The sequence below is a fragment of the Arachis stenosperma genome, chromosome 10, assembly GCF_014773155.1.
Source record: "Arachis stenosperma cultivar V10309 chromosome 10, arast.V10309.gnm1.PFL2, whole genome shotgun sequence".
Taxonomy (NCBI): Eukaryota; Viridiplantae; Streptophyta; class Magnoliopsida; order Fabales; family Fabaceae; genus Arachis; species Arachis stenosperma.
In genome coordinates, this window is record NC_080386.1 from 42,108,551 (window position 1) to 42,180,639 (window position 72,089).

General features: G+C 39.4%; 2 protein-coding genes and 3 non-coding genes across 5 annotated transcripts; 1 reads left to right on the forward strand and 4 right to left on the reverse strand.

Annotated features, from left to right (window-relative positions):
• The first annotated feature begins 27,547 nt into the window (after positions 1 to 27,547).
• Positions 27,548 to 28,143, forward strand: LOC130957018 (uncharacterized protein At4g04775-like). Its single transcript, XM_057883925.1, has 2 exons — positions 27,548 to 27,757; positions 27,853 to 28,143. Exons 1-2 carry the CDS (start codon positions 27,548 to 27,550, stop codon positions 28,141 to 28,143), a joined length of 501 nt encoding a protein of 166 aa, XP_057739908.1.
• A 5,965-nt stretch (positions 28,144 to 34,108) lies between these two features.
• On the reverse strand, positions 34,109 to 34,216 carry LOC130959771 (small nucleolar RNA R71). Its single transcript, XR_009078837.1, has one exon. It is a non-coding gene; the product is annotated as a small nucleolar RNA R71 (small nucleolar RNA).
• An 8,166-nt stretch (positions 34,217 to 42,382) lies between these two features.
• On the reverse strand, positions 42,383 to 42,490 carry LOC130958571 (small nucleolar RNA R71). Its single transcript, XR_009077684.1, has one exon. It is a non-coding gene; the product is annotated as a small nucleolar RNA R71 (small nucleolar RNA).
• Positions 42,491 to 50,910: 8,420 nt separating this feature from the next.
• LOC130954740 (uncharacterized) lies at positions 50,911 to 52,611 on the reverse strand. The gene is made up of 5 exons (XM_057881505.1): positions 52,599 to 52,611; positions 51,887 to 51,967; positions 51,631 to 51,755; positions 51,329 to 51,514; positions 50,911 to 51,054 (listed from the first exon to the last, which is right to left on the reverse strand). The coding sequence occupies exons 1-5, from the start codon at positions 52,609 to 52,611 to the stop codon at positions 50,911 to 50,913; spliced, it is 549 nt and encodes a 182-aa protein (XP_057737488.1).
• A 15,258-nt stretch (positions 52,612 to 67,869) lies between these two features.
• LOC130959145 (small nucleolar RNA R71) lies at positions 67,870 to 67,973 on the reverse strand. The gene has a single exon (XR_009078240.1). It is a non-coding gene; the product is annotated as a small nucleolar RNA R71 (small nucleolar RNA).
• Between the last annotated feature and the right edge of the window lie 4,116 nt (positions 67,974 to 72,089).

Consider the following 72,089-nt stretch of genomic DNA (forward strand, 5'->3'; position numbering starts at 1 on the left):
CTAGTATCTTTCTTTGTTTAATTTTTGAATTTATAGTTCGCTTCTTTTTATTTATTTTCGAATTTTTATTTATTTTTATTATTCTTCATTTTATTCCTTTTCAAAAAAAAAATCAAAAAATTTTTTAAATAAATAAATAGCACCATAGATTAAGGTGTGGAGCTCTGCTGTATGGTGGACGAAATTGTGATTCCTTTGTTATTCCATTTTGCAAAATTCATTGCTTTTCATTCCCTGGCAGTGGCGCCAAAAATAGGATGCCAATACCATGGTTTTTATATAATTTTTCACAACTTCGCACAGCTAACCAGCAAGTGCACTGGGTCATCCAAGTAATACCTTACGTGAGTAAGGGTCGATCCCACGGAGATTGTTGGTATGAAGCAAGCTATGGTCACCTTGTAAATCTCAGTTAGGCAGATTAAATTGGTTTATGGATTTCGAAAATTAATAATAAATAGAAAATAAAAAGGGATAGAAATACTTATGTAAATCAATAATGGGAATTTCAGATAGGTGTATGGAGATGCTGTGTTCCTCTTGAAACTCTACTTCACTACTCACTCTTCCTTCAATCCTTCTTACTCCTTTCCATGGCAAGCTGTATGTAGGGCATCACCATCATCAATGGCTACTTTCAATCCTCTCGGGAAAATGGTCCTATGCGCTGTCACTGCACGGCTAATCGTCTGGAGGCATCACCCTTGTTGATAGCTACATCCCATCCTCTCAGTGAAAATGGTCCAAATGCTCTGTCACAGCACGGCTAATCATCTGTCGGTTCTCAATCAGGTTGGAGTAGAATCCATTGATTCTTTTGCGTTTGTCACTAACGCCCAGCCTTCAGGAGTTTAAAGCTCGTCACAGTCATTCAATACCGGAATCCTACTCGGAATACCACAGACAAGGTTAGACCTTCCGGATTCCCAGGATCCTACTCGGAATACCACAGACAAGGTTAGACTTTCCGGATCCTCATGAATGCCGCCATCTATCTAGCTTATACCACGAAGATTCTGTTGGGGAATCTAAGAGATATGCGCCCGGCCTAAGGTAGAACGGAAGTGGTTGTCAGTCACGCGCGTTCATGGGTGAGAATGATGATGAGTGTCACGGATCATCACATTCATCAAAGTGTTGTGCAACGTATATCTTGGAATAAGAATAAGAGAGAATTGAATGAAAAGTAATAATAATTGTATTGAAACTTGAGGTACAGCAGAGCTCCACACCCTTAATCTATGGTGTGCAGAAACTCCACTGTTGCAAATACATAAGTGAAAGGTTCAGGCATGGCCGAATGGCCAGCCCCCTGAGTGATCAAGAGACCGAATAATCAAAGGCTAAATAGTCAAGAGATTAAACTGTCAAAAGATGTCTAATACAATAGTTAAATGTCCTATTTATACTAGACTAGCTACTAGGGTTTACATGAGTAAGTAATTGATGCATAAATCCACTTCCGGGGCCCACTTGGTGTATGCTTGGGCTGAGCTTGATCTATCCATGAGCTGAGGCTTTTCTTGGAGTTGAACTCCAAGTTATAACGTGTTTTGGGCGTTCAACGCCGGATCATGATGTTTTTCTGGCGTTTAACTCCAGACAGCAGCATGTACTTGGCGTTCAACGCCAAGTTACGTCGTCAATTTCCGAATAAAGTATGGACTATTATATATTGCTGGAAAGCTATGGATGTCTACTTTCCAACGCCGTTGAGAGCTTGCCATTTAAAGTTCTGTAGCTCCAGAAAATCCATTTTGAGTGCAGGGAGGTCAGATTCCAATAGCATCAGCAGTCCTTTTGTCAGCCTTTTTCAGAGTTTTGCTCAAGTCCCTCAATTTCAGCCAGAAATTACCTGAAATCACAGAAAAACACACAAACTCATAATAAAGTCCAGAAATATGAATTTAACATAAAAACTAATGAAAACATCCCTAAAAGTAGCTTAAACTTACTAAAAACTACCTAAAAACAATGCCAAAAAGCGTATAAATTATCCGCTCATCACTGTACCTCGAGTATCAATGCAATTACTATTGTTCTTCTATTTAATTCAGCTTATTCTTGTTCTAAGATATTTATTTGCACCCAAGAACATGATGAATGTGATGATTATGTGACGCTCATCATCATTCTCACTTATGAATGCATGCCTGACAACCACCTCCGTTCTACAAGCAACAAGCTTGAATGTTTATCTCTTGGATTCCTTAATCAGAATCTTTGTGGTATAAGCTAGAATTGATGGCGGCCTTCAAGAGAATTCGGAAGGTCTAAACCTTGTCTGTGGTATTCTGAGTAGGATTCAAGGATTGAATGACTGTGACGAGCTTCAAACTCGCGATTGTGGGGCATTAGTGACAGACGCAAAAGAATCACTGGATTCTATTCTGACATGATCGAGAACCGACAGCTGAATAGCCGTGCTCTGACAGAGCGCGTTGAACATTTTCACTGAGAGGACAGGACTGTAGCCATTGACAACGGTGATGCCCAACATACAGCTTGCCATGGAAAGGAGTAAGAAGGATTGGATGAAGACAGTAGGAAAGCAGAGAGACGGAAGGGACAACGCATCTCCATACACTTATCTGAAATTCTCACCAATGAATTGCATAAGTATCACTATCTTTATTTTATGTTTTATTTATCTTTTAATGATCAATCATCCATAACCATTTGAATCTGCCTGACTGAGATTTACAAGATGACCATAGCTTGCTTCATACCAACAATCTCCGTGGGATCGACCCTTACTCGCGTAAGGTTTATTACTTGGACGACCCAGTGCACTTGCTGGTTAATTGTGCGAAGTTGTGATAAAGAGTTGAGATTGCAATTGAGCGTACCATGTTGATGGCGCCATTGATGATCACAATTTCGTGCACCAAGTTTTTGGCGCCGTTGCTGGGGATTGTTTGAAGGTGATGTTTTCATCATCACCAAAGCTGATTGATTCTCATCAATTTAGCTCTTGAATGGAATGTCCTGCTGAAGCTTGGCTAGCCATGTCTAATTCCTTTAGACTAAAGCTTTAGACTAACATTGCATGATTCCTGGAATTCTTATTAAAAATTTTGAATCTCTTTATTTTCTTTTCCATATAATTTTTGAAAAATCCAAAAAATTATAAAATCTTAAAATCAAAAATATTTTTATGTCTCTTGTTTGAGTCTAGTGTCTAATTTTAAGTTTGGTGTCAATTGCATATTTCTGTTCTTCTTGCATTTTTCGAATTCATTCATATGTCTTCATTAATCTTCAAGTTGTTCTTGATGATTTCCTTGCTTTGATCTTTAAATTCTCTTGTCTTGAGTGTTTTGTTGTTTCTCATATGCATTCTCAATTTGTTAGTGTCAGTAGTATACAAACTTCTAAGTTTGGTGTCTTGCATGCATTGTTTATTTGATTTTAGTTGCATTTTGATTATTCCTCATTATTAAAAATCTAAAAAATTTTTAAATTTGTGTCTTTTCAAGTCAATAATATAGAGAATTGAAGATTCAGAACATACAGTAGAGGAATTACATAGAAAAAAAGCTGGACGTTCAAAACACCCAGTGAGGAAGGAAAACTGGCATTTAAACGCCAGCCAGGGTGCCTGGCTGGGCGTTTAACGCCCAAAAGGGGTGAGTTTTGGGCGTTAAACGCCAGAATGGATACCATTCTGGGCGCTTAACGCCAGGATGGCACAAGAGGGAAGATTCTGTTTTTAATTCAAATTTTTTTCAAGTTTTCAAAATTTTTCAAAATCAAATCTTTTTCAAATCATATCTTTTCAATCATATATTTTCAAAATCAATTTCTTTCATTTTCAAAAATACTTGCTAACAATTAATGATTTGATTCAACATTTCAATTATGTTGCCTTTTCTGTTGAGAAAGGTTTAATATCTGAATCATATCTTTTAAATTTCTTGTTAGCCAAGTCATTAATTTTCAAAATCAAATATTTTTAAATTGTTTTTCAAATCATATCTTCTCAATCATATCTTTTTAAAACTATATCTTTTCAATCATATCTTTTTATCACAATTTTTTTAAATAGTTTTCAATCATATCTTTTTTATTTCTAATTTCAAAGTCTTTTTCAAAAATCACTTTATTTCTTTCCCAATCATATTTTTCGAAAATCATTCTTCAATTTTTCAAAATGTTTTTTTTTAAAATCTTTTTAATTTATTTTTGAAAATTTCTTCCCCTCTTCTCATATCCTTCTATTTATGGACTAACACTCCTCCTCAATAGACAATTCGAATTCTATCTTTCTAGATAAGTTCGAATTCTTCTTCTACCCTCTCCTTCTTCTTTTTCTTTGACACCTCAAGGAATCTCTATACTGTGACATAGAGGATTCCATATTTTCTTGTTCTCTTCTCTTTCATATGAGCAGGAGCAAAGACAAAAGCATTCTTGTTGAGGCTGACCCTGAAGCGAAAGCTAAGAGAAGCTAAAGCACTACTCTCTGAAGAGGACCTAACAGAAATCTTCAAACAAGAAAAAGACATGGCAGCCAAAAACAACAACAATGCCAACAATGCACGAAAAGTGCTGGGTGACTTTACTGCACCTATTCCCGACTTCTATGGGAGAAGCATCTCTATCCCTGCCATTGGAGCAAACAACTTTGAGCTTAAGCCTCAATTAGTTTCTCTAATGCAACAGAACTACAAGTTTCATGGACTTCCATTGGAAGATCCTCATAAGTTTTTAGCTGAATTCTTGCAAATCTGTGACACTATCAAGACCAATGGGGTTGACCCTGAGGTCTACAGACTTATGCTATTCCCTTTTGCTGTAAGAGACAGAGCTAGGATATGGTTGGACTCACAACCTAAAGAAAGCCTGAACTCTTGGGAAAAGCTAGTCAATGCCTTCTTGGCAAAGTTCTTTCCACCTCAAAAATTGAGTAAGCTTAGAGTGGAAGTCCAAACCTTCAGATAGAAGGAAGGTGAATCCCCCTATGAAGCTTGGGAAAGATACAAACAATTGATCAGAAAGTGTCCTTCTGACATACTTTCTGAATGAAGCATCATAGGTATCTTCTATGATGGTCTGTCTGAACTGTCCAAGATGTCATTGGACAGCTCTGCTGGAGGATCTCTTCATCTGAAGAAGACGCCTGCAGAAGCTCAAGAACTCATTGAAATGGTTGCAAATAACCAATTCATGTACACTTCTGAAAGGAATCCTGTGAACAATGGGACGAATCAGAAGAAAGGAGTTCTTGAGATTGATACTCTGAATACCATATTGGCTCAGAACAAAATATTGACTCAGCAAGTCAATATGATTTCTCAAAGTCTGTCTGGAATGCAAGCTGCACCAGGCAGTACTAAGGACGCTTCATCTGAAGAAGAAGCTTATGATCCTGAGAACCCTTCAATGGAAGAGGTGAATTACATGGGAGAACCCTATGGAAACACCTATAATCCTTCATGGAGAAATCATCCAAATCTCTCATGGAAGGATCAATAGAGACCTCAACAAGGTTTCAACAACAATAATGGTGGAAGAAACAGGTTTAGCAATGGTAAGCCTTTTCCATCATCTTCTCAGCAACAGACAGAGAATTCTAAGCAGAGCCACTCTGACGTAGCAACCATGGTCTCTGATCTAATCAAAACCACCCAAAGTTTCATGACTGAATCAAGGTCCTCCATTAGGAATTTGGAGGCACAAGTGGGACAGCTGAGCAAGAAAATTACTGAACTCCCTCCTAGTACTCTTCCAAAGCAATACAGAAGAGAATCCAAAAGGAGAGTGCAAGGTCATAAACATGGCCAAATTTGGAGAGGAGGAAGAGGCAGTGATCGCCACTGAGGAGGACCTCAATGGACGTCCACTGGCCTCCAATAAGTTCCCTAATGAGGAACCATGGGAATCCGAGGCTCCCACTGAGACCATAGAGATTCCATTGGATTTACTTCTGCCATTCATGAGCTCTGATGAGTATTCTTCCTCTGAAGAGGACGAATATGTCACTGAAGAGTAAGTTGCTAAGTACCTTGGAGCAACCATGAAGCTAAATGACAAGTTATTTGGTAATGAGACTTGGGAGGATGAACCCCCTTTGCTCACCAAAGAACTAGATAACTTGACTAGGCAGAGATTACCTCAAAAGAGACAGGACCCTGGGAAGTTCTCAATACCTTGTACCATAGGCACCATGACCTTTGAGAAGGCTCTGTGTGACCTAGGGTCAAGCATAAACCTCATGCATCTCTCTTTAATGGAGAAGCTAGGGATCTTTGAGGTACAAGCTACAAGAATCTCACTAGAGATGGCAGACAATTCAAGAAAACAAGCTTATGGACTTGTAGAGGATGTTCTGGTAAAGGTTGAAGACCATTACATCCCTGCTGATTTCATAGTCCTAAAGACTGGAAAGTGCATGGATGAATCCATCATCCTTGGCAGACCCTTCCTAGCCACAGCAAAGGCTGTGATTGATATTGACAGAGGAGAATTGATCATTCAAGTAAATGAAGAATCCCTTGTGTTTAAGGCTCAAGGATATCCCTCTGTAACCATGGAGAGGAAGCATGAAGAGCTTCTCTCAAAACAGAGTCAAGTAGAGCCCCCACAGTCAAACTCTAAGTTTGGTGTTGGGAGGCCACAACCAACTTCTAAGTTTGGTGTTGAACCCCCACATTCAAACTCTAAGTTTGGTGTTGGGAGGTTCCAACATTGCTCTGAACATCTGTGAGGCTCCATGAGAGCCCACTGTCAAGCTACTGACATTAAAGAAGCGCTTGTTGGGAGGCAACCCAATGTTATATTTATCTATTTTCCTTTGTTATTTTATGTTTTCTATAGGTTGATGATCATGGGAAGTCACAAAATCAATTGAAAAAGTAAAAACAGAATGAAAAATAGAAAGAAAAACAGCACACCCTGGAGGAAAACCTTGCTGGCGTTTAAACGCCAGTAAGGGCAGCAAATGGGCGTTTAACGCCCAGTCTGGCACCATTCTGGGTGTTTAACGCCAGAAATGGGCACCAGCCCGGCGTTTAACGCTAGAATTGGCAGAAGGAGCATTTTTTGCTCGCCACTTGGCGCAGGGATGACTTATCCTTGACACCTCAGGATCTGTGGACCCCACAGGATCCCCACCTACCCCACCACTCTCTCTCTTCTTCACCCATTCACCAATCACCTTGGTGCGCGAAATTGTGATCACTACACAACTTTGCACAACTAACCAGCAAGTGAACTGGGTCGTCCAAATAATAAACCTTACGCGAGTAAGGGTCGATCCCACGGAGATTGTTGGTATGAAGCAAGCTATGGTCACCTTGTAAATCTTAGTCAGGCAGACTCAAATGGGTATAGATGATGAATAAAACATAAAGATAAAGATAGAGATACTTATGTATATCATTGGTGAGAGCTTCAGATAAGCGTATGAAGATGCTTTCCCTTCCGTCTCTCTGCTTTCCTACTGTCTTCATCCAATCCTTCTTACTCCTTTCCATGGCAAGCTTATGCAAGGGTTTCACCGTTGTCAATGGCTACCTCCCATCCTCTCAGTGGAAATGTTCAACGCACCCTGTCACGGCACGGCTATCCAGCTGTCGGTTCTCGGTCAGGCCGGAATAGAATCCAGTGATTCTTTTGCGTCTGTCACTAACGCCCCGCCTGCTAGGAGTTTGAAGCACGTCACAGTCATTCAATCATTGAATCCTACTCAGAATACCACAGACAAGGTTAGACCTTCCGGATTCTCTTGAATGCCGCCATCAGTTCTTGCCTATACCACGAAGACTCTGATCTCACGGAATGGCTGGCTCGTTTGTCAGGCGAGCACTCGGTTGTCAGGCGATCAACCATGCATCGTGCATCAGGAATCTAAGAGATAAACACTAGAGCCTTGGTTGCTTGTAGAACAAGAGTGGTTGTCAATCACTTTGTTCATAGGTGAGAATGATGATGAGTGTCACGGATCATCACATTCATCAAGTTGAAGAGCAAGTGATATCTTGGACAAAGAACAAGCGGAATTGAATAGAAGAACAATAGTAATTGCATTAATACTCGAGGTACAGCAGAGCTCCACACCTTAATCTATGGTGTGTAGAAACTCCACCGTTGAAAATACATAAGAACAAGGTCTAGGCATGGCCGTGAGACCAGCCTCCCAAAGAGGGTTCAATCATAAAAACATGATTAAAAGCTTCTCAGATTGAAAGATCTCTCAGTACAATAGTAAAAGGTCCTATATATAGAGAACTAGTAGCCTAGGGTGTACAGAGATGAGTAAATGACATAAAAATCCACTTCCGGGCCCACTTGGTGTGTGCTTGGGCTGAGCAATGAAGCATTTTCGTGTAGAGACTCTTCTTGGAGTTAAACGCCAGCTTTTATGCCAGTTTGGGCGTTTAACTCCCATTTTGGTGCCAGTTCCGGCGTTTAACGCTGGGAATTCTGAGGGTGACTTTGAATGCCGGTTTGGGCCATCAAATCTTGGGCAAAGTATGAACTATCATATATTGCTGGAAAGCCCAGGATGTCTACTTTCCAACGCCGTTGAGAGCGCGCCAATTGGGCTTCTGTAGCTCCAGAAAATCCACTTCGAGTGCAGGGAGGTCAGAATCCAACAGCATCTGCAGTCCTATTCAGTCTCTGAATCAGATTTTTGCTCAGGTCCCTCAATTTCTGCCAGAAAATACCTGAAATCACAGAAAAACACACAAACTCATAGTAAAGTCCAGAAAAGTGAATTTTAACTAAAAACTAATAAAAATATACTAAAAACTCAACTAAATATACTAAAAGCATACTAAAAACAATGCCAAAAAGCGTACAAATTATCCGCTCATCACAACACCAAACTTAAATTGTTGCTTGTCCCCAAGCAACTGAAAGTCAAATAAGATAAAAAGAAGAGAATATACTATAGACTCCAAATTATCAATGAAACTTAGCTCCAAATTAGATGAGCGGGACTAGTAGCTTTTTGCCTCCGAACAGTTTTGGCATCTCACTTTATCCTTTGAAATTCAGAATGATTGGCTTCTTTAGGAACCCAGAATCCAGATAGTGTTATTGATTCTCCTAGTTAAGTATGATGATTCTTGAACACAGCTACTTATTGAGTCTTGGCCGTGGCCCAAAGCACTCTGTCTTCCAGTATTACCACCGGATACATACATGCCACAGACACATAATTGGGTGAACCTTTTCAGATTGTGACTCAGCTTTGCTAGAGTCCCCAATTAGAGGTGTCCAGGGTTCTTAAGCACACTCTTTTTGCCTTGGATCACAACTTTATTTCTTTCTTTTTCTTTCTTTTTTTTTTCTTTCTTTTTTTTTCGTTTATTTTTTTTTTCACTGCTTTTTCTTGCTTCAAGAATCATTTTTATGATTTTTCAGATCCTCAGTAACATGTCTCCTTTTTCATCATTCTTTCAAGAGCCAACAATTTTAACATTCATGAACAACAAATTCAAAAGACATATGCACTGTTTAAGCATACATTCAGAAAACAAAAAGTATTGTCACCACATCAAACTAATTAAGCTAGTTTTAAAGATGAATTCGAAATCCTGTACTTCTTGTTCTTTTCTGATTAAAACATTTTTCATTTAAGAAAGGTGATGGATTCATAGGACATTCATAACTTTAAGGCATAGACACTAAGACACTAATGATCATAAGACACAAACATGGACAAACATAAAGCATAAATTTTCGAAAAACAAGAAAATAAAGAACAAGGAGATTAAAGAACGGGTCCACCTTAGTGATGGCGGCTTGTTCTTCCTCTTGAAGGTCTTATGGAGTGCTTGAGCTCCTCAATGTCTCTTCCTTGTCTTTGTTGCTCCTCTCTCATGATTCTTTGATCTTCTCTAATTTCATGGAGGAGAATGGAGTGTTCTTGGTGCTCCACCCTTAGTTGTCCCATGTTGGAACTCAACTCTCCTAGGGAGGTGTTAATTTGCTCCCAATAGTCTTGTGGAGGAAAGTGCATCTCTTGAGGCATCTCAGGGATCTCATGGTGAGAGGGGTCTCTTGTTTGCTCCATCCTTTTCTTAGTGATGGGCTTGTCCTCATCAATAAGGATGTGTCCTTCTATGTCAACTCCAACTGAATAACAGAGGTGACAATTGAGATGAGGAAAGGCTAACCTTGCTAAGGTAGAGGACTTGTCCGCCACCTTATAGAGTTCTTGGGCTATAACCTCATGAACTTCTACTTCTTCTCCAATCATGATGCTATGAATCATGATGGCCCGGTCTAGAGTAACTTCAGACCGGTTGCCAGTGGGAATGATTGAGTGTTGGATAAACTCTAACCATCCTCTAGCCACGGGCTTGAGGTCATGCCTTCTTAGTTGAACCGGCTTCCCTCTTGAATCTCTCTTCCATTGGGCGCCCTCTTCACAAATATCAGTGAGGACTTGGTCCAACCTTTGATCAAAGTTGACCCTTCTAGTGTAAGGATGTTCATCTCCTTGCATCATGGGCAAGTTGAATGCTAACCTTACGTTTTCCGAACTAAAATCCAAGTATTTCCCCCGAACCATAGTAAGCCAATTCTTTGGGTCCGAGTTCACACTTTGATCATGGTTCTTGGTGATCCATGCATTGGCATAGAACTCTTGAACCATCAAGATTCCGACTTGTTGAATGGGGTTGGTGAGAACTTCCCAACCTCTTCTTCGGATCTCATGTCGGATCTCCGGATATTTACTCTTTTTGAGTGAAAAAGGGACCTCGGGGATCACCTTCTTCAAGGCCACAACTTCATAGAAGTGGTCTTGATGCACCCTTGAGATGAATCTCTCCATCTCCCATGACTCGGAGGTGGAAGCTTTTGCCTTCCCTTTCCTCTTTCTAGAGGTTTCTCCGGCCTTGGATGCCATAAATGGTTATGGAAAAACAAAAAGTAATGCTTTAACAACACCAAACTTAAAAGGTTTGCTCGTCCTCGAGCAAAAGAAGAAAGAAGAGAGTAGAAGAAGAAGAAATGAGGAAGAAGGGAATGGCTTTGTGTTTCGGCCAAAAAGGGGAGAAGTGGTGTTTAGGTTTTGTGAAAATGAAGGGGTGAAGAAGGGTTTATATAGGAGAGGGGGTTCATGGTTCGGTCATGTATGGGTGGGTTTGGGAGGGAAAGTGGTTTGAATTTGAAAGGTGAGGTAGGTGGGGTTTTATGAAGGATGGATGTGAGTGGTGAAGAAAAAATGGGATTTGATAGGTGAAGGGTTTTTGGGGAAGAGGTATTGAGGTAATTGGTGAATGGGTGAAGAAGAGAGAGAGTGGTGGGGTTGGTGGGGATCCTGTGGGGTCCACAGATCCTGAGGTGTCAAGGAAAAGTCATCCCTGCACCAAATGGCATGCAAAATCACGTTTTGAGCCAATTCTGGCGTTAAACGCCGGGCTGGTGCCCATTTCTGGCGTTTAACGCCAGGTTCTTGCCCTTTCCTAGCGTTTAACGCCAGTCTGGTGCCCCTTTCTGTCGTTAAACGCCCAGAATGGTGCCAAACTGGGCGTTAAACGCCCACCTGCTAGCCTTACTGGCGTTTAAACGCCAGTAGGTTCTTCCTCCAGGGTGTGCTATTTTTCTTCCTGTTTTTCATTCTGTTTTTGCTTTTTCAATTGATTTTGTGACTTCTTATAATCATCAACCTACAAAAAACATAAAATAACAAAAGAAAGTAGATAAAATATAACATTGGGTTGCCTCCCAACAAGCGCTTCTTTAATGTCAGTAGCTTGACAGATGGCTCTCATGGAGCCTCACAGATACTCAGAGCAATGTTGGAACCTCCCAACACCAAACTTAGAGTTTGAATGTGGGGGTTCAACACCAAACTTAGAGTTTGGTTATGGCCTCCTAACACCAAACTTAGAGTTTGACTGTGGGGGCTCTGTTTGACTCTGATTTGAGAGAAGCTCTTCATGCTTCCTCTCCATGGTGATAGAGGGATGTCCTTGAGCCTTAAACACATAGGATTTATCATTCACTTGAATGATCAGTTCACCTCCATCAACATCAATCACAGCCTTTGCTGTGGCTAGGAAGGGTCTGCCAAGGATGATAGATTCATCCATGCACTTCCCAGTCTCTAGGATTATGAAATCAGCAGGGATGTAATGGTCTTCAATCTTCACCAAAACATCCTCTACAAGTCCATAAGCTTGTTTTCTTGAATTGTCTGCCATCTCTAATGAGATTCTTGCAGCTTGCACCTCAAAGATCCCTAGCTTCTCCATTACAGAGAGAGGCATGAGGTTTACACTTGACCCTAAGTCACACAGAGCCTTCTTGAAGGTCATGGTGCCTATGGTGCAAGGTATGGAAAACTTCCCAGGATCTTGTCTCTTTTGAGGTAATTTCTGCCTAGACAAGTCATCCAGTTCTTTGGTGAGCAAAGGGGGTTCATTCTCCCAGGTCTCATTTCCAAATAACTTGTCATTTAGCTTCATGATTGCTCCAAGGTATTTAGCAACTTGCTCTTCAGTGACATACTCATCCTCTTCAGAGGAAGAATACTCATCAGAGCTCATGAAAGGCAGAAGTAAGTCCAATGGAATCTCTATGGTCTCATTTTGAGCCTCAGATTCCCATGGTTCCTCATTAGGGAACTCATTGGAGGTCAGTGCACGCCCATTGAGGTCTTCCTCAGTGGCGTTCACTTCCTCTCCTTCCTCTCCAAATTCGGCCATGTTTATGGCCTTGCACTCTCCTTTTGGATTTTCTTCTGTATTGCTTGGAAGAGTACTAGGAGGGAGTTCAGTAACTTTCTTGCTCAGCTGTCCCACTTGTGCCTCCAAATTCCTAATGGAGGATCTTGTTTCAGTCATGAAACTTTGAGTGGTTTGATTAGATCAGAGATCATGGTTGCTAAGTCAGAGGGGTTCTGCTTAGAATCCTCTGTCTGTTGCTGAGAAGATGATGGAAAAGGCTTGCTATTGCTAAACCTGTTTCTTCCACCATTATTGTTGTTGAAACCTTGTTGAGGTCTCTCTTGATTCTTCCATGAGAAATTTGGGTGATTTCTCCATGAAGAATTATAGGTGTTTCCATAGGGTTCTCCTAGGTAATTCACCTCTTCCATTGAAGGGTTCTCAGGATCATAAGCTTCTTCTTCAGATGAAGCATCCTTAGTACTGCTTGGTGCATTTTGCATTCCAGACAGACTTTGAGAAATCAAATTGACTTGTTGAGTCAATATTTTATTCTGAGCCAATATGGCATTCAGAGTATCAATCTCAAGAACTCATTTCTTCTGACTTGTCCCATTGTTTACAGGATTTCTTTCAGAAGTGTACATGAATTGGTTATTTGCAACCATTTCAATTAGCTCTTGAGCCTCTGTAGGTGTCTTCTTCAGATGAAGAGATCCTCCAGCAGAGCTATCCAAAGACATCTTGGATAGTTCAGAGAGACCATCATAGAAAATACCTATGATGCTCCATTCAGAAAGCATGTCAGAAGGACATTTTCTGATCAATTGTTTGTATCTTTCCCAAGCTTCATACAGGGATTCTCCATCCTTCTGTCTGAAGGTTTGGACTTCCACTCTAAGCTTACTCAATTTTTGAGGTGGAAAGAACTTTGCCAAGAAGGCATTGACTAGCTTTTCCCAAGAGTCCAGGCTTTCTTTAGGTTGTGAGTCCAACCATGTCCTAGCTCTGTCTCTTACAGCAAAAGGGAATAGCATAAGTCTGTAGACCTCAGGGTCAACCCCATTAGTCTTGACAGTGTCACAGATTTGCAAGAATTCAGCTAAAAACTGATGAGGATCTTCCAATGGAAGTCCATGGAACTTGCAATTCTGTTGCATTAGAGAAACTAATTGAGGCTTAAGCTCAAAGTTGTTTGCTCCAATGGCAGGGATAGAGATGCATCTCCCATAGAAGTCGGGAGTAGGTGCAGTAAAGTCACCCAGCACCTTCCTTGCATTGTTGGCATTGTTGTTGTTTTCGGCTGCCATGGGTTCTTCTTCTTTGAAGAATTCGGTCAGGTCCTCAACAGAGAGTTGTGCCTTAGCTTCTCTTAGCTTTCGCTTCAAGGTCCTTTCAGGTTTAGGGTCAGCTTCAACAAGAATGCCTTTGTCTTTGCTCCTGCTCATATGAAAGAGAAGAGAACAAGAAAATATGGAATCCTCTATGTCACAGTATAGAGATTCCTTGAGGTGTCAGAGGAACAGAAAAATAGAAAGAAGAGGTAGAAGAATTCGAACTTAATTAGATAGAGTTTAAATTGTGCATTGAGAAGGAGTAGTACTCCATAAATAGAAGGATGTGGGAAGAGAGGAAGAAATTTTCGAAAATCAAGTGAAATATTTTGAAAACATTTCTGAAAAACTCTAATTGATTTTCGAAAATCAAGAGTAGAAAAGGAATCAAGTAATTTTTGAAAAAGATTTTTGAAGTTAGAAATTAAAAAGATATGATTAAAAACTGTTTTGAAAAAGATGTGATTAAAAAGATATGATAAAAAAATTATGCTTTTAAAAAGATATGATTGAAAAGATATGATTTGAAAACAATTTTAAAAAGATTTGATTTTAAAATTTAATGACTTGCCTAACAAGAAAAGATATGATTCAAACATTAAACCTCTCTCAACAGAAAAGGCAACATATTTAAAATGTTCAATCAAATCATTAATTGTTAGTAAGTATCTTTGAAAAAGGAAAGAAATTGATTTTGAAAACATTTGATTGAAAAGATATGATTTGAAAAAGATATGATTTTGAAAAACTTTGAAAACTTGAAAAAAATTGATTTTGAAAACAAAATCCTCCCCCTTGTGCCATCCTGGCGTTAAACGCCCAGAATGGTGCACATTCTGGCATTTAACGCCCAATGCACTACCTTTTTGGGCGTTAAACACCCAACCAGGTACCCTGGCTGGCGTTTAAACGCCAGTCTGTCCTTCTTCACTGGGCGTTTTGAACGCCCAGCTTTTTCTGTGTAATTCCTCTGCTGCATGTTCTGAATCTTCAGTTCCCTGTACTATTGACTTGAAAATAGAACCAAGATCAAATAAACAAGGCATGCAAGACACCAAACTTAAAATTAGACACTAGACTCAAACAAGAAACATAAAATATTTTTGGTTTTTATGATTTTTATAATTTTTTTTGTGCTTTTTTCGAAAATTATATGGAAATAGAAAATGAAGGTTTCAGAATTCTCAATTTGGATTCCAGGAATCATGCAATGTTAGTCTAAAGCTTTAGTCTAAAGGAATTAGACATAGCTAGCCAAGCTTCAGCAGGACATTGCATTCAATGAGCTAAATTGATGAGGATCAATCAGCTTTGGTGATGATAAGAACATCACCTTGAAACACTAGAATTCATTTTTAAGAACTCTGAAGAAAAATACCTAATCTAAGCAACAAGATGAACCGTCAGTTGTCTATACACGAAACAATCCCCGGCAACGGCGCCAAAAACTTGGTGCGCGAAATTGTGATCACTACACAACTTTGCACAACTAACCAGCAAGTGCACTGGGTCGTCCAAGTAATAAACCTTACGCGAGTAAGGGTCGATCCCACGGAGATTGTTGGTATGAAGCAAGCTATGGTCACCTTGTAAATCTTAGTCAGGCAGACTCAAATGGGTATAGATGATGAATAAAACATAAAGATAAAGATAGAGATACTTATGTATATCATTGGTGAGAGCTTCAGATAAGCGTATGAAGATGCTTTCCCTTCTGTCTCTCTGCTTTCCTACTGTCTTCATCCAATCCTTCTTACTCCTTTCCATGGCAAGCTTATGCAAGGGTTTCACCGTTGTCAATGGCTACCTCCCATCCTCTCAGTGGAAATGTTCAACGCACCCTGTCACGGCACGGCTATCCAGCTGTCGGTTCTCGGTCAGGCCGGAATAGAATCCAGTGATTCTTTTGCGTCTGTCACTAACGCCCCGCCTGCTAGGAGTTTGAAGCACGTCACAGTCATTCAATCATTGAATCCTACTCAGAATACCACAGACAAGGTTAGACCTTCCGGATTCTCTTGAATGCCGCCATCAGTTCTTGCCTATACCACGAAGACTCTGATCTCACGGAATGGCTGGCTCGTTTGTCAGGCGAGCACTCGGTTGTCAGGCGATCAACCATGCATCGTGCATCAGGAATCTAAGAGATAAACACTAGAGCCTTGGTTGCTTGTAGAACAAGAGTGGTTGTCAATCACTTTGTTCATAGGTGAAAATGATGATGAGTGTCACGGATCATCACATTCATCAAGTTGAAGAGCAAGTGATATCTTGGACAAAGAACAAGCGGAATTGAATAGAAGAACAATAGTAATTGCATTAATACTCAAGGTACAGTAGAGCTCCACACTTTAATTTATGGTGTGTAGAAACTCCACCGTTGAAAATACATAAGAACAAGGTCTAGGCATGGCCGTGAGACCAGCCTCCCAAAGAGGGTTCAATCATAAAAACATGATTAAAAGCTTCTCAGATTGAAAGATCTCTCAGTACAATAGTAAAAGGTCCTATATATAGAGAACTAGTAGCCTAGGGTGTACAGAGATGAGTAAATGACATAAAAATCCACTTCCGGGCCCACTTGGTGTGTGCTTGGGCTGAGCAATGAAGCATTTTCGTGTAGAGACTCTTCTTGGAGTTAAACGCCAGCTTTTATGCCAGTTTGGGCGTTTAACTCCCATTTTGGTGCCAGTTCCGGCGTTTAACGCTGGGAATTCTGAGGGTGAATTTGAACGCCGGTTTGGGCCATCAAATCTTGGGCAAAGTATGGACTATCATATATTGCTGAAAAGCCCAGGATGTCTACTTTCCAACGCCGTTGAGAGCGCGCCAATTGGGCTTCTGTAGCTCCAGAAAATCCACTTCGAGTGCAGGGAGGTCAGAATCCAACAGCATCTGCAGTCCTATTCAGTCTCTGAATCAGATTTTTGCTCAGGTCCCTCAATTTCAGCCAGAAAATACCTGAAATCACAGAAAAACACACAAACTCATAGTAAAGTCCAGAAAAGTGAATTTTAACTAAAAACTAATAAAAATATACTAAAAACTCAACTAAATATACTAAAAGCATACTAAAAACAATGCCAAAAAGCGTACAAATTATCCGCTCATCACACCTCAACACCTCTTCCCCCAAAAACCCCTCACCTATCCAATCCCACCATTCTCTTCACCACTCACATCCATCCTTCATAAAACCCCACCTACCTTACCATTCAAATTCAAACCACTTTCCCTCCCAAACCCACCCATACATGACCGAACCCTACCCCTCTCTCCACCCCTTTATAAACCCATCTTCACCACCTCATTTACACACAACCTAAACACTACTTCTCCCACTTGGCCGAACCACAAAGCCCCCTCCATCTCCTCTATTTCTTCTTCTTCTACTCTCTTCTTTCTTCTTTTGCTCGAGGACGGGCAAACCTTCTAAGTTTGGTGTGGTAAAAGCATTGCTTTTTGTTTTTCCGTAACCATTTATGACATCTAAGGCCGGAGAAACCTCTAGAAAGAGGAAAGGGAAGGCAAAAGCTTTCACCTCCGAGTCATGGGAGATGGAGAGATTCATCTCAAGGGTGCATCAAGACCACTTCTATGAAGTTGTGGCCATGAAGAAGGTGATCCCCGAGGTCCCTTTCAAACTCAAAAAGAGTGAATATCCGGAGATCTGACATGAGATCCGAAGAAGAGGTTGGGAAGTTCTTACCAACCTCATTCAACAAGTCGGAATCTTAATGGTTCAAGAGTTCTATGCCAATGCATGGATCACCAAGAACCATGATCAAAGTGTGAACCTAGACCCAAAGAATTGGCTTACAATGGTTCGGGAGAAATGCTTAGATTTTAGTCCGGAAAATGTAAGGTTGGCATTCAACTTGCCCATGATGCAAGGAGATGAACACCCTTACACTAGAAGGGTCAACTTTGATCAAAGGTTGGACCAAGTCCTCATAAACATTTGTGAAGAGGGCGCTCAATGGAAGAGAGATTCAAGAGGGAAGGCGGTTCAACTGAGAAGGCATGACCTCAAGCCCGTGGCTAGGGGATGGTTGGAGTTTATCCAACACTCAATCATTCCCACTAGCAACCGGTCCGAAGTTACTATAGACCGGGCTATCATGATTCATAGCATCATGATTGGAGAGGAAGTAGAAGTTCATGAGGTTATATCCCAAGAACTTTATAAGGTGGCGGACAAGTCCTCTACCTTGGCAAGGTTAGCCTTCCCTCATCTCATTTGTCATCTCTGTTATTCAGTTGGAGTTAACATAGAGGGAGACATCCTCATTGATGAGGACAAGCCCATCACTAAGAAAAGGATGGAGCAAACAAGAGATCCCACTCATCATGAAATCCCTGAGATGCCTCAAGGGATGCAATTTCCTCCACAAAACTATTGGGAGCAAATCAACACCTCCCTAGGAGAATTGAGTTCCAACATGGGACAACTAACGGGTGGAGCACAAAAAACATTCCATTCTCCTCCATGAAATTAGAGAAGATCAAAGAATCACGAGAGAGGAGCAACAAAGACAAGGAAGAGACATTGAAGAGCTCAAGCACTCCATAAGATCTTCAAGAGGAAGAACAAGCCGCCATCACTAAGGTGGACCCGTTCTTTAATCTCCTTGTTCTTTATTTTTTCTGTTTTTTGAATTTTCATGCTTATGTTTATCTATGTTTGTGTCTTATGATCATTAGTGTCTTAGTGTCTATGCCTTAAAGTTATGAATGTCCTATGAATCCATCACCTTTCTTAAATGAAAAATGTTCTTAATTAAAAAAGAGAAGAATTGCATGAATTTTGAATTTTATAACAGATTAATTATTTTGATGTGGTGGCAATACTTTGACTTCTGAATGTATGCTTAAACAGTGCATATGTCTTTTGAATTTGTTATTCATGAATGTTGGCTCTTGAAAGAATGATGAAAAAAGGAGACATGTTACTGAGGATCTGAAAAATCACAAAAATGATTCTTGAAGCAAGAAAAAGCAGTGAATACAAAAAAAAACGAAAAAAAAAGAAAAAAGAAAAAAATAAATAAAGTCATGATCCAAGGCAAAAAGAGTGTGCTTAAGAACCCTGGACACCTCTAATTGGGGACTCTAGCAAAGCTGAGTCACAATCTGAAAAGGTTCACCCAGTTATGTGTCTGTGGCATGTATATATCCAGTGGTAATACTGGAAGACAGAGTCCTTTGGGCCACGGCCAAGACTCATAAAGTAGCTGTGTTCAAGAATCATCGTATTTAACTAGGAGAGTCAATAACACTATCTGGATTCTGAGTTCCTATAGAAGCCAATCATTCTGAATTTCAAAGGATAGAGTGAGATGCCAAAACTGTTCAGAGGCAAAAAGCTAAAAGCCCCGCTCATCTAATTAATACTGATCTTCATAGATGTTTTTGGAATTCATTGCATATTCTCTTCTCTTTATCTTATTTGATTTTCAGTTGCTTGGGGACAAGCAACAATTTAAGTTTAGTGTTGTGATGAGCGGATAATTTATACGCTTTTTGGCATTGTTTTTAGTATGTTTTTAGTATATTTTAGTTAGTTTTTATTATATTTTTATTAGTTTTTAGTTAAAATTCACTTTTCTGGACTTTACTATGAGTTTGTGTGTTTTTCTATGATTTCAGGTATTTTCTGGCTGAAATTGAGGGACCTGAGCAAAAATCTGATTCAGAGGCTGAAAAGGACTGCAGATGCTGTTGGATTCTGACCTCCCTGCACTCGAAGTGAATTTTCTGGAGCTACAGAAGCCCAATTGGCGCGCTCTCAGTTGCGTTGGAAAGTAGACATCCTGGGCTTTCCAGCAATGTATAATAGTCCATACTTTCCTCGAGATTTGATGGCCCAAACAGGCGTTCCAAGTCAGCTCAAGAATTCTGGCGTAAAACGCCGGAACTGGCACAAGAATGGGAGTTAAACGCCCAAACTGGCACAAAAGCTGGCGTTTAACTCCAAGAAAAGTCTCTACACATGAAAGCTTCAATGCTCAGCCCAAGCACACACCAAGTGGGCCCGGAAGTGGATTTTTATGTCATTTACTCATCTTTGTAAACCCTAAGCTACTAGTTCTCTACAAATAGGACTTTTTACTATTGTATTCTTATCTTGGTAGCTATCTTGGAGAGTTTTATGCTATCTTAGATCACGTTTTGGGGGCTGGCCTCACGGCCATGCCTAGACCTTGTTCTTGTGTATTTTCGACGGTGGAGTTTCTACACACCATAGATTAAGGTGTGGAGCTCTACTGTACCTCGAGTATCAATGCAATTACTATTGTTCTTCTATTCAATTCAGCTTATTCTTGTTCTAAGATATTCATTTGCACCCAAGAACATGATGAATGTGATGATTATGTGACGCTCATCATAATTCTCACTTATGAACACGTGCATGACAACCATCTCCGTTCTACAAGCAACAAGGCTTGAATGTTTATCTCTTGGATTCCTTAATCAGAATTTTTGTGGTATAAGCTAGAATTGATGGCGGCATTCAAGAGAATCCGAAAGGTCTAAACCTTGTTTGTGGTATTCTGAGTAGGATTCAAGGATTGAATGACTGTGACGAGCTTCAAACTCGCGATTGTGGGGCGTTAGTGACAGACGCAAAAGAATCACTGGATTCTATTCCGATATGATCAAGAACCGACAGCTGAATAGCCGTGCTGTGACAGAGCACGTTGAACATTTTCACTGAGAGGACGGGACTGTAGCCATTGACAACGGTGATGCCCAACATACAGCTTGCCATGGAAAGGAGTAAGAAGGATTGGATGAAGACAGTAGGAAAGCAGAGAGACGAAAGGGACAAAGCATCTCCATACACTTATCTGAAATTCTCACCAATGAATTGCATAAGTATCACTATCTTTATTTTATGTTTTATTTATCTTTTAATTATCAATCATCCATAACCATTTGAATCTGCCTGACTGAGATTTACAAGATGACCATAGCTTGCTTCATACCAACAATCTCCGTGGGATCGACCCTTACTCGCGTAAGGTTTATTACTTGGACGACCCAGTGCACTTGCTGGTTAGTTGTGCGAAGTTGTGATAAAGAGTTGAGATTGCAATTGAGCGTACCATGTTGATGGCGCCATTGATGATCACAATTTCGTGCACCAGCGACGCGTGCGCGTGATTTGGAGATTTGCATATCGACGCGTGCGCGTACTTGACGCGTACGCGTGCACGCGAAGAAGACCATCAACGCGTACATGTGACTGACGCGTACGCGTGACATGCGCCACGTGCAGAAAATGCAGAAAATGCTAGGGCGATTTCTGGGCCCATTTTGGCACTCAAGTAAGGCGCAACTCTCTGCCAAGTTAGGTGCGAATCCAGTGAAGCCAAGTGGTCCCCACCTTACAAGACGCAGATTATTTAATTAATTCTGATTTAAATTTAAATTTTAAAATAGGAAAAGATATTATTTTAATTTTAGAAATTAGATTTTAAATTAATTAGGATTAGATATAAAAGATAATGGGATTCTATTCCAATTTGCATTCCGTAGTTTATAGTTCACCTGAATCCTAGTTTTTCTCTCTGAACCATGAGCAACTAAACCTCCACTGTTAAGGTTAGGAGCTCTGTCTATTGTATGAATTGATACTATTATTTTTCTATTTTAATTCATGTTTTGATTTATATTTTAAGAATTGTTTTCGTTCTTTATCTTATGAATTTGGGTGGAACGAAAGTATGACCGTCTTTCTAATTGGGTTCTTGTATAACTTGTAAAAGCTCTTTACTTGAACAATAGCTTGAAGACAATTTCTCCTGAATTCTAAATATCTAGATTTAACGGGTTACGTGACATATAATCCTCTTATATTTGGATAATTCGGATTTTTGTGGCATAATAACTAGAATTAAACTTCACCCCCTAATTGGAATTAATTGACCAAGGAATTGGCGATTGATGAAAGTTAGAGGAGACTAGAAAGGTCTAAAGAATTAGGGTCTAGTTACATATAGTTGCCATGAATTAAATCTTGCATGATTAAAGTAAATTAATAAGAAAAGTCAATTCGAAAAATAGATAACTCTGAAGCCTTAACTACCTTCTTCATATTATTTTTCCCAACTTATTTACTTGCATGTCTTCTGAAATTCTGAATTTATTGTTTATGCTTTTGAATCTTCAAAACCATTTTCTGTTTGTCTGACTAAGCTAATCACTCAATTATTGTTGCTTGATCCATCATTCCTCGTGAGATTGACCCTCACTCACCTGAGGTATTACTTGGTACGACCCGGTGCACTTGTTGGCTAGTTTGTGGGTTATAAATTCCGCACCAGCTACACATTCATCTTGAAGTTCTTTTCAATTCTATCCAAAAAAGTAATCAGAAACTTTGTGATTTGTTCCTAGTTTCTTTCTTCTTTCTATTTTCGTATTTTTGTATGAATAGTAAGTGATTTTAGTAATTTTGGTGGTTTAGGTACAATCTAACATTGGATAATTGTTGAGTTTTACCTCAATCATCAATGGATAAGGTAAAAAAAAACTCAAAACTCTTGTGATTTGTCCAATTTTGTGTGTCCTAGTACTAATTTGAGTGAATTGTATGAACTAGCTTGAGTTTATGTTGAATTGGAGTTGAATTAGCAAATGGGAGCTCTTGGGATAAAGCTTTGGTGGTTGGAATTTTGCTTGAGTTGATTTGAAATCTTGGAAGCTTGTATTGTGATGTTTTAAGCTTAGGGAGGAATTGGCTAAGGTATAGTTTTGGTTTTTCATAGTTAATGTATAATGTCATGTGAAACTTAGGCTAGTTGACCATAGGATAAGTTGAATTATATAAATGATTGAGGATTAGTGATTTTGTTGAAAATTGTTAAATGAATTGGTTGGTTTGATAGACTGTATATGGTGTAAGTATATAGTGTAAAATGTTGATGAATAATATTGGATTCGGTGAAGTATCATGAAAGAAATTATGGAATAGATTGAAGGAATTGTATGTTGGTATGTTGTAGCATGAATGGAGAGTGTAAGAAATATGGTTTGGATATATTTGGTGCTGTTTTGGTTGTGGAACAAATGATTTTGTTTTGAGATTTTGGAAAGAATGAAGTTTTGAACGTTTTGGTAAAAATGGACTTTTTGACCAACTTCGACGAGCCATAACATGGCTTCTGGACTTCCGAATTTTGTAAAACTTATTTAGAATAAAAATTGAGTCCGTGATGTTTATGATGTTCGAAGAATGGACTAAAAATAATTTTTAACAAAAAGATATGCGTGATCGAAGTTTGGTACAAATATCTAATTTCTGAGACTTAGCAGCCTTTTGAGGAAAAAAAGGGTGCATGCGTACGCGACATGCCACGCGACGCGAGGTTTCTCCACTGTTTTGTGATCTCGCATACATAGCATAGTCGTGCATACATAGACCTGTCAAATTGGGGGTATGTGTACGCAAACATGTACCACGCAACGCAAACCCTGTGCTCTGCCCAGACGTCCCGCGTACGCAGGAAGTATGCGTACACGGAAACCTGTTTTGGTTGAAAATTGTGTTTTTGAGCTTTAAACCATTTCTTAAGCTTTCCAAACCTCTGTAACTACCAATTGAGATTCTCTAGCTAGTGTTTAGGCTTTTGGGGTGAGCGAGAGTGTACTGATAAGACAAAAGAGGTAGTTTCTATTTTGTGTTTAGAGCTGGAGACTTAGGATTGCAGAGTACTGTGGGTAGATTAACGGAAGTGGTTTCAGAAAGTATTTTTAGTCTATTAAGGAGAACATATCGGAGTATAAAGAAGATAGGGTTGCATAAATATATTTTTAATATAATAAAACTAATTTTTAAAGGAATAATTGTTTCATTTGAGCACTCTTTCTTGAAAGTGCGACCTCAGGATATGGTGGAAGGTGAGAATCCCCTTCTTTGGTCCTCCTAGTATTGTAAAATCTCCTCTAGCGAGATGGTGGGAGGATATGATCGCCTCCTTTGTTCCTCCTGGATATATGAAAACGTACCTCTTTGGTAGACGCAAGGGTTGTGGTTTCGACCCACTTGCTCCAAGTTGGTTAGTTTTGAGGCTCCCCGGATAGATGCAAGGGTGTGGTTTGCCCCACTTGCTCTAGGTTATGATGATTTGAGTTTCCTGGGTAGTAGCAAGGATTACGGTTCGCCCCATTTGCTCAAGGATAGAATATAAATTATTTGCATCTCATTCCTTTGACCCTACGTCGTAAGTATGGCTGGACACTTATACCTTTCTAGATGAGCTCTCCCCATAGATATATATATATTGAATATATATGAATTTTTGAGCTTGGAAATGCGCGCACGTAGGGACTGTCCAGGTTTAGCTACCAGACATGTTGGGTTTGGCTGGATAACTGACAGATGAGACTCATCGGTCATAGGACAGACATGCATCATGTGCATTTGTATGTTTTGCTTGAGTGTGCATTACTTTGGTTTACCTAATTGATTAAGCATGCTTATTTGCTATTTGTCCTACTTGCTGTAATTGCATCATATCTGTGTTTTCTTTGCCTGTCTTGTGTGTCTTTACAACTGAGAGATCCCTCATAATGGCGAAGATGACGCTGAGGGTAGTTTTACCGATGAATAGGAAGTTTGGTGTGACAGAAGATGCAGAGTTAGATTAGAATTAGAATTCCCTTAGATAAATTACTAGTTTAGAATAAGTTTTAAGTTTAAATCTGAGTCTCGAAGTTTTAGGAATGCCTCTGCCTTTTTCGGGACCTTACATATTAGTTATGTGGGAACCTTTACCATACTGAGAACCAGCCATGTTTTTCAGATGCAGAACGTGAAGCACCTCATTGAGCATGCTGGATGACTCTTTCAAAAGCGAAGATATACTTCTTTGGGGTTTTTATATTATGTACTTAGCTTATATATATATATATTATCCACTGTTGTATAAAACTTGTATTTATCCCTCCTAGAAGTTGACATGGAGAATTAGGACTTGTATCTATCTTTTGGGTTGTATATATATATAATCTTACAAGAACTGCTCGCTTTTTATCAGAAGCTTGTGATTTAGTTTTTGATGCAGCAAGTAAGGGGAAACAATTTTTAATATATATATATATATATAACTTGATTATACTTATTAGGGTGAATTCTATATATATTTGCCTTTTGGTTTTTTGTATAAGCTTTCTGCCTTATGTTTTTCGTGTGCGATGCATCTTCGGTTTTATTTTGTTCGTACCCTTTTTTTTCAAGGCTCCTAGCTATATTATCCTTGTTATATATGTATGTATTTTATTTTTAGAGGTCGTAACGCTTCGCCACCTTTGATTTACATCCTAAATGTAAAGCTCTATGTCGTAGGATGTTACAATGTCTAGACGTAATTATATATTACATGAATTACATGAAGTTAATATCATACGTCGAGTTTGCATAAATAAAAATTACCGTAAATTACCATTGTATAATAATTTAGATAGGAACTTCGTTAGGGAGACAATGAGAAAATTTGACAATGTGTACAATAGGCTGATTTATTGGCCCACGGTCCTAAACACTAATAACAAAAAACTTTTACTCCCACTTTCAAATTTTAACCATTTCCTACCCACAACCAAATCCCCCAAAATATATGACAAAATAACCATCAAATTTCAAATTTCAAATCCCCCTATTTTAAATTTCAAATTTTAACAATGTGACACTCTGTAGCCCCACAATCGCACCCATGCCTTCCCCACCCATGCTTTTTCCCTACGTGCCCATTGATAGATGTTCAGTTCAATAAGTTGGCAGATAGTTATTATAATTCTTATGATGATGGTTAATTTAAGTATATATAATTAACAAATGTTGGATGTTCATTTCATTAAGTATATATAATTATTGAAAGTTATGAAAAAGATTAAGTTTCTCTGGAGTTTAGAGAAGATTTAAAGTTATGAAAATCCTAATAGTGATTTATAAATAATGTAGCCACTCAAACAGATTTTTTGAATTTTGTTCTGTAATAAAGAAGCTTTTATGCAAAGAAAGTGAAATGTTTAATTACTAATCCTAATTATTACCATTCTCCATTAATGTGGCTGTGAGGTGTGATCCACGTATGGTACGATCATCCGCTTCTATCCTTTGTTTATGGCGGATGAAAACAGAGTGACGGTGAAACACACCGGTTATGGGAAGGGGCCGCACGGCGGACGCATTGAGATGCTTCTAGTGAGTGACGCAAAGTGTGTGACGGTGCTGCTTGTACGTTGGCAGGTGGTAGGACGGCGTGGTCCAATGCTCTAGCAGCGGCGCCTGATGTTACTGTCGGAGCTTTCACCAATGAGAAGGGAAGAAAGGGGACGAGAAAGAATTCACAACACAAGAGGAAGATGGAGGCCGTTTTTGCTATGTACACAACTGCAAATCCTTATTTGCTTTAAATTTCAAATTGGAAATGATTAATAATTAATTAACTTAATTATCATTTGATGTTAATTTCAATTTTATCCCTATTATACACATTGTACACTACATTTATTGGCTCCTCATACTTTATCATAACTATCATTATATATAATATATTATCCATTATTAACAAATTCAAAAATTGAGACATAGGGATATTACTAAACATCAAGAGAAAGGATAACTAAATTACATGGCTGGTATAAATACAATACCTGAAATGCTTTTATAAATAGAAATTTAAAGGGATATAATGGTAGAATAAACCATGGTCTTCTGAAGAGAAAAAACCATGAGACGAATGAGACTACTACTGCGAATCATATGCTCGTTGACAAATATACACCATCCCTTTCCAAAATACCATTCTCTTGAAGGACTTGGTTGACAACGGACATCAACAGAATACATGACACTAGCCTGATCAACGACATCTACCTGCTTCGGCTTCTCCTAGAATGCCATCTCCATGAAACTGATTGGAAGTCTAAATCAATTCCAAGCTAAAACTAATTAGAGATGTGAAATTGATGGCCTCATTAAAGAAAATGCACAACTATCAGGAAAACAAAATGTGTTGGTTCAACGATGACATCCTAAGAAAAAATGATAATAACTTACTAGTATATTCTCGTTGAAGTGGTATTTTGATACCCTTTTCTCAACCATAATTGCATCGGGAATTGACAAATACTTGCTAAAGTGGTTGGATACAGCAAATTTCCAATACAGGAAATCATTATAGGATAACAAATAACTAATCTCATAAAAATTGGAGTAAAGTACCAACCCGGTCCCTATCATTTTCTCCGAATGATAACGTGACCCTTAACCAAAAACACGATCCATTTCGGTCCCTAACCCTGTGCTCCGTCTGCCAACGCGATCCTTCCGTTACTTTCGCGGCTAAAGTTTGACAGAAATTGCTGACATGTGTAGACAAGTGGATGAGTTGGATGGCTGAGGTGGTTACATTGAAGATGCAAGCCCACGTGGCTTGTATGGAAAGGATAAGGGCTTATCTGTCCACATCAAAAAAACAAGAACGACGTCGTTTTAAGGCCTCCAGGGGTCCTTATTAGACGAGTCTGGTTGTCTCTCTCCCCTATTTCGTGGTTGTAACCCAAACTACCATGAACAATAGCAGAGAGCGTGGGAATGGAAGAGATATGTTGAACGATGAGGGTAGGAGTATTTCTGTGAGTTCTGTTGGCAGTGCTGGAGTGAGAAAGAAAAAAAGATTCGTTACCCCAAAATGCAATTGTGGGATTCATGCAATTCTATTCATGTCATCAACCCAGTTGAACTCTAATAGGTTATTCTTTGGATGCCCATATTTCAAGGTATGAAATAATTAGTTATATTCTCATCCCTGTTAAGATCTGTAGCAAGCATCTCGTCAGTGCAATTCTATTTTTTTTCTCTGTTTACCGTGTAGATTGTAGAAACTCATTGCAAATATTTTGCATGGCTGGATGAATATGTTGCGTTGTTTGAAGAGGAGCAAATAAGTGATCACAGTCTTCATGGTCGGAATCCAAAGCAAAATCAGTTGTTGGATGCAGCTGTTTCGATGGAAGAGAAAGTGAGTAAGCTAGAGGATAGAGTTTCTGGCTTAGAGTTACAGATGAAAAATTCTAGGCATGTTAAGTGTATTAGGGGTTTTAGTTATCCATTGATGGCTGTTGTGTTTGTATTTGGAGTTGTATTTGCAAATTATCTCCGATAAATTGGGTAGCAGCTAGTAATTCTATGACTCTATTTTTTGTTTTGAAAATGCCTGTTGCTGAAATAGTTATATCACCTGGCAGTGTAACTTTGATTTTACTAAATGGAACAGATTTGTTGGTTGTTTGGAAAAGATTGACTATACTAAAAAGCTATAATGTGTTATAATCCAATTCGTGCAATCCAAGAAAAGCAATCCAGTTATAACTAACAATCATATGTGACATTACCAAATGTCTACATCATAGTCACAAGGTGACTCCATAAGTGGGCAACATATAGCCCCATACCAACATTAGAGACATAAAGATAAATAGACTATTATAAGTTCATAATAGACATAGCCTAGCAAAAAAGTAACCAAAAGATTGTTTGTTGTTGCTGTTTGTAAACTAGTTTTCTAAAAAGATAACCTATACTGGTTAAAATGTAAACCTAGGACTACACTTCTAGTTCTTTCTAGGAGGCTTAAATCTAGGAGTGAAAATGAACTTGAATAATCTTGATGCAGCCCCAAAAGTTGCTGCGACCATTGTCTTGCACTAAGTCCCTCATGTTGACTTGGTTTAGGCACCTTTGATCCAGTAGCAACATTAATCACATTGTTGGATGGGAGTTGTGTGTTGGATGGAAGGGGAGGCCTAAAATGAGGTCCAATGATTGGAGGACTTTGATTCACCATAGAAGCTAGAACAAAGGTGGATGTAGTTGGTGGCCTAACTATTGGTTGCTTTACCCTTTGTGGAGGTGGGTTATTCAAGTTGATAGTCTCAAATGCTCCCTGTATACAAAAAATAATGTATTAAGTACAAATAAATAAAATATTTAAACATTGCTATTTATAATGTAATTGTGAAATAGATTACAACCTCTATTTGGGGAGCAGATTGTGAAAAAGGAATTTCATCTCTTTGTCCCACTACTATACCTCTTTTTGGTGTTGATTTAGGTAGCTTCTTTTTTTGGTTTTTTGCCTTCGTCTACCGTTGTAAACAGTATACAAATCATGTATCATCAACAAAAATTTTATAAACACATTTCAAATAATTAACCCTACACAATACTCACCACATGATCCATAGAAGTTCCTGCAGCACTTGCACTTGGATTGTTTCCCTCATCTACCTGATTCTGTGTAGATTATTATACAGAGATGACAATTAACGTCTTTATGATTTTTTATGACAATTAAATCCCTAACCAATCTATAATGTCACACTTAAACCCCTTAACCATTTAGAATATATGACAAATCGATCCCCAAAGTGTCCATACTTGTGTGGTGATAGCAGTGTCTCCTGTTGGAACAGTCTTATTCAGAGCTCTCCTTTCCTTCTTGGTCATAGGCTTCCAATTAGGATCTTTAGATGGATTGGAGCATGTGGTGTAGTAGTGACCCGTTTGGCCACTTATGGACTTTTCCATGCAAATAGATAAGAATTCCTTCACTGTCCTTCTTAAAATTTTTCCCATGGTGAAACATAGGGGTAACCAGACATTCAGCTATCTGAAAAAATAAAAAAATTTGTTAACTCCTTATTAAAAAATTTAAACATGAAACACAGTTTCTTTGATCTGACATCAATATAAACGTCCAATCCTAATAATATATTCCAACTTCCTTTAATATTTTAATAGTTCTCTGTACTTTCATGCTATTTAATTTAAATACATAAAACTCCTAATATATGGCAACAGAAATAATATTTTAACTTTTCTATACCCCACCACGGTTTAATACAACCAACAATTGTGTCATGAGGACCACACACAGAAAAGAGTAAGGAATAGTGGTGACACCAACCTCAGTAATCTGTGCTATGTACAGAACCGTCCAAGTTCCATCAACAGCGCCGTCCAACCGCAGTCTACTTCACTGTCAGGGGCTTTGTCAGCAACCTTGTCAACAGGCTTGTCACCATTCACCACTGCCTTGATGGAGAATAAGCTTCTTTGTTAGGGTTTAGAAGGTAACTGCAATGGGGAGTCAAGGGGTCTTTACGGGAGAAGATATAAAGTGTAAAACCAAATGACCCATGGAGACCTCAAAACGACGCCATTCTTGTGTTTTTTAAGTGGATAGATAAGCCCCTATCCTTTCCATATAAGCCACGTGGGTTTGCATCTTCAACGTAACCACTTCAGCCATCCAGCTCATCCATTTGTCTACACACGTCAGCAATTTCGGTCAAGCTTTCACCGTGAAAGTGACGGAAGGACCGCGTTGGCAGACATTCAGAGATGTTGGGTGCTTCTTTGATATGGAATGGCTAAAAGGTCCCTCTCGTAGTCTATTGATGAGACCCATGATGGCTACTTCTGTTGGCAGACTTTGTATATCCAGACATGCCTTGTTGAATCTCTTTATATAGTTGTGGAGGCTTTCCCGATCTCCTTGCTTAATCCCTAGCAAGCTTGGAGTGTGTTTGGCATTATCCTTCTAGATGGAGAATGATGAGCGGATAATTTGTACGCTTTTTGGCATTGTTTTTAGTATGCTTTTAGTATATTTAGTTGAGTTTTTAGTATATTTTTATTAGTTTTTAGTTAAAATTCACTTTTCTGGACTTTACTATGAGTTTGTGTGTTTTTCTGTGATTTCAGGTATTTTCTGGCTGAAATTGAGGGACCTGAGCAAAAATCTGATCCAGAGACTGAAAAGGACTGCAGATGCTGTTGGATTCTGACCTCCCTGCACTCGAAGTGGATTTTCTGGAGCTACAAAAGCCCAATTGGCGCGCTCTCAACGGCGTTGGAAAGTAGACATCATGGGCTTTCCAGCAATATATGATAATCCATACTTTGCCCAAGATTTGATGGCCCAAACCGGCATTCAAAGTCACCCTCAGAATTCCCAGCGTTAAACGCCGGAATTGGCACCAAAATGGGAGTTAAACGCCCAAACTGGCATAAAAGCTGGCGTTTAACTCCAAGAAGAGTCTCTACACGAAAATACTTCATTGCTCAGCCCAAGCACACACCAAGTAGGCCCGGAAGTGGATTTTTATGTCATTTACTCATCTCTGTACACCCTAGGCTACTAGTTCTCTATATATAGGACCTTTTACTATTGTACGGGAGATCCTTTCAATCTGAGAAGCTTTTAATCATGTTTTTATGATTGAACCCTCTTTGGGAGGCTGGTCTCACGGCCATGCCTAGACCTTGTTCTTATGTATTTTCAACGGTGGAGTTTCTACACACCTTAGATTAAGGTGTGGAGCTCTGCTGTACCTCGAGTATTAATGCAATTACTATTGTTCTTCTATTCAATTCCGCTTGTTCTTTGTCCAAGATATCACTTGCTCTTCAACTTGATGAATGTGATGATCCGTGACACTCATCATCATTCTCACCTATGAACAAAGTGATTGGCAACCACTCTTGTTCTACAAGCAACCAAGGCTCTAGTGTTTATCTCTTAGATTCCTGATGCACGATGCATGGTTGATCGCCTGACAACCGAGTGCTCGCCTGACAAATGAGCCAGCCATTCCGTGAGATCAGAGTCTTCGTGGTATAGGCAAAAACTGATGGCGGCATTCAAGAGAATCCGGAAGGTCTAACCTTGTCTGTGGTATTCTGAGTAGGATTCAATGATTGAATGACTGTGACGTGCTTCAAACTCCTAGCAGGCGGGGCGTTAGTGACAGACGCAAAAGAATCACTGGATTCTATTCCGGCCTGACCGAGAACCGACAGCTGGATAGCCGTGCCGTGACAGGGTGCATTGAATATTTCCACTGAGAGGATGGGAGGTAGCCATTGACAACGGTGAAACCCTTGCATAAGCTTGCCATGGAAAGGAGTAAGAAGGATTGGATGAAGACAGTAGGAAAGCAGAGAGACGGAAGGGAAAGCATCTTCATACGCTTATCTGAAGCTCTCACCAATGATATACATAAGTATCTCTATCTTTATCTTTATGTTTTATTCATCATCTATACCCATTTGAGTCTGCCTGACTAAGATTTACAAGGTGACCATAGCTTGCTTCATACCAACAATCTCCGTGGGATCGACCCTTACTCGCGTAAGGTTTATTACTTGGACGACCCAGTGCACTTGCTGGTTAGTTGTGCAAAGTTGTGTAGTGATCACAATTTCGCGCACCAAGTTTTTGGCGCCGTTGCCGGGGATTGTTTCGTGTATGGACAACTGACGGTTCATCTTGTTGCTTAAATTAGGTATTTTTCTTCAGAGTTCTTAAGAATGAATTCTAGTGTTTCAAGGTGATGTTCTTATCATCACCAAAGCTGATTGATCCTCATCAATTTAGCTCATTGAATGCAATGTCCTGCTGAAGCTTGGCTAGCTATGTCTAATTCCTTTAGACTAAAGCTTTAGACTAACATTGCATGATTCCTGGAATCCAAATTGAGAATTCTGAAACCTTTATTTTCTATTTCCATATAATTTTCGAAAAAAGCACAAAAAAAAATTATAAAAATCATAAAAACCAAAAATATTTTATGTTTCTTGTTTGAGTCTAGTGTCTAATTTTAAGTTTGGTGTCTTGCATGCCTTGTTTATTTGATCTTGGTTCTATTTTCAAGTCAATAGTACAGGAAACTGAAGATTCAGAACATGCAGCAGAGGAATTACACAGAAAAAGCTGGGCGTTTTTTAAACGCCAGCCAGGGTACCTGGTTGGGCGTTTAACGCCCAAAAAGGTAGTGCATTGGGCGTTAAACGCCAGAATGTGCACCATTCTGGGCGTTCAACGCCAGGATGGCACAAGGGGGAGGATTTTGTTTTTAAAATCAATTTTTTTTCAAGTTTTCAAAGTTTTTCAAAATCATATCTTTTTCAAATCATATCTTTTCAATCAAATGTTTTCAAAATCAATTTCTTTCCTTTTTCAAAGATACTTACTAACAATTAATGATTTGATTGAACATTTTAAATATGTTGCCTTTTCTGTTGAGAGAGGTTTAATGTTTGAATCATATCTTTTCTTGTTAGGCAAGTCATTAAATTTTAAAATCAAATCTTTTTAAAATTGTTTTCAAATCATATCTTTTCAATCATATCTTTTTAAAAGCATAATTTTTTTTATCATATCTTTTTAATCACATCTTTTTCAAAACAGTTTTTAATCATATCTTTTTAATTTCTAACTTCAAAAATCTTTTTCAAAAATTACTTGATTCCTTTTCCACTCTTGATTTTCGAAAATCAATTAGAGTTTTTCAGAAATGTTTTCAAAATATTTCACTTGATTTTCGAAAATTTCTTCCTCTCTTCCCACATCCTTCTATTTATGGAGTACTACTCCTTCTCAATGCACAATTTGAACTCTATCTAATTAAGTTCGAATTCTTCTACCTCTTCTTTCTATTTTTCTGTTCCTCTGACACCTCAAGGAATCTCTATACTGTGACATAGAGGATTCCATATTTTCTTGTTCTCTTCTCTTTCATATGAGCAGGAGCAAAGACAAAGGCATTCTTGTTGAAGCTGACCCTAAACCTAAAAGGACCTTGAAGCGAAAGCTAAGAGAAGCTAAGGCACAACTCTCTGTTGAGGACCTGACCGAATTCTTCAAAGAAAAAGAACCCATGGCAGCCGAAAACAACAACAATGCCAACAATGCAAGGAAGGTGCTGGGTGACTTTACTGCACCTACTCCCGACTTCTATGGGAGAAGCATCTCTATCCCTGCCATTGGAGCAAACAACTTTGAGCTTAAGCCTCAATTAGTTTCTCTAATGCAACAGAATTGCAAGTTCCATGGACTTCCATTGGAAGATCCTCATCAGTTTTTAGCTGAATTCTTGCAAATCTGTGACACTGTCAAGACTAATGGGGTTGACCCTGAGGTCTACAGACTTATGCTATTCCCTTTTGCTGTAAGAGACAGAGCTAGGACATGGTTGGACTCACAACCTAAAGAAAGCTTGGACTCTTGGGAAAAGCTAGTCAATGCCTTCTTGGCAAAGTTTTTTCCACCTCAAAAATTGAGTAAGCTTAGAGTGAAAGTCCAAACCTTCAGACAGAAGGATGGAGAATCCCTCTATGAAGCTTGGGAAAGATACAAACAATTGATCAGAAAATGTCCTTCTGACATGCTTTCTAAATGGAGCATCATAGGTATTTTCTATGATGGTCTCTCTGAACTATCCAAGATGTCTTTGGATAGCTCTGCTGGAGGATCTCTTCATCTGAAGAAGACGCCTACAGAGGCTCAAGAGCTAATTGAAATGGTTGCAAATAACCAATTCATGTACACTTCTGAAAGAAATCCTGTAAACAATGGGACAAGTCAGAAGAAAGGAGTTCTTGAGATTGATACTCTGAATGCCATATTGGCTCAGAATAAAATATTGACTCAACAAGTCAATTTGATTTCTCAAAGTCTGTCTGGAATGCAAAATGCACCAAGCAGTACTAAGGATGCTTCATCTGAAGAAGAAGCTTATGATCCTGAGAACCCTTCAATGGAAGAGGTGAATTACCTAGGAGAACCCTATGGAAACACCTACAATTCTTCATGGAGAAATCACCCAAATTTCTCATGGAAGAATCAAGAGAGACCTCAACAAGGTTTCAACAACAATAATGGTGGAAGAAACAGGTTTAGCAATAGCAAGCCTTTTCCATCATCTTCTCAGCAACAGACAGAGGATTCTAAGCAGAACCCCTCTGACTTAGCAACCATGATCTCTGATCTAATCAAAACCACTCAAAGTTTCATGACTGAAACAAGATCCTCCATTAGGAATTTGGAGGCACAAGTGGGACAGCTGAGCAAGAAAGTTACTGAACTCCCTCCTAGTACTCTTCCAAGCAATACAGAAGAAAATCCAAAAGGAGAGTGCAAAGCCATAAACATGGCCGAATTTGGAGAGGAAGGAGAGGAAGTGAACGCCACTGAGGAAGACCTCAATGGGCGTGCACTGACCTCCAATGAGTTCCCTAATGAGGAACCATGGGAATCTGAGGCTCAAAATGAGACCATAGAGATTCCATTGGACTTACTTCTGCCTTTCATGAGCTCTGATGAGTATTCTTCCTCTGAAGAGGATGAGTATGTCACTGAAGAGCAAGTTGCTAAATACCTTGGAGCAATCATGAAGCTAAATGACAAGTTATTTGGAAATGAGACCTGGGAGGATGAACCCTCTTTGCTCACCAAAGAACTGGATGACTTGTCTAGGCAGAAATTACCTCAAAAGAGACAAGATCCTGGGAAGTTTTCCATACCTTGCACCATAGGCACCATGACCTTCAAGAAGGCTCTGTGTGACTTAGGGTCAAGTGTAAACCTCATGCCTCTCTCTGTAATGGAGAAGCTAGGGATCTTTGAGGTGCAAGCTGCAAGAATCTCATTAGAGATGGCAGACAATTCAAGAAAACAAGCTTATGGACTTGTAGAGGATGTTTTGGTGAAGATTGAAGACCATTACATCCCTGCTGATTTCATAGTCCTAGAGACTAGGAAGTGCATGGATGAATCTATCATCTTTGGCTGACCCTTCCTAGCCACAGCAAAGGCTGTGATTGATGTTGATGGAGGTGAACTGATCATTCAAGTGAATGACAAATCCTATGTGTTTAAGGCTCAAGGATATCCCTCTATCACCATGGAGAGGAAGCATGAAGAGCTTCTCTCAAATCAGAGTCAAACAGAGCCCCCACAGTCAAACTCTAAGTTTGGTGTTGGGAGGCCACAACCAAACTCTAAGTTTGGTGTTGAACCCCCACATTCAAACTCTAAGTTTGGTGTTGGGAGGTTCCAACATTGCTCTGAGTATCTGTGAGGCTCCATGAGAGCCATCTGTCAAGCTACTGACATTAAAGAAGCGCTTGTTGGGAGGCAACCCAATGTTATATTTTATCTACTTTCTTTTGTTATTTTATGTTTTTTGTAGGTTGATGATCATAAGAAGTCACAAAATCAATTGAAAAAGCAAAAACAGAATGAAAAACAGGAAGAAAAACAGCACACCCTGGAGGAAGAACCTACTGGCGTTTAAACGCCAGTAAGGCTAGCAGGTGGGCATTTAACGCCCAGTCTGGCACCATTCTGGGCGTTTAACGCCAGAAAGGGGCACCAGACTGGCGTTAAACGCCAGGAAAAGGCAAGAACCTGGCGTTAAACGCCAGAAATGGGCACCAGCCCGGCGTTTAACGCCAGAATTGGCTCAAAACGTGATTTTGCATGCCATTTGGTGCAGGGATGACTTTTCCTTGACACCTCAGGATCTGTGGACCCCACAGGATCCCCACCAACCCCACCACTCTCTCTCTTCTTCACCCATTCACCAATTACCTCAATACCTCTTCCCCAAAAACCCTTCACCTATCAAATCCCATTTTTTCTTCACCACTCACATCCATCCTTCATAAAACCCCACCTACCTCACCTTTCAAATTCAAACCACTTTCCCTCCTAAACCCACCCATACATGACCGAACCATGAACCCCCTCTCCTATATAAACCCTTCTTCACCCCTTCATTTTCACACAACCTAAACACCACTTCTCCCCTTTTTGGCCGAAACACAAAGCCATTCCCTTCTTCCTCATTTCTTCTTCTTCTACTCTCTTCTTTCTTCTTTTGCTCGAGGACGAGCAAACCTTTTAAGTTTGGTGTGGTTAAAGCATTGCTTTTTGTTTTTCCATAACCATTTATGGCATCCAAGGCCGGAGAAACCTCTAGAAAGAGGAAAGGGAAGGCAAAAGCTTCCACCTCCGAGTCATGGGAGATGGAGAGATTCATCTCAAGGGTGCATCAAGACCACTTCTATGAAGTTGTGGCCTTGAAGAAGGTGATCCCCGAGGTCCCTTTTTCACTCAAAAAGAGTGAATATCCGGAGATCCGACATGAGATCCGAAGAAGAGGTTGGGAAGTTCTCACCAACCCCATTCAACAAGTCGGAATCTTGATGGTTCAAGAGTTCTATGCCAATGCATGGATCACCAAGAACCATGATCAAAGTGTGAACCCGGACCCAAAGAATTGGCTTACTATGGTTCGGGGGAAATACTTGGATTTTAGTTCGGAAAACGTAAGGTTAGCATTCAACTTGCCCATGATGCAAGAAGATGAACATCCTTACACTAGAAGGGTCAACTTTGATCAAAGGTTGGACCAAGTCCTCACTGATATTTGTGAAGAGGGCGCCCAATGGAAGAGAGATTCAAGAGGGAAGCCGGTTCAACTAAGAAGGCATGACCTCAAGCCCGTGGCTAGAGGATGGTTGGAGTTTATCCAACACTCAATCATTCCCACTAGCAACCGGTCTGAAGTTACTCTAGACCGGGCCATCATGATTCATAGCATCATGATTGGAGAAGAAGTAGAAGTTCATGAAGTTATAGCCCAAGAACTCTATAAGGTGGCGGACAAGTCCTCTACCTTAGCAAGGTTAGCCTTTCCTCATCTCATTTGTCACCTCTGTTATTCAGTTGGAGTTGACATAGAAGGAGACATCCTTATTGATGAGGACAAGCCCATCACTAAGAAAAGGATGGAGCAAACAAGAGACCCCTCTCACCATGAGATCCCTGAGATGCCTCAAGGGATGCACTTTCCTCCACAAGACTATTGGGAGCAAATTAACACCTCCCTAGGAGAGTTGAGTTCCAACATGGGACAACTAAGGGTGGAGCACCAAGAACACTCCATTCTCCTCCATGAAATTAGAGAAGATCAAAGAATCATGAGAGAGGAGCAACAAAGACAAGGAAGAGACATTGAGGAGCTCAAGCACTCCATAAGACCTTCAAGAGGAAGAACAAGCCGCCATCACTAAGGTGGACCCGTTCTTTAATCTCCTTGTTCTTTATTTTCTTGTTTTTCGACAATTTATGCTTTATGTTTGTCCATGTTTGTGTCTTATGATCATTAGTGTCTTAGTGTCTATGCCTTAAAGTTATGAATGTCCTATGAATCCATCACCTTTCTTAAATAAACAATGTTCTTAATTGAAAAAGAAAAGAATTGCATGAATTTTGAATTTTATAACAGATTAATTATTTTGATGTGGTGGCAACACTTTTGTTTTCTGAATGTATGCTTAAACAGTGCATATGTCTTTTGAATTTGTGGTTCATGAATATTGGCTCTTGAAAGAATGATGAAAAAGGAGACATGTTACTGAGGATCTAAAAAATCATAAAAATGATTCTTGAAGCAAGAAAAAGCAGTGAATACAAAAAAAAAGAGAGAAAAACGAAAAAAAAGGGAGAAAAGAAAACGAAAAAAAAAGAAAAGAGAAAAAGAAAGAAAAAGAAAGAAATAAAGCTGTGATCCAAGGCAAAAAGAGTGTGCTTAAGAACCCTGGACACCTCTAATTAGGGACTCTAGCAAAGCTGAGTCACAATCTGAAAAGGTTCACCCAATTATGTGTTTGTGGCATGTATGTATCCGGTGGTAATACTGGAAGACAGAGTGCTTTGGGCCACGGCCAAGACTCAATAAGTAGCTGTGTTCAAGAATCATCATACTTAACTAGGAGAATCAATAACACTATCTGGATTCTGAGTTCCTAAAGAAGCCAATCATTCTGAATTTCAAAGGATAGAGTGAGATGCCAAAACTATTCAGAGGCAAAAAGCTAAAAGCCCCGCTCATCTAATTAATACTGATCTTCATAGATGTTTTTGGAGTTCATTGCATATTCTCTTCTTTTTATCTTATTTGACTTTCAGTTGCTTGGGGACAAGCAACAATTTAAGTTTGGTGTTGTGATGAGCGGATAATTTGTACGCTTTTTGGCATTGTTTTTAGTATGCTTTTAGTATATTTAGTTGAGTTTTTAGTATATTTTTATTAGTTTTTAGTTAAAATTCACTTTTCTGGACTTTACTATGAGTTTGTGTGTTTTTCTGTGATTTCAGGTATTTTCTGGCTGAAATTGAGGGACCTGAGCAAAAATCTGATCCAGAGACTGAAAAAGACTGCAGATGCTGTTGGATTCTGACCTCCCTGCACTCGAAGTGGATTTTCTGGAGCTACAGAAGCCCAATTGGCGCGCTCTCAACGGCGTTGGAAAGTAGACATCCTGGGCTTTCCAGCAATATATGATAGTTTATACTTTGCCCAAGATTTGATGGCCCAAACCGGCGTTCAAAGTCACCCTCAGAATTCCCAGCGTTAAACGCCAGAACTGGCACCAAAATGGGAGTTAAACGCCCAAACTGGCATAAAAGCTGGCGTTTAACTCCAAGAAGAGTCTCTACACGAAAATGCTTCATTGCTCAGCCCAAGCACACACCAAGTGGGCCCGGAAGTGGATTTTTATGTCATTTACTCATCTCTGTACACCCTAGGCTACTAGTTCTCTATATATAGGACCTTTTACTATTGTACGGGAGATCCTTTCAATCTGAGAAGCTTTTAATCATGTTTTTATGATTGAACCCTCTTTGGGAGGCTGGTCTCACGGCCATGCCTAGATCTTGTTCTTATGTATTTTCAACGGTGGAGTTTCTACACACCATAGATTAAGGTGTGGAGCTCTGCTGTACCTCGAGTATTAATGCAATTACTATTGTTCTTCTATTCAATTCCGCTTGTTCTTTGTCCAAGATATCACTTGCTCTTTAACTTGATGAATGTGATGATCCGTGACACTCATCATCATTCTCACCTATGAACAAAGTGATTGACAACCACTCTTGTTCTACAAGCAACCAAGGCTCTAGTGTTTATCTCTTAGATTCCTGATGCACGATGCATGGTTGATCGCCTGACAACCGAGTGCTCGCCTGACAAACGAGCCAGCCATTCCGTGAGATCAGAGTCTTCGTGGTATAGGCAAGAACTGATGGCGGCATTCAAGAGAATCCGGAAGGTCTAACCTTGTCTGTGGTATTCTGAGTAGGATTCAATGATTGAATGACTGTGACGTGCTTCAAACTCCTAGCAGGCGGGGCGTTAGTGACAGACGCAAAAGAATCACTGGATTCTATTCCGGCCTGACCGAGAACCGACAGTTGGATAGCCGTGCCGTGACAGGGTGCGTTGAACATTTCCACTGAGAGGATGGGAGGTAGCCATTGACAACGGTGAAACCCTTGCATAAGCTTGCCATGGAAAGGAGTAAGAAGGATTGGATGAAGACAGTAGGAAAGCAGAGAGACGGAAGGGAAAGCATCTTCATACGCTTATCTGAAGCTCTCACCAATGATATACATAAGTATCTCTATCTTTATCTTTATGTTTTATTCATCATCTATACCCATTTGAGTCTGCCTGACTAAGATTTACAAGGTGACCATAGCTTGCTTCATACCAACAATCTCCGTGGGATCGACCCTTACTCGCGTAAGGTTTATTACTTGGACGACCCAGTGCACTTGCTGGTTAGTTGTGCAAAGTTGTGTAGTGATCACAATTTCGCGCACCAAGTTTTTGGCGCCGTTGCCGGGGATTGTTTCGTGTATGGACAACTGACGGTTCATCTTGTTGCTTAGATTAGGTATTTTTCTTCAGAGTTCTTAAGAATGAATTCTAGTGTTTCAAGGTGATGTTCTTATCATCACCAAAGCTGATTGATCCTCATCAATTTAGCTCATTGAATGCAATGTCCTGCTGAAGCTTGGCTAGCTATGTCTAATTCCTTTAGACTAAAGCTTTAGACTAACATTGCATGATTCCTGGAATCCAAATTGAGAATTCTGAAACCGTTATTTTCTATTTCCATATAATTTTCGAAAAAAGCACAAAAAAATTATAAAAATCATAAAAACCAAAAATATTTTATGTTTCTTGTTTGAGTCTAGTGTCTAATTTTAAGTTTGGTGTCTTACATGCCTTGTTTATTTGATCTTGGTTCTATTTTCAAGTCAATAGTACAGGGAACTAAAGATTCAGAACATGTAGCAGAGGAATTACACAGAAAAAGCTGGGCGTTCAAAACGCCCAGTGAAGAAGGACAGACTGGCGTTTAAACGCCAGCCAGGGTACCTGGTTGGGCGTTTAACGCCCAAAAAGGTAGTGCATTGGGCGTTAAACGCCAGAATGTGCACCATTCTGGGCGTTTAACGCCAGGATGGCACAAGGGGGAGGATTTTGTTTTCAAAATCAATTTTTTTTCAAGTTTTCAAAGTTTTTCAAAATCATATCTTTTTCAAATCATATCTTTTCAATCAAATGTTTTCAAAATCAATTTCTTTCCTTTTTCAAAGATACTTACTAACAATTAATGATTTGATTGAACATTTTAAATATGTTGCCTTTTCTGTTGAGAGAGGTTTAATGTTTGAATCATATCTTTTCTTGTTAGGCAAGTCATTAAATTTTAAAATCAAATCTTTTTAAAATTGTTTTCAAATCATATCTTTTCAATCATATCTTTTTAAAAGCATAATTTTTTTTATCATATCTTTTTAATCACATCTTTTTCAAAACAGTTTTTAATCATATCTTTTTAATTTCTAACTTCAAAAATCTTTTTCAAAAATTACTTGATTCCTTTTCCACTCTTGATTTTCGAAAATCAATTAGAGTTTTTCAGAAATGTTTTCAAAATATTTCACTTGATTTTCGAAAATTTCTTCCTCTCTTCCCACATCCTTCTATTTATGGAGTACTACTCCTTCTCAATGCACAATTTGAACTCTATCTAATTAAGTTCGAATTCTTCTACCTCTTCTTTCTATTTTTCTGTTCCTCTGACACCTCAAGGAATCTCTATACTGTGACATAGAGGATTCCATATTTTCTTGTTCTCTTCTCTTTCATATGAGCAGGAGCAAAGACAAAGGCATTCTTGTTGAAGCTGACCCTAAACCTGAAAGGACCTTGAAGCGAAAGCTAAGAGAAGCTAAGGCACAACTCTCTGTTGAGGACCTGACCAAATTCTTCAAAGAAGAAGAACCCATGGCAGCCAAAAACAACAACAATGCCAACAATGCAAGGAAGGTGCTGGGTGACTTTACTGCACCTACTCCCGACTTCTATGGGAGAAGCATCTCTATCCCTGCCATTGGAGCAAACAACTTTAAGCTTAAGCCTCAATTAGTTTCTCTAATGCAACAGAATTGCAAGTTCCATGGACTTCCATTGGAAGATCCTCATCAGTTTTTAGCTGAATTCTTGCAAATCTGTGACACTGTCAAGACTAATGGGGTTGACCCTGAGGTCTACAGACTTATGCTATTCCCTTTTGCTGTAAGAGACAGAGCTAGGACATGGTTGGACTCACAACCTAAAGAAAGCCTGGACTCTTGGGAAAAGCTAGTCAATGCCTTCTTGGCAAAGTTCTTTCCACCTCAAAAATTGAGTAAGCTTAGAGTGAAAGTCACAACCTTCAGACAGAAGGATGGAGAATCCCTCTATGAAGCTTGGGAAAGATACAAACAATTGATCAGAAAATGTCCTTCTGACATGCTTTATGAATGGAGCATCATAGGTATTTTCTATGATGGTCTCTTTGAACTATCCAAGATGTCTTTGGATAGCTCTGCTGGAGGATCTCTTCATCTAAAGAAGACGCCTACAGAGGCTAGTGAGCTAATTGAAATGGTTGCAAATAACCAATTCATGTACACTTCTGAAAGAAATCCTGTAAACAATGGGACAAGTCAGAAGAAAGGAGTTCTTGAGATTGATACTCTGAATGCCATATTAGATATATTCTATTATTGTCTATCTGAATTTTCGAAAATGTCATTGGACCATTCTGCAGGTGGATCCATTCACCTAAAGAAAACGCCTGAAGAGGCTCAAGAACTCATTGACATGGTTGCAAATAACCAGTTCATGTACACTTCTGAGAGGAATTCTGTGAATAATGGGATACCTCAGAAGAAAGGAGTTCTTGAAATAGATGCTCTGAATACCATATTGGCTCAGAACAAAGTGTTGACTCAACAGGTCAACATGATCTCTCAAAATCTAAATGGATGGCAACATGCATCCAACAGTACTAGAAAGGCAGCTTCTGAAGAAGCTTATGATCCTGAGAACCCTGCCATGGCAGAGGTTAATTACATGGGTGAACCTTATGGAAACACCTACAACTCATCATGGAAAAATCATCCAAATTTCTCATGGAAGGATCAACAAAAGCCTCAACAAGGCTTTAACAATGGTGGACGCAATAGGCTGAGCAATAGCAAGCCATATCCATCATCTTCTCAGTAACAGACAGAAAATTCTGAACAAAACACCTCTAATTTAGCCAATCTAGTCTCTGATCTGTCAAAGGCCACTTTCAGTTTCATGAGTGAAGCAAGATCCTCCATTAGAAATCTGGAGGCACAAGTGGGCCAGCTGAGTAAGAAAGTTATTGAAACTCCTCCCAGTATTCTCCCAAGCAATACAGAAGAGAATCCAAAAGGAGATTGCAAAGCCATTGACATAGTCAATATGGCCGAATGCACAAGGGAGGAAGAGGACGAAAATCCTAGTGAGGAAGACCTCCTGGGACGTCCCTCAAGCAAGAAGGAGTTTCCTATTAAGGATCCAAAGGAATCTGAGGCTCATATAGAGACCATAAAGATTCCATTAAATCTCCTTCTGCCATTCATGAGCTCTGAAGACTATTCTTCCTCTGAAGAGGATGAAGATGTAACTGGAGAGCAAGTTGCTCAATATTTAGGAGCTATCATGAAGCTGAATGCCAAGTTGTTTGGTAATGAGACTTGGGAAAGTGAACCTCCCTTGCTTATTAGTGAACTGGATACCTGGATTCAGCAAATTCTACCTCAAAAGAAACAAGATCCTGGCAAGTTCTTAATACCTTGTACCATAGGCACCATGACCTTTGAAAAAGCTCTGTGTGATCTGGGTCAGGGATAAATCTTATGCCACTCTCTGTAATGGAGAAGCTGGGGATCATTGAGGTACAACCTGCCTTGTTCTCATTACAATTGGCTGACAAGTCATTGAGACAAGCTTATGGAATAGTAGAGGACGTATTAGTAAAGGTTGAAGGCCTTTACATCCCTGCTGATTTCATAATCTTAGACACTAGGAAGGAAGAGGATGATTGCATCATCCTTGGAAGACCTTTCCTAGCCACAGCAGGAGCTGTGATAGATGTCAACAGAGGTGAATTAGTCCTTCAATTGAATGGGGACTACCTTGTGTTTAAGGCACATGGCCATCCCTCTGTGACAAAAGAGAGTAAGTGTGAAGAGCTTCTCTCAGTTCAGAGTCAAGAAGAGCCCCCACAGTCAAACTCTAAGTTTGGTGTTGGGAGGCCACAACCAAACTCTAAGTTTGGTGTCAAGACCCCATATCCAAACTCTAAGTTTGGTGTTGGGACTATACAACATTGACCTGATCACCTTGTGGCTCCATGAGAGCCACTGTCAAGCTATTGACATTAAAGAAGCGCTTGTTGGGAGGCAACCCAATTTTATTTATCTAATTTTTATTTTATTCTATATTATTGTTATTTTGTGTTTTATTAGGTACATGATCATGAGGAGTCACGAAAAAAATCATAAAAATTAAAAACAGAGTCAAAAACAGCAGAAAAAAAATTCGCACCCTGGAGGAAGCACAGGCTGGCGTTCAACGCCAGTAAGATGCATCTGGCCGGCGTTCAACGCCAGAACAGAGCATCATTCTGGCGCTGAACACCAGAAACAAGCAATATTCTGGCGCTGAACGCCAGGAATGTGCCCAGAGAAGAAAAGCTGGCGCTGAACGCCAGTAACAAGCATGAAACTGGCGTTCAACGCCAGAAACATGCTTTACATGGGCGTTGAACGCCCAGAATGTGCACCACACGGCGTTTAAACGCCAGAATGGTGTGCAAAGGCAATTTACATGCCTATTTGGTGCAGGGATGGAATTCCTTGACACCTCAGGACCTGTGGACCCCACAGGATCCCCACCTACCATATTCCCACCTTACCTCCTAATCCTAGTTTTTATGATTACTCTTCCCCATGTCACACTTCCCAACACTCCTCACCAATCACCTCAATTCCTCTTCCCAATCACCCCCTTCACCACTCACATCCATCCACTCTTCCCCATAAACCCCACCTACCTTCAAAAATTCAAAATCAATTTCCCACCCATTCCCACCCTAAATGGCCGAATACACACTACCCCCTCTCCCTATAAATACCCTTCCATTCTCCTTCATTTTCACACAACACAAACCCCTCTTCTCCCACTTAGCCGAACCTACATCTCTCCCTCTCTACCATATTCTCTTCTTCTTCTTCTCTTCTTTCTTCTATTGCTCGAGGGCGAGCAATATTTTAAGTTTGGTGTGGTAAAAGCATAAGCTTTTTGTTTTTCCATTACCATCAATGGCACCTAAGGCCGGAGTATCCTCTAGAAAAGAAAAATGGAAGACAAAAGCTTCCACCTCCGAGTCATGGGAGATGGAAAGATTCATCTCCAAGAGCCATCAAGACCACTTCTATGATGTTGTGGCAAAGAAGAAGGTGATCCCTGAGGTCCCTTTCAAGCTCAAGAAAAATGAGTATCCGGAGATCCGACATGAAATCCGAAGAAGAGGTTGGGAAGTCCTAACCAACCCCATGCAACAAGTCGGAATCTTAATGGTTCAAGAGTTCTATGCCAATGCATGGATCACTAGAAACCATGATCAAAGTATGAACCCGAGTCCAAAGAATTATCTCACAATGGTTCGGGGGAAATACTTAGATTTTAGTCCGGAAAATGTGAGGTTGGCATTCCACTTGCCCATGATGCAAGGAGATGAACGCCCCTACACTAGAAAGGTCAACTTTAATCAAAGGTTGGACCAAGTCCTAATGGACATATGTGTGGAAGGAGCTCAATGGAAGAGAGACTCCAAAGGCAAACCAGTCCAACTAAGAAGACTGGATCTCAAGCCTATAGCTAGAGGATGGTTGAAGTTCATTCAACGCTCCATCATTCCCACTAGCAACCGATCTGAAGTTACTTTGGATCGGGCCATCATGATTCATGGCATCATGATTGGAGAGGAAGTAGAAGTTCATGAGGTCATCTCCAATGAAATCTACAAAATAGCCGACAAGCCTTCACCCATGGCACGGCTAGCTTTTCCTCATCTTATTTGCCATCTATGTTACTCAGCTGGAGTTATCATAGAAGGAGACATCTCCATTGAAGAGGATAAGCCCATCACCAAGAAGAGGATGGAGCAAGCAAGAGAGACCCTTCACGGTTCTCAAGAGATGCATGAGGAAGCTCATCATCAAGAAATCCCTGAGATGCCTCAAGGGATGCACTATCCTCCCAACAACTATTGGGAACAACTCAACACTTCCTTAGAAGATTTGAGCCACAATGTTGAACAACTAAGGGTGGAACATCATGAGCACTCCATCATTCTCCAAGGAATAAGAGAAGATCAAAGAGCAATGAGGGAGGAGCAACAAAGGCAAGGAAGGGACATAGAAGAGCTTAAGAACATCATTGGTCCTTCAAGAAGAAGACGCCACTAAAGGTGGATTCATTCCTTGTTCTTTATTTCTTTCTGTTTTCGGTTTTTAATGTTGTGTTTATCTATGTTTTGTGTCTCTACTTCATGATCATTAGTATGTAACCATGCCTTAAAGCTATGAATAAAATCCATTAATCCTTCACCTCTCTTAAATGAAAAATGTTTTAATTCAAAAGAACAAGAAGTACATGAATTTCGAATTTATCCTTGAATTTAATTTAATTATATTGATGTGGTGACAATACTTTTGTTTTCTGAATGAATGCTTGAACAGTGCATATGTCTTTTGATCTTGTTGTTTATGGATGTTAAAATTGTTGGCTCTTGAAAGAATGATGAACAAAGAGAAATGTTATTGAGGATCTGAAAAATCATGAAATTGATTCTTGAAGCAAGAAAAAGCAGTGAACAAGAAGAAGCTTGCGGAAAAAAAATGGCGAAAAAAAATAGAAAGAAAAAGAAAAAGCAAGCAGAAAAAGCCAATAGCCCTTAAAACCAAAAGGCAAGGGTAAAAAGGATCCAAGGCTTTGAGCATCAATGGATAGGAGGGCCCAAGGAAATAAAATCCAGGCCTAAGCGGCTAAATCAAGTTGTCCCTAACCATGTGCTTGTGTCATGAAGGTCCGAGTGAAAAGCTTGAGACTGAGTGGTTAAAGTCATGATCCAAAGCAAAAGAGTGTGCTTAAGAGCTCTGGACACCACTAACTGGGGACTCTAGCAAAGCTGAGTCACAATCTGAAAAGGTTCACCCAGTTATGTGTCTGTGGCATTTATGTATTCGGTAGTAATACTGGAAAACAAAGTGCTTAGGGCCATGGCCAAGACTCATAAGTAGCTGTGTTCAAGAATCAACATGCTTAACTAGGAAAGTCAATAACACTATCCGAAATTCTAAGTTCCTAGAGAAGCCAATCATTCTAAACTTCAAGGGAAAAGTGAGATGCCAAAACTGTTCAGAAGCAAAAAGCTGGAAGTCCCGCTCATCTAATTAGAATTAATATTCATTGATATTCTGGAATTTATAGTATATTCTCTTCTTTTTATCCTATTTGATTTTCAGTTGCTTGGGGACAAGCAACAATTTAAGTTTGGTGTTGTGATGAGCGGATAATTTATACGCTTTTTGGCATTGTTTTTAGGTAGTTTTTAGTAAGTTCAAGCTACTTTTAGGGATGTTTTCATTAGTTTTTATGTTAAATTCACATTTTTGGACTTTACTATGAGTTTGTGTGTTTTTCTGTGATTTCAGGTAATTTCTGGCTGAAATTGAGGGACTTGAGCAAAACTCTGAAAAAGGCTGACAGAAGGACTGCTGATGCTGTTAGAATCTGGCCTCCTTGCACTCGAAATGGATTTTCTGGAGCTACAGAACTCCAAATGGCGCGCTCTCAATGGCGTTGGAAAGTAGATATCCAGAGCTTTCCATCAATATATAATAGTCCATACTTTATTCGGAAATTGACGACGTAACTTGGCGTTGAACGCCAAGTACATGCTGTTGTCTGGAGTTAAACGCCAGAAACACGTCATGATCCGGAGTTGAACGCCCAAAACACGTCATAACTTGGAGTTCAACTCCAAGAGAAGCCTCAGCTCGTGGATAGATCAAGCTCAGCCCAAACATACACCAAGTGGGCCCCAGAAGTGGATTTATGCATCAATTACTTACTCATGTAAACCCTAGGAGCTAGTTTATTATAAATAGAACTTTTTACTATCATAATCCGGGGATCCTGGATTGTATTTTGAATCCTGTGATCACGTTTTGGGGGCTGGCCACTCGGCCATGCCTGAACCTTTCACTTATGTATTTTCAACAGTGGAGTTTCTGCACACCATAGATTAAGGGTGTGGAGCTCTGCTGTACCTCAAGTTTCAATACAATTACTATTACTTTTTACTCAATTCTCTTTTATTCTTATTCCAAGATATACGCTACACTTAACTTTGATGAATGTGATGATCCGTGACACTCATCATCATTCTCACATATGAACGCGCGTGATTGACAACCACTTCCGTTCTACCTTAGGCCGGGCGCATATCTCTTAGATTCCCCAACAGAATCTTCGTGGTATAAGCTAGATAGATGGCGGCATTCATGGGGATCCGGAAAGTCTAACCTTGTCTGTGGTATTCCGAGTAGGATCCCGGGAATCCGGAAAGTCTAACCTTGTCTGTGGTATTCCGAGTAGGATTCCGGTATTGAATGACTGTGACGAGCTTCAAACTCCTGAAGGCTGGGCGTTAGTGACAAACGCAAAAGAATCAATGGATTCTATTCCAACCTGATTGAGAACCGACAGATGATTAGCCGTGCTGTGACAGAGCATTTGGACCATTTTCACTGAGAGGATGGGATGTAGCTATCAACCAAGGGTGATGCCTCCAGACGATTAGCCGTGCAGTGACAGCGCATAGGACCATTTTCCCGAGAGGATTAAAAGTAGCCATTGATGATAGTGATGCCCTACATACAGCTTGCCATGGAAATGAGTAAGAAGGATTGGATGAAAGCAATAAGAAAGTAGAGATTCAAGAGGAGCACAGCATCTCCATGCACTTATCTGAAACTCCCACTATTGAATTACATGAGTATTCCTATCCCTTTTTATTTTCTTTTTATTATTTGATTTTCTAAATTCCATAATTTTATCTGCCTAACTGAGATTTACAAGGTGACCATAGCTTGCTTCATACCAACAATCTCTGTGGGATCGACCCTTACTCGCATAAGGTTTATTACTTGGACGATCCAGTACACTTGCTGGTTAGTTGAACGGAGTTGTGAATTCAAATAGAGCCAATTATTAAATTTTATACAAGTACAAAGAGCATGGATCACAATTTCGTCCACCACCCAACAAAAAATGATTTGAAGAAATCCTCTTCTTCCTTGTGCTCAATAACCGCAACCGCATAATCAACCCTATTGCATCACCAAGCACACCAGGCCTATTCATCAACAACATAACAATATAGAAAACTCTATTACTACCATACTTGAAAAAAATCAAAGCACCATCGATGATGTTATACACACTTCTGATGAGACAAAAGCCTTCCACTAAAATACCGGTGGTATCTAATTTTTAGAGTTTCATAGGAAAGCAGTGGCCAGCAAAATCAACGAACTTGACCTCAGAGCCCAGATCGTTCGTGTATTTAGCATAGAAATTTTGCGGTAGAGCGAGAACGACCTTTGCCAACATTAAAAACCAAACTTAACACAGTAGATCTAGAACACGGTAGTATCAAATCACCAACAAATCAATGACTCAGTCTTACCAGGGATGAGTCGAGGCAAAATACCAAGGTGCACGAACATTTCGCAGTGCTGGAATGCATCCCAAATGATGTGTTCATCACTGTATCACTGAATATCAATTCACTGTTAAGCGTAAAAGTGGAAGGAAAATTGGCAACCATAACTAAAAAAAATTTCCCTCTTACATGCAATCAGAAACATAACACGAATCGCTTTGCTTCAACATAGTTGACAATTATTTGATTACCTGATATGTATAAGCGACGCAGACCAGCTATGGAGATACCCCAATGGAACGAACCAAAAAAATTCAAATAGTTAGGAGAGATTACTGCAAGTACCGTATAAAGCGAAAAAAAGGATATATGGGGAGTCAAAGCAGGACCATCAGAGGGTTCTTTTAAACTAGCTATAAGACAGTAATACCCACTATATATCAAAGTTACCCCGTTGCCATTTTCCATTCATGCAATTGACATATACTTTTCCTATACACCACATATATAATATATAATATAAATATATAAATATATAAATTGTTTTAAAAGACCAATTACCATTGATATTTGTTATGCCCCTTACGAATGTATTTCGTAATAGCTTTGATTCCTGATATAGATAGATAATCCTAAATTGCCAAATACCTCACGATATAAAATATTTATTGTGTTTTTGAACACATCCCCATTGTTGTCTAAGATCAGCAACCTCTTACAGAATTATCAACTGTTTGTAAGAGTCTGATCCTTGTTAATAAAATGGCCATGCCCCTATTAATGATCATAGATCCTACTCTTAGGAGATCAAGACCTTCCCAGTTCCCAGGAACAATAGCCCCTGTAAAAACAACTCCCAATTGAACTATACTTCAATGATAGGAATTCTATACTACTTCCATCAGTCATATGGCTCCTCTCGCATATCCGGCCGCTTCCTGGCTTGCAAAGCCAGTCTAGCATCTCTCTCCCTCTCAAACTCACGATAATCTGTTCGCTGCAAGAAGGAGACCTTATCTAGATATTGGTCTGAACTCCTCTTGTAAGCATCAAGCTCCCCTTTTAGTTTATTTTCTTCCTTAAACTCTCCCCAGTCCATTTTGGTCTTATCAAGTACACTGAGCTTCTACTTCTTCTTGATTTGTTCAAGAACAGCATCTACCGCAGAAGGTGCAGCGATTATGGCTCTTTCCATTGCCTCCTTTGAGTCAGAATCTAAGAGTTTCTTTACTTCAATGTCTTGACCAGCAAAGTCCCAAACCTCAGTAATCTGTGAAAGGAAACAGATGAACAAACAGTGACTGAGAACTCAATGGTTCAAGTCATGCAATTGGCAGTGGTGAAATAAATAATGTTGGAACTACATATAAGACATATAGTTAAAGCCAGAATTCTTTCAAAGGCTTCATGCTATAATTCAAGGATGTTAATATATAGATCCTTAAACTTTGGAAATTTAGAACATGAGGAAATAAATCAATGCACAATCCCTTAAGTCTTCTATTTGTTCCCCCTACTTTTGGGCCAAATGAGAATGTGCTTACCACAAGTTTACCCTTGCTAGAGGAAGAAGCAGCAGCATCATCTTTTACTGCTGCAAGAGTAGCAGCAGCAAGCTTCTTGGCTTCATCATTTGTATTGCTCTGCTCCATTACAGTCCCATTACGAAAAGCGGCTTGGCCAACAGATTCAGTTGCCTTTGGTGCTAACCCCAGATATGACAAACAATTCTGTGTTCGAAGTTATTAAATTAGGAAGTTATTAAACTCATGCTAACAACAGCTAAAAGATCTTTATCCAGAAATCCCATGGTTCATAGACAAAGAGAGCAACAGTAAAGTCTTGCAAAAGCTCCCTTCTTTGCATTTCTTTTTGGAGTGGAATTAGACTTGCTTGCAAAACTTCTGAGGATATCATTAGATACTCCTTTCTTCATTTGTCCCCACATGGCATCAACTTGAGCTTTTATTTCTATCAAGACAAGGACAACATTAGGGAATTTGTCACTACAATCATCAAATCTCTAATCATCGAGACAGCCATCATGAGGAAAACATAAGTTTTAAACACGCAGATGAAAACATAAATTCAGAAATCCATACTTGTATCATCCTGCTGTGTTTCCAGGCTTGTCCCTGGAACAGGTTCTTTGACAGACTCAGCAGAATTTGCATTGATGATATCTGAAACACGAAAAATTAAGCTGTTATCCAAAGGCAAATCCATCTTATATCCACAGATACAGACAGATTATGATAAACTACAAGGCATGCTCCTTGAGCCACAAAACCACATATTTTCACTTGTAAAATTTTATGAGCAGCTTACATTAACATAATTCGAATTTCCTGGAACAAGGACTTATAAAAACGTGTATATCCAATCACAAAGTACTTACCTTCACCTTTCCCCAAAAGTGTAAGCAATCAATGCAAATAAAAACGAACCTACAGCAAGAATTCAGACCATGGCAGCATCCACCAAGAGTAAACCAAAACTACAGTGGCCAAACGAAAAAGAAAAACCGTAAAATTTGTTTATAAATTAGGGGTTTTACATCTGCATTAGCACCTTACAGTCTTACACAGTTCGAGTCTCACCCATTACCATAACACTTCCCCCCCCCCAAAAAAACTTTTTAAATATATAAAAAAACTAATCAATAATCACATATTGAGTGTGTAACGCAATCAGCTAAATGGATAAATAATGTGTTAGAATCCAATTGAGGCATAGATTCTAAATACATATTTCAAAATTTATCCTTGAGAGAGAGAGAGAGAGAGAGAGAGAGAGAGAGAGAGATGGTTTTACCAGCGGAGCTCATCACTGCTGCGAATTGAAATCGAGGAAGCTAAGGATTTGCCAATGTGTCGAGACTTCAACAAAAAACACACTCCTTACTTAATATCTTAAAATCCAGACATGTAGCTCCAGGTGTCACAATATCCTTCTGATGTTTTTGTTTGCTTTCCTCTATTGGCATTGAAAAGTCAATAAATGTGATGAAAGCTAGAAGTCCCCGGAAGTCTTATTTCAACACCTAATTAAAGTACTTGTTAGTTCAAAAATGTAATAAACGTAAATTTAAAATATCAAACAAGTGTGTATGATATTTGGCCAATCTATTCTGAAAATCTACTCTGTTACATGCATCATTGATGAAAACTTAAACTATAAAAAGAAGTGATTCATTCATTAGAAGGGTAAAAGCCTTTTGAGCAAAAGAACCCAATTCATCCCTTCTTTCTTATAACCTATTTTTTATGCATCACATATTTTTCATTTACCCAAGCATCACCATTATCAGTTTATCACACACAATTACTTCATTATCATACAGACAGTCACAACATATATTGGGTATACATAAAAGATTGTCTCTGATTTTGAACATGAGGTTGCTGTCTTTCGAGGTTGGTGTGTCACCGAAAGTTCTACATGAATGAATCACTGAGCTGCCATTCCTCTCCCTCCCCCTATCTGTCTGAAGCCTCCATTCATTCTCATTATCAAATTCTCCCTCCCCAAGTTATTAGTAAATATGTGTCTTAAACTAAAAACAAGACAGCACATGCCCCTTGATATTTATTTATCTTTTTACTTGGGCCAAGCAAGCACGATTAAAATAGAACAAGCTCACTGTAATAGTCCAAAACAACAACGTAGCACGTTCCTTTTTTTTTCCATTACTTATTTGTTTATCTTTCAGAAACCATGAATGGCAAGAAAGCACCTAACTTCAAAGATTATGTCAGAAACTTTAACAAGGATAACTTACCAAAAATCTAACTACAATATCCAAAGTATGAGAAACTAAGTCAATCAGAATATATAATATGTAATATATTCTTTTGGTGTCTGAAAATAAAAGGAAAGAAAAAGAAAAAAAAACAAAGAATGGTGGACCGCAGAGCTCCAGGCGCAGTTAATCGCGGACGGCAGAGCAGGAGCTTGAGGCGTTGTGAATGGTGGACACTGTGTGAGACGTGAATGTATCAGGAAGATTCTTCCACTTAGTGGCTGGATAGGAAAAAATGGAATACAGGGAGAGTGGATTATCGAAGTTCAGAATCCCCTGCCTCTGTTTTTCAATTTTCGGCTTGGATTATCCTTTATCGTTAATTTATATCATTGAATTTATAACTAAGCAACCCAACCAGTTAACAAATTAACAAATTATGCCAAATTATAAGATAGAAACAATTAAAAAGTTATAGCAAATTATAATAATACAAGAACATAAACATGAAATAAAAATCACAATAACTACAAGAACAATTAAAATACAGCAACAAAGTGAGAAATATCTAAGAATCACCATTGTTGAAAACAATAACTTGATACGTGTATGCCCAAAGAATCAAAGAACTCAAGAAGTTGTGTTTTCATTGTTGAACACAAATTGATAAAATCAAAAGCTTAATATAATATATAATCTCAAAACACATCCAGAATAACATTGTAGCAAATAAAAGACTATTTAAATACATCTAATACTTGTACAAGCTCATCCAAAAATAAAAATCCCTGCTCTAAACACAACATACATTGCCTGCATACAAGCATTGATCTTCTGCATTGCAAATTGATAAAATCAAAAGCTGAATAATATATACAACTTCAAAACTTTACAACACATTTAAAATAATATAATAACTACACATCTAAAATAACAAACAAATATAATACTTTCTAAACACATCTGAAAATGAACATAGTTGAACACCACAAACACATCCAAATTGAGAAGAAATAACAAAATAGTCAAGAGAAAATCCTCTTCCTCTATTACAAGACACATCCAAAATGATTTCGAGGTAAAACAAAATCACTTTGTCTATTTTCATGACACATCCAAACTATATTGATCTCTCAAACCCCAAATCAAATAAAGTAATAAGAAAAAAATTAAAAACACAAATACATCCAAAACCGAAATATAAACTGAAAAATAAAAAAATTTCTTCTTTGTCTATTTTCATGATACATCCAAAATTAGCCAGAGATTAAACATATCAAATCATTCAAAAAGAAAAAGAAGGCTGGGATAGGGGCAAGAACAGTACCGATGCTATGTGGGGAGAATCTAGTGGAGGTGGTGCATTTCGGGACCAGGAGAGGCGCGAACGAGGCTCGATTCCGATGCAGAGGAGGCACGGGGGTGGCTCGTCTAGTGCCCGACTTGGAGGCCGGAGGGAGCGCAGAGGATGTGGGACTGAGAGGCAGCGTGGAAGAGGAGCGACAGGCAGCTTAAAGTAGACGCAGAAGAGATCGTAGAAGACGCGCTGTGGAGGAGTGGCAATGAGACGATTCGACGAGTTGCGACGGCGATAGGGCAGTGGGACGGCAATTGGAGCAGATTTGACGGCGGCGCTGGGACGGCGGCGGCAACAGAGCTTGAAGAAGAGATAAGTCTCTGAAGGAAAGGAACATGTGAGGTGAGAAAGTGCTGGGCAAAAGGCGTCGAAGAAAATCTTATATTATAGTGAACCCTCTTATTGATGGTGCACCCTGTTCCATCCTTTCTTGTAGCCGTCGAAGGAAATTGCTGATGCCACGCGACTCATGTCAGTTCTAGACTTCTAGTTATTTGTTCTCAAGTGTCTTATCGTTTGGAGAACCAATCGCAGCCCTAGGGCACGCAGCAAACACGGCAGCCCCTCACCCTCATGTACGGCAGCACCTTTCCCTCTCAGCCATCTCTCTGTCTCTCGACTGCTTCTCTCGCCTTCACGGCCACGGTGCTGCACTGCTTCTCGGTGATGACGACCCTCAGCGACAACGACACCACCAGTGGCTACGAAGTGTGACAGCGCTTCTCTGCTTTATTTTCCCGGGGCTACTGTCCCCGGTCGTCTTCTTCTTCCCCGCCACCATCGGCGAAGAGTAACGGGGATTTCACTGTTTCCCACTCATGCCTGAGCTTACTTCCACTCCATCCACTTCTAACAGCGCCAATTTATCTTGTTTCCAACCAACAGTTGCTTATGCTTTGACGTTGGGATTTTTGCCAGTAAAGAATGTCATAAAAATAGTCGCGTTGTAGATATAGTCTCTAAACCGACAAAAAATCCCTTCGTACAAACATTTTGGTTGTCACGAGTAACAAACCCCTAAATAAATTGATAACCGAGTATTTAAACCTCGGGTCGTCTTTTCAAGGAACTGCGAGGAAGTATGTTCTTATTATTGGTTATAAAGGTTGTAATCGGGGTTTAGAAGGTGAGAAGCAAGTAATTTAAATGATGAGTGAATTAAATGGCAATTAAAAATAAATAATAACTGTAAAACAACTTTTGGCAAGATAAGGGAATTTAGAGGTCTAACTTAGTTATCTCTCTCAACTATAATAAAAGTTGAATCTAAACTCCACTTGGTCAACCTTTACCAGGGCAAAGGAAATTCAAGGGACTAATTAAATTGACCTTTGAATCCTAATTATTTCCTAAGAAAAGGTTGGGATTATTCAGGTTCAGCTCAATTAGCAAGATAACGATTATTAATTACGTTGAGTTTAATAACTGTTGACTTACTAATTCTTAATCAGAACCAAAAGAGGAAAAAGTAAAATTGCTGGAATAATAAAAATATCCTTAGATGGGAAGCAATGGCAACTTAATTCAAAGAGAACAATTATAAACTGAAAATACCTCAATTATCATTAATTCAAAGAACAATCCGTGACATGGGAGAAATTCATAAATCAAATTATAATAATCAATTCAAATGTTGGAATAAATAAATAAAAGTAAAACTTAAAATAAAAGAACATTAAACCTGGGATCCAGAGTTACTCTTAAAACAAGAAGAAATCCTAAATCCTAAAAGAGAGAGAGAACCTCTCTCTAGACTAAATCTAAATCATAGAAAAAACTAGAAAATTGGCGAGCTCTCCCTGAATGGATGCATTCCCCCACTTCATAACCTCTGGTCTATGCCTTCTGGACTTGGATTTGGGCCAAAAAGGGCCTCAGAACTGGTTATGAGCGTTTTCTGCAATTTCTGGTGCGTGGCCTCTGTCACGCATCCGCGTGGGTCACGCGGTCGCGTCATTCGGAGCTTTTCCTTGCCACGCGGTCGCATCAGTCATGCGATCGCGTCATGTGCGTTCTGCTTAAGGCACGCGGTCGCGTCAGTCATGCGGCCGCGTCGCTGAATCTTCGCTTCTGGCACGCGATCACGTCGTCCATGCGATCGCGTGAACACCAGTTTCCTTAAAGCTCCGTTTTGCTTTCTCCTTCCATTTTTTGTATGTTTCCTTTTCCATCCTCTAAGTCATTCTGCCTTAGGAAATCTGAAACTACTCAACACACTAATCACGGCATCGAATGGAAATAAAGGTAATTAAAATAATTAATTTTTTAAAGCTTAGGAAACATGTTTTTCACAATACGACATAATAAGGAAGGGAAAGTAAAACCATGCAATTAATGTGAATAAGTAGGTGAAGGATTATATAAATCACTTATATTAAGCACAAAAAAACTCATGAAATATGGGTTTATCAACCTCCCTACACTTAAACACTAGCATGTCCTTGACGAATGAATTTCTGTCGGTATAGAATTTATCAAGTGATCAATCGTAGTATAGCCTAAACCAACACAAAATCCATCGTCAAACAAATCTACAATCTATAACCGAGAGTATTAATCTCCCGAGTCGTTCTCCCTTGGAATTGCCAAAGTGTGCATCTTATTGATTTAGTAAGCTTTGTTGAGTTCTTGAAGGTCTTAGCAAGTAATGGGAAACAAACAATCAATTATCAAAAGGACTTGACTTAGGGTTGGCATTAGAAATCTATATCATTATAGTTCACTCAATGTTAACAACAATTAGGACTTACTTCATTTAGTCATCCCCTAAGTATAGAAGAAAGTCAAATGAAAACAATTAACTTGAGTCACAAGTTCTAGCTTCACCTCATGGGAATCTAGTTTTAGTGTACTCCAAGACAATTGGCAAGCTCTAACTCCAAATCAACCCTTGATATAACTATTCAATTCATTCCAATGACCAAACCCTATGCCAAGTATAAGAGTTCTACTCCATAGCTAGCATTGACATTTTATCAAACATGTGATGAGCAAAAAGGAAAGTCATAGTGAAATGAAAAGAAAGATAGAATTAAGAAAATATTGCAACACAAGGAATTAGCAACAAGTATCAAAGAGCAACAATGATGATTAAAACCTCAAACATCAATGAAATCCAAAATTCATAGAGTTGAACCCTAGATCCAAGGAATATCAACAATTACAACTACAACTTGAAATTGGAAGAGAAAACCTATTACATGAGCAAAGTGAAATGAAAGTTGCAATGGATCTCACCAAGGAATGAGTAAAAATCCAGAATTTTGATGAGGAAGAACCCTAATGAAAGCTTGCAAGAAGTTGATGAATCTAGAGAGAAGTTGGAGTTTCTCTCTCTAACAATGTAACTAACCCCCCAAAAAAAATCTCAAAAACTAGAAAAATGAACTAACTCCCCTAACCTTTGCCCCCTTGGTCTTCTTAAGTCTTTTCCCCGCCAAAGCATTCCTCAAAAGTTGGGATCTCTAACCAACTCCACGCCTAAGTCACGTGACTTTTAAAAAAAAATCATTTTCGAACATCGGCGCGCACGCGCAAGGTACGCGTGCGCGCCCTGGATGCGGCTCTGGAGTGCGCGGGGGCGGAGTGTACGCGTACGCGTCCATGAAGATCTTGGCTTAGCCGCTACTCTAATCGGCTCGTGGCTTTGCTTGTAGCTTCGGCTTCACATTGCTCTCATCCGCGCGGGCGCGTCAGGTGCGCGCACGCGCCCATGCGGAAATTTCCAAAGCTTAATTTTCATGCTTTCTTCCTTTGCACCCTTCTTCCTTATCTTTTCCTATTCATTCCTAGTCCATGTCCTGAAACCACTTAGCACACGAGTCACGGCATCGAATGGCATCAAGGAGAGATTAGAAATATGTCTATTTTAGTGCAAAATAAGCATGTTTTTCTTTATGAGGCAAAGCTAGGAAAAGAATGCAAATCCTCATATTTTCATGCAGAAAATGTGTGAAATCATTGATAAACCCTTTGAATTTAGCACAAGATAAACCCTCAAAATGGGGTTCGTCAGTCCTCATGCTAAATCCAAGGTAAATAATTAAGGTTAAAGTGATGGAATGCAATGCAACCTAAATTAAATGCAACTACCTAAATGAATGATGCATCATGCAACTCTAATTTATTCACTCATATATAAAGCTTACATGTAGCTAAGTTATTTTGCATTCTCAAGGAGTTATATATACATATATAGCTAACCCTCAAATAATAACGCAAGTGAGATGACAAAGAAAACATTAAAACTTGCAAGACAATTATTAATTTGAATAGAGATAAATGTTAATGAGCTATTGAACCCTTACTGGATTTTGTGTTTACTCTCTAATCACTCAGTGTTTATTGGGTTAATCACTCTATTCTTCTTTTTATTCTTCCCTTCTATAACTTTGTTTTTCGTCTAACCAATCAATTATAGAACATAGTCATACCAAAACTCATGTGGTCTTTAATCAAGGTTGTAATGGGGTCAAGGTAAAGGTAAGGATATATGTATAAGGCTAAGTGAGCTAATAAGTGAATCCTTAATTAGACTAAGATCTCACCTAACATACATATTTAGTAAAATAATGCTTCTTTACCTATTCTCCCTATTTTCTCACTTTTGATGTGGCATGCTCATGTTTCAGTTCTTGTTTTTATCCCATGTGCATTTATTTTTATTTTGCATTGGGGAGTTCTTTTTGTATCCCCTTTTATTTAAATGTTGAAATTTTTTTTAATGCACATGGTAGTTGAATCACTTTGATTTTCTCATGAGCATGCTTCCCAAATTTATTTTTATTTCTTTTTAACTTTCCTAACCCTTTGTTTCTATCACTCATGTTTCCAAAAGGTTTCCCACATTTTACTCTATTAATAATTTTCTATCTTAAGCTAACCAAGGATTCACTTGGGATTTTCTTTTATTTTTCTGCTTAAGGCTAGTAATTTGGCTAAATAGAATAAAGAGGTTTTAAAAGGCTCAAGGGGGATAACAAAGGTGATGTAAAAGGTAGGCTAATCTGGGGTAAGTGAGCTAAAATCAAATAATGGCCTCAATCATTATTTTGGGATGTACCTATATTCTACAATCGGATATATAGACTAAAACAAAGTAAAGAACACCAGAATAAGAAAGAAGGTTGGAACACACAGGAATAAAAATTATGGTTTGAATGTAACCATACAGTTAAGCTCAAAACTCACAGGCTATGTGTTCTCTAGCTGAAAAATCATTTATCACTTATGTATGTCATGCAGGTTTAAAAATTCTCATTATTCTCTTAAAAAGTAATTTAGGGTAGCCTTTGAAATTTTAATGTTTCTCCTTGATAAAATATTGTCAGTTTAACTACATCATGTAATGCTATATATACAAGGTTTTATGGATCTAAATTTATTATGTTTAAGTTCCTAGCTTACTCTTTATTATTTTTGTCAATTTAAACTAAGCTATAATTAAGCTATCTTATGTCAAAAGGGTAAACTATACTAATTGATCCACTAATAAGTTAGAATTGCAACTAAACTAATGAACTAAATAACTTAAAATATGAACTAAAAATGCAAAATGCAGAAAATAGAGTAACAATACACAAGTAGCAATGTATAAGTACTCAGAAAATAACAAATAAAAGAAAAAAGAGAAAAATACAGAAAAGTATCCAAAACAAAAGAAAGGTATGTAGTGGTTCACCAAGATAAACGCCAGAGATGGCGACCTCCCCACACTTAAAATGAAGCATCGTCCCTGATGCTCAATCAAGCCGGGTGTGAAGGAGTGTCATCACTGGTAGGGATGGTAGCTGGGGTCTCCGTGGCGGTGGTGGGCTGAGAGTCTGGCTGTTGTAGAGGGGGGACTGACTGGAGTGGGATCTCCGGATCTACAACCTCAAGCTGGGGCATAGCCTCCTGATGCGGGGCAGCCTGCTCTGTGGCTGCCTGCTGATGAATCTCCTCCTGGAAATGAGTCTCTGCCTGGGAATGAGGCTCCTCCTCGTGCTCATCCTCCTCCTCCTCTGATGGCTCTGATGGAGTGTCGGGCTCGGAGGGGATGTCGGTGCCCTGTCTGATCATCAGCTTCAAATGGGAATAGCGTCGCCTGCTGCGGCGCTCCAATCTCTCATACTGGCGCCTGTTACGGCACTCCATCTGATCAAGCTGGCGGAATAGACGGTGCACGAGGCGATAAACCAGCTCAGAGGCGGGTGGAGGTGCAGTGGTAGCAGCAGGGGCAGCTGGGGCAGCTGTGGATGAAGAGGGTCCAGCAGACGGAGGGGCTGTCTCATCAGTAGCAGTGACAGGTGGTGGTCTGTAGCCCAAAGCAAGGAAGTTCCTGCTGTGCGGGATGATCTTCCTGCAGTCCGCTGCTGGTGGTCGCTCATCGGCATCCTCCCAAGGTACATTAGCCTGACGGCCTAGCCGTGTAACCAGATAAGAAAAGGGGAGGGTGCCTCGGACGTGGGCCCTGGCCATATAATATCGGATAAAACGAGGCAAGTACAGGTCCTTACCCTCCAGCACACACCAGATGAGGGTAATCATGGCAACCGGGATCTCAGTCTCATGAGTACTCGGCATCACATAGTTGCTCAAGATCTGATGCCATAGCCGAGCCTCATCATTCAAGTACACTCTCTTGATCACTCTGGGCATAGTAGTGTTCTGACCCATCTCCCAAGGAACAGCAGGGTCGAGAGTAATCCGTGCCTTCACAGCATCCCAATCAAACTGCATCTGGCCTATGTCCTCCTCAGCCTGTGCATAACCATCTGGCTGATCAGACTTGGCTGGGAGCTGGAGAATGGTCTCTATGGCCTCCTCAGTGACCAAAATTTGCTTTCCCCTCAAGTTCACTGCATCAAGGGTAGTAAGGTAGTAGTTGCAATAGAATTCCCGGACCCAAGATGCATTGACCTCTGTCAGTGGTCTCTCCAAAAAGAACCAGCCCCTTTGCTTGATTTGCTCAGTAGTGTATTGCTGGAGGGGGAGAGATTTCGAAAATTTTGAAGGAGATTTGAGAAGATATGGAAAGAATTTGAGAAATATTTGAGTTTTTGAAGAAGATTTGGGAAGGATTTGAGAGAGATTTGAAGAATGATTTTAATTTTTGAAAATTTGAAGGTGAATGATGAAAGTTTGAAATGTGTTTATGTAGAAGATTATGGATCAAAAAAGGAAAGTTTGAAAAAAATTTAATCAGAAAGCAAAATCTCTGTCCCCCACCTTTCTGGCGTTAAACGCCCAGAATGGCATCCATTCTGGCGTTTAACGCCCAATTGTTGGCCATTGTGGGCGTTTAACGCCCAGCCAGGTACCCTGGCTGGCGTTAAACGCCAGAATTCCCTTTATCACTGGGCGTTTTGCTAAACGCCCAGGATGCTGCACACCTGGCGTTAAACGCCCAGAATGGTGCCCATTCTGGCGTTTAACGCCCAAAGTACCCTTTACTGGCATTTTTTCGCCAGCAAGCTCTTTTTCTCTGCTTTTTGCACTAAATCCTTCTGTAACTCTGTGAATTCCTTCAATTTTGATATTTGCCCTTTGAGAATATGGATTGAACTTTGATTAAACAAAACAGATAACCTGCTAATGACTGGGTTGCCTCCCAGCAAGCGCTTCTTTATTGTCTTTAGCTGGACCTTCACTGAGAATCACTCAAGTCTCAATTTTGAGCATTCTTGCTCAAAATTGCTTTCAAGATAATGCTTGATCCTCTGTCCATTAACAATGAACTTCTTGTCAGAATCAGTATCCTGAAGCTCAACATATCCATATGGTGATACTCCTATAATCACATACGGACCCCTCCAGCGGGATTTAAGTTTTCCTGGGAACAATCTGAGCCTAGAGTTGAAGAGCAGAACTTTTTGTCCTGGCTCAAAGACTCTGGATGACAACTTCTTGTCATGCCACTTCTTTGCCTTTTCCTTATAAATTTTAGCATTTTCAAAGGCACTGAGTCTAAATTCTTCTAGCTCATTTAGCTGGAGCAATCTTTTTTCACCAGCTAACTTAGCATCCAGGTTTAGGAATCTGGTTGCCCAGTAGGCTTTATGTTCCAGTTCCACGGGCAGATGACAGGCCTTGCCATACACAAGTTGGTATGGAGAGGTTCCTATTGGAGTCTTGAATGCTGTTCTGTATGCCCACAGAGCATCATCCAAGCTCTTTGCCCAATCCTTTCTACGGGCAATTACAGTCCGTTCTAGGATTCTTTTTAGCTCTCTGTTAGAGACTTCAGCTTGCCCATTTGTCTGTGGATGATATAGGGTTGCCACTTTGTGGCTAATTCCATATCGGACCATAGCAGAGTACAGCTGTTTATTACAGAAATGAGTACCCCCATCACTGATTAGTACTCTGGGAACACCAAACCTGCTGAAGATGTGTTTCTGGAGGAATTTCAGCACGGTCTTAGTATCATTAGTGGGTGTAGCAATTGCTTCTACCTATTTAGATACATAGTCCACTGCCACCAGAATGTAAGTGTTTGAGTATGATGGTGGGAATGGATCCATAAAGTCAATTCCCCATACGTCAAACAATTCAATCTCTAGGATCCCTTGTTGAGGCATGGCGTATCCATGAGGCAGGTTACCAGCTCTTTGGCAACTGTCACAGTTACGCACAAACTCCCGGGCATCTCTATAGAGAGTAGGCCAGTAGAAGCCACATTGGAGGACCTTAGTGGCTGTTCGCTCACTTCCGAAATGTCCCCCATACTGTGATCCATGGCAATCCCACAGGATCCTTTGTGCTTCTTCTCTGGGTACACATCTGCGGATCATTCCGTCTGCACATCTCTTAAAGAGATATGGCTCATCCCATAGGTAGTACTTGGCATCTGAAATTAATTTCTTTCTTTGCACCCTGCTGTACTCCTGTGGTATGAACCTCACAACTTTATAATTTGCAATATCTGCAAACCATGGAGCTTCCTGAATGGCAAAGAGTTACTCATCTGGGAAAGTCTCAGAGATCTCAGTAGAAGGGAGGGACGCCCCAGCTACTGGTTTTATTCGGGACAGATGATCAGCTACTTGGTTCTCTGTCCCTTTTCTGTCTCTTATTTCTATATCAAACTCCTGCAGAAGCAACACCCATCTTATGAGCCTGGGTTTTGAATCCTGCTTTGTGAGTAAGTACTTAAGAGCAGCATGGTCAGTGTACACAATCACCTTTGATCCCACTAGATAGGATCTAAACTTGTCAATGGCATAGACCACTGCAAGTAACTCTTTTTCTGTGGTTGTGTAATTCTTCTGTGCATCATTTAGAACACGGCTGGCATAATAAATGACGTTGATGAGCGGATAATTTATACGCTTTTTGGCATTGTTTTTAGGTAATTTTTAGTAAGTTCAAGCTACTTTTAGGGATGTTTTCATTAGTTTTTATGTTAAATTTATATTTCTGGACTTTACTATGAGTTTGTGTGTTTTTCTGTGATTTCAAGTAATTTCTGGCTGAAATTGAGGGACTTGAGCAAAACTCTGATAGGAGGCTGACAAAGGACTGCTGATGCTGTTGGAATCTGACCTCCCTGCACTCGAAATGGATTTTCTGGAGCGACAGAACTCCAAATGGCGCGCTCTCAACGGCGTTGGAAAGTAGACATCCAGAGCTTTCCTCAGCAATATATAATAGTCCATACTTTATTCGGAAATTGACGACGTAACATGGCGTTGAACGCCAAGTACATGCTGCTGTCTGGAGTTAAACGCCAGAAACACGTCATGATCCGGAGTTAAACGCCCAAAACACGTTATAACATGGAGTTCAACTCCAATAAACGCCTCAGCTCGTGGATAGATCAAGCTCAGCCCAAGCATACACCAAGTGGGCCCCGGAAGTGGATTTATGCATCAATTACTTACTCATGTAAACCCTAGTAGCTAGTTTAGTATAAATAAGACTTTTTACTAATGTATTAGTCGTCTTTTGACCACGTTTCATCTCTGGTCTCAGTTTTGTTTTATTCTTCATCTCAGGAGGCCATTGAGCACGTTTTAGGGGGCTGGCCATTCGGCCATGCCTGAACCTTTCACTTATGTATTTTCAACGGTGGAGTTTCTACACACCATAGATTAAGGGTGTGGAGCTCTGCTGTACCTCAAGTTTCAATACAATTATTATTACTCTCTATTCAATTCTCTTTTATTCTTATTCCAAGATATACGTTGCACTTCAACTTGATGAATGTGATGATCCGTGACACTCATCATCATTCTCACCCATGAACGTGTGTGACTGACAACCACTTCCGTTCTACCTTAGGCCGGGCGCATATCTCTTAGATTCCCCAACAGAATCTTCGTGGTATAAGCTAGAATTGATGGCGGCATTCATGAGAATCCGGAAGGTCTAAACCTTGTCTGTGGTATTCCGAGTAGGATTCTGGGATTGAATGACTGTGACGAGCTTCAAACTCCTGAAGGTTGGGCGTTAGTGACAGACGCAAAAGAATCAAGGGATTCTATTTCAACCTGATTGAGAACCGACAGATGATTAGCCGTGCTGTGACAGAGCATAGGACCATTTTCACTGAGAGGATGGGATGTAGCCATTGACAACGGTGATGCCCTACATACAGCTTGCCATGGAAAGGAGTAAGAAGGATTAGATGAAAGCAATAAGAAAGTAGAGATTCGAAAGGATTCTAGCATCTCCACACGCCTATCTGAAATTCCCAGTATTGATTTACATAAGTATTTCTATCCCTTTTTATTTTCTATTTATTATTAGTTTTTCGAACCCCATAACCATTTAATCTGCCTAACTGAGATTTACAAGGTGACCATAGCTTGCTTCATACCAACAATCTCTGTGGGATCGACCCTTACTCACGTAAGGTATTACTTGGATGACCCAGTACACTTGCTGGTTAAGTTGAATGAAGTTGTGATCATAAATTTCAATAGAGCCAATTTTTAAATCTCATGCAAATACAAAGAGGATCACAATTTCGTCCACCAAGTTTTTGGCGCCGTTGCCGGGGATTGTTCGAGTATGGACAACTGACGGTTCATCTTGTTGCCCAGATTAGGTAATTTTCTTTTCAAAAATCTTTTTCAAAATTTTTCTTTTATTTTTCGTTTTTCCAAACTTTATTTTCGAAAAAATTAATAAAAATCCAAAAAAAATTAGAAAATCATAAAAATCAAAAATACTTTGTGTTTCTTGTTTGAGTCTTGAGTCAATTTTTTAAGTTTGGTGTCAATTGCATGCTTTAAAAATTTTTCTTGCATTTTTCGAAAATCCCATGCATTCATAGTGTTCTTCATGATCTTCAAGTTGTTCTTGATAAGTCCTCTTGTTTGATCTTGATGTTTTCTTATTTTGTGTTGTTTGTTGTTTTTCATATGCATTTTTCATTTGTTAGAGTCCATGCATTAAAGATTTCTAAGTTTGGTGTCTTGCATGTTTTCTTTGCATCAAAAATTTTTCAAAAATATGTTCTTGATGTTCATCATGATCTTCAAAGTGTTCTTGGTGTTCATCTTGACATTCATAGTGTTCTTGCATGCATTCTTTGTTTAGATCCATAAAGAAAAGAGAAAAACACAAAAATGACGTTTTTATTTTTTTCTCTCTCATAATTAAAAATTCAAAAATAAAAAAATATATTTTCCTTATTTTTCTCATAATTTTCGAAAATTTGAGTTGACTTAGTCAAAAATTTTCAAAATTAGTTGTTTCTTACAAGTCAAGTCAAATTTTCAATTTTAAAAATCTTATCGTTTCAAAATCTTTTTCAAAAATTATATCTTTTTCATTTTTTTCTCTATTTTTCGAAAAATTCAAAAATCTTTTTCAACATATTTTCAAAATTTTTTTCTTATCTTTATATCAAATTTTTGAAAATTCACTAATAATTAATGTGATTGATTCAAAAATTTGAAGTTTGTTACTTTCTTGTTAAGAAAGGTTCAATCTTTAAGTTCTAGAATCTTATCTTGTAGTTTCTTGTTAGTGAAGTAAGTCATTTCAAATTTTTAAATTAAATCTTTTTATCTTTTATCATATCTTTTTCAAAAATTTTATCTTTTTCAAAAATTTGATTTCAAAATATCTTATTTAACTTCTTATCTTCTTATCTTTTTAAATTTTGATTTCAAATCTTTTTCAATCAACTAACTAACTTTTTGTTTGTTTCTTATCTTTTTCAAAACCACCTAACTACTTTTCCCTCTCTAATTTTCGAAAATATCTCACCTCTTTTTCAAAAAAATTCTTTTTGTTCTAAATTTTAATTTTAATTATATCTTATATTTAATTTTCGAAAATTACTAACCTCTTTTTCAAAATTATTTTCGAAATTCTCCCTCTCTTTTCTTATTCTATTTAATTATTTAATTACTAATACTTCTCTTCACCTCTCTCCATCTAAATATATGAACCCACTCTTCTACATTCTTCTCCCCTTCCTTCTTCTACTAACACAAAGGAATCTCTATACTGTGACATAGAGGATTCCTCTTCTTTTCTTGTTTTCTTCTCTTTCATATGAGCAGGAATAGGGAAAAAGGCACTCTTGTTGAAATTGATCCTAAACCTGAAAGGACTCTGAAAAGGAAACTAAGAGAAACTAAATTACAACAATCCAGAAACAACCTTTCAGAAATTTTCGAACAAGAGAAGGAGATGGCAGCCGAAAATAATAATAATGCAAGGAGAATGCTTGGTGACTTCACAAAGCCAACGTCCAAATTTGATGGAAGAAGCATCTCCATTCCTGCCATTGGAGCCAATAACTTTGAGCTTAAGCCTCAGCTAGTTGCCTTAATGCAACAAAACTGCAAGTTTTATGGACTTCCATCTGAAGACCCTTATCAGTTTTTAACTGAGTTTTTGCAGATATGTGAGACTGTAAAGACGAATGGAGTTGATCCTGAAGTCTATAGACTCATGCTTTTCCCTTTTGCTGTGAGAGACAGAGCTAGAATATGGTTGGATTCACAACCTAAGGATAGCCTGGACTCCTGGGATAAGCTGGTCACAAGTTGAGAGTGGATGTTCAAACCTTCAAACAAAAAGATGGTGAATCCCTCTATGAAGCTTGGGAAAGATACAAGCAGCTGACCAAAAGATGTCCATCTGACATGTTTTCAGAATGGACCATATTAGATATATTCTATTATGGTCTATCTGAATTTTCGAAAATGTCATTGGACCATTCTGCAGGTGGATCTATTCACCTAAAGAAAACGCCTGAAGAGGCTCAAGAACTCATTGACATGGTTGCAAACAACCAATTCATGTACACTTCTGAGAGGAATTCCGTGAATAGTGGGATACCTCAGAAGAAAGGAGTTCTTGAAATTGATGCTCTGAATGCCATATTGGCTCAGAACAAAGTGTTGACTCAACAGGTCAACATGATCTCTCAAAGTCTGAATGGATGGCAACATGCATCCAACAGTACTAAAGAGGCAGCTTCTGAAGAAGCTTATGATCCTGAGAACCCTGCCATGGCAGAGGTTAATTACATGGGTAAACCTTATGGAAACACCTATAACTCATCATGGAGAAATCATCTAAATTTCTCATGGAAGGACCAACAAAAGCCTCAACAAGGCTTTAACAATGGTGGACGCAATAGGCTAAGCAATAGCAAGCCTTTTCCATCATCTTCTCAGCAACAGACAGAGAATTCTGAACAAAACACTTCTAATTTAGCCAATCTAGTCTCTAATCTGTCAAAAGCCACTTTCAGTTTCATGAGTGAAACAAGATCTTCCATCAGAAATCTGGAGGCACAAGTAGGCCAGCTGAGTAAGAAAGTCATTGAAACTCCTCCCAGTATTCTCCCAAGCAATACAGAAGAGAATCCAAAAGGAGAGTGCAAGGCCATTGATATAATCAATATGGCCGAATGCACAAGGGAGGAGGAGGACGAAAATCCTAGTAAGGAAGACCTCCTGGGACGTCCCTCAAGCAAGAAGGAGATTCCTATTAAGGATCCAAGGGAATCTGAGGCTCATATAGAGACCATAGAGATTCCATTAAATCTTCTTCTGCCATTCATGAGCTCTGAAGACTATTCTTCCTCTGAAGAGGATGAAGATGTGACTGGAGAGCAAGTTGCTCAATATTTAGGAGCTATCATGAAGCTGAATGCCAAGTTGTTTGGTAATGAGACTTGGGAAAGTGAACCTCCTTTGCTCATTAGTGAACTAGATACCTGGATTCAGCAAATTTTACCTCAAAAGAGACAAGATCCTGGCAAGTTCTTAATACCTTGTACCATAGGCACCATGACCTTTGAAAAAGCTCTATGTGATCTGGGGTCAGGGATAAATCTTATGCCACTCTCTGTAATGGAGAAGCTGGGGATCATTGAGGTACAACCTGCCTTGTTTTCATTACAACTGGCAGACAAATCATTGAGACAAGCTTATGGAATAGTAGAGGACGTGTTAGTAAAGGTTGAAGGCCTTTACATCCCTGCTGATTTCATAATCTTAGACACTAGGAAGGAAGAGGATGAATGCATCATCCTTGGAAGACCTTTCCTAGCCACAGCAGGAGCTGTGATAGATGTCAACAGAGGTGAATTAGTCCTTCAATTAAATGGGGACTACCTTGTGTTTAAGGCACATGGCCATCCCTCTGTGACAAAAGAGAGTAAGCATGAAGAGCTTCTCTCAGTTCAGAGTCAAGAAGAGCCCCCACAGTCAAACTCTAAGTTTGGTGTTAGGAGGCCACAACCAAACTCTAAGTTTGGTGTTAAGACCCCATATCCAAACTCTAAGTTTGGTGTTGGGACTATACAACATTGACCTGATCACCTTGTGGCTCCATGAGAGCCACTGTCAAGCTATTGACATTAAAGAAGCGCTTGTTGGGAGGCAACCCAATTTTATTTATCTAATTTTTATTTTATTTTATTTTATTGTTATTTTGTGTTTTATTAGGTACATGATCATGTGGAGTCACGAAAAAAATATAAAAATTAAAAACAGAATCAAAAACAGCAGAAGAAAAATCACACCCTGGAGGAAGCACAGGCTGGCGTTCAACGCCAGTAAGAAGCATCTGGCTGGCGTTCAACGCCAGAACAGAGCATGAATCTGGCGCTGAACGCCAGAAACAAGCAACATTCTGGCGCTGAACGCCAGGAATGTGCCTAGAAGAAAAGCTGGCGCTGAACGCCAATAACAAGCATGAAACTGGCGTTCAACGCCAGTAACATGCTTTACATGGGCGTTGAACGCTCAGAACGTGCACCACTCGGCGTTTAAACACCAGAATGGTGTGCAAAGGCATTTTACATGCCTATTTGGTGCAAGGATGGAATTCCTTGACACCTCAGGATCTGTGGATCCCACAAGATCCCCACCTAACATATTACCACCTAACCTCCTAATCCTAGTTTTACTCTTCCCCATATCACACTTCCCAAAAACCCTTCACCAATCACCTCAATCTCTCTTCCCAATCACCTATTCACCACTCACATCCATCCACTCTTCCCCATAAACCCCACCTACCTTCCAAATTCAAAAATATTTTCCCACCCAATCCCACCCTAAATGGCCGAACCTACCCTCTCCCCTCTCCCTATATATACCCTTCCATTTTACTTCATTTTCACACAACACTACCCCCTCTACTATACCTTGGCCGAATCCATCTCCCCTCACTCTCCTCCATTTTTTCTTCTTCTTCTTCTTCTCTTCTTTCTTCTCTTGCTCGAGGGTGAGCAATATTTTAAGTTTGGTGTGGTAAAAGCATAAGCTTTTTGTTTTTCCATTACCATCAATGGCACCTAAGGCCGGAGAATCCTCTAGAAAAGGAAAAGGGAAGACAAAAGCTTCCACCTCCGAGTCATGGGAGATGGAAAGATTCATCTCCAAGAGCCATCAAGACCACTTCTATGATGTTGTGGCAAAGAAGAAGGTGATCCCTGAGGTCCCTTTCAAGCTCAAGAAAAATGAGTATCCGGAGATCCGACATGAAATCCGAAGAAGAGGTTGGGAAGTCCTAACCAACCCCATGCAACAAGTCGGAATCTTAATGGTTCAAGAGTTCTATGCCAATGCATGGATCACTAGGAACCATGATCAAAGTATGAACCCGAGTCCAAAGAATTACCTCACAATAGTTCGGGGGAAATACTTAGATTTTAGTCCGAAAAATGTGAGGTTGGCATTCCACTTGTCCATGATGCAAGGAGATGAACGCCCCTACACTAGAAGGGTCAACTTTAATCAAAGGTTGGACCAAGTCTTTACGGACATATGTGTGGAAGGAGCTCAAAGGAAGAGAGACTCCAAAGGCAAGCCAGTCCAACTAAGAAGACTGGACCTCAAGCCTGTGGCTAGAGGATGGTTAGAGTTCATTCAACGCTCCATCATTCCCACTAGCAACCGATCTGAAGTTACTGTTGATCGGGCCATCATGATTCATAGCATCATGATTGGAGAGGAAGTAGAAGTTCATGAGGTCATCTCCAATAAAATCTACAAAATAGCCGAAAAGCCCTCCACCATGGCAAGGCTAGCTTTTCCTCACCTTATTTGCCATCTATGTTACTCAGCTGAAGTTATCATAGAAGGAGACATCTCCATTGAAGAGGATAAGCCCATCACCAAGAAGAGGATGGAGCAAGCAAGAGAGACCCTTCACGGTTCTCAAGAGATGCATGAGGAAGCTCATCATCAAGAAATCCCTGAGATGCCTCAAGGGATGCACTTTCCTCCCAACAACTATTGGGAACAACTCAACACTTCCTTAGAAGATTTGAGCCACAATGTGGAACAATTAAGGGTGGAACATCATGAGCACTCCATCATTCTCCAAGGAATAAGAGAAGATCAAAGAGCAATGAGGGAGGAGCAACAAAGGCAAGGAAGGGATATAGAAGAGCTTAAGAACATTGTTGGTCCTTCAAGAAGAAGACGCCACTAAAGGTGGATTCATTCCTTGTTCTTATTTCTTTCTGCTTTTCGATTTTTATGTTGTGTTTATTTATGTTTTGTGTCTTCATTTCATGATCATTAGTATGAAGTAACTATGTCTTAAAGCAATGAATAAAATCCATTAATCCTTCACCTCTCTTAAATGAAAAATGTTTTAATTCAAAAGAACAAGAAGTACATGAATTTCGAATTTATCCTTGAATTTAGTTTAATTATATTGATGTGGTGACAATACTTTTTGTTTTCTGAATGAATGCTTGAACAGTGCATAATTTTGATTTTGTTGTTTATGAATG

Coding starts and splice junctions, on each gene's coding strand:
- LOC130957018 (XM_057883925.1), top strand. CDS start 27,548: ATGAACAATAGCAGAGAGCGTGGGAATGGAAGAGATATGTTGAACGAT. Junction 27,758..27,852: donor TTGGATGCCCATATTTCAAG/GTATGAAATAAT, acceptor TTTACCGTGTAG/ATTGTAGAAACTCATTGCAA.
- LOC130954740 (XM_057881505.1), bottom strand. Junction 51,756..51,886: donor AACACAGCAGGATGATACAA/GTATGGATTTCT, acceptor TTGTCTTGATAG/AAATAAAAGCTCAAGTTGAT. Junction 51,515..51,630: donor ATGCAAAGAAGGGAGCTTTT/GCAAGACTTTAC, acceptor CTTCGAACACAG/AATTGTTTGTCATATCTGGG.